This window comes from Callorhinus ursinus, unplaced genomic scaffold, assembly GCF_003265705.2.
Source record: "Callorhinus ursinus isolate GAN/ISIS: 27379988/994484 unplaced genomic scaffold, GSC_fseal_2.0 scaffold12, whole genome shotgun sequence".
Classification (NCBI taxonomy): Eukaryota; Metazoa; Chordata; class Mammalia; order Carnivora; family Otariidae; genus Callorhinus; species Callorhinus ursinus.
In genome coordinates this window covers 84416827-84488915 of record NW_027397074.1, presented here as the reverse complement: position 1 = coordinate 84488915, position 72089 = coordinate 84416827, and the positions used below count along the sequence as shown (strand labels likewise).

At 44.1% G+C, this 72089-nt stretch overlaps 1 long non-coding RNA gene across 1 annotated transcript; it reads right to left on the bottom strand.

Moving 5' to 3' along the window:
• Positions 1 to 48453: 48453 nt before the first annotated feature.
• Positions 48454 to 68569, bottom strand: LOC141373827 (uncharacterized). Its single transcript, XR_012380157.1, has 3 exons — positions 68460 to 68569; positions 49270 to 49301; positions 48454 to 48724 (listed from the first exon to the last, which is right to left on the bottom strand). It is a non-coding gene; the product is annotated as an uncharacterized lncRNA (long non-coding RNA).
• Positions 68570 to 72089: the final 3520 nt, after the last annotated feature.

The following is a 72089-nucleotide window of genomic DNA, read 5'->3' as shown; positions in this document are numbered from 1 at the left end:
CCAGGCGCCCCACATGGAAATTTTCTTGACTAATTGCTTTAACTAAGACTTCTAGTAGTGTTGAGAAACAGTAGTGAAAATGGGCATCCTTGTCTTGTTCTTGATCTGAAGAGTTAAGAGTAAAGAGTAAAGCTTTCATTTTTCACCATTGATTCACGATGTTAGTTGTGGATTTTTCATAAATGTCCTTTTATCATGTTAAAGAAGTACTAGTCCTAGTTTGCTGAGTGTTTTTATCATGAAAGGGTGTCACCTTTTGTCAAATGCTTTTATTTATTTTTTTGCATCTATTGAAATGATTGTGTGGATTGTTCCTCTTTGTTCTATGAATGTAGTTTATTACATTGACTCATTTTCTTGTGTTGAACCACCCTTGCATTCCTGAGACAAATGCCTCTTGGCCATGGATGTAATCTTTTTGATAGGCTGTTGGATTTAGTTTGCCATTATTTTGTTGAGGATTTTTGGGTCTATATTCATAATTGATATTAGTTGATAGTTTTATTTCCTTGTGGTATCTTTGTTTGGCTTTGGTATCAGAGTAATGCTGACCTCATAGAATGAGTTAGATAGTGTTCCTTCTCATTCTATTTTTTGGAAGAGTTTGAGTAGGATTGATATTAATTCTTCTTTAAATGTTTGGTAAACTTTTAATAATAAAATAATAATAAAGCCATCTGGTCCTGGGTTTTCTTTGTTGGGAGTCTTTTATTTATTATTTTATTTTATTTATTTATTTATTTTAAAGATTTTATTTATTTATTTATTTGAGAGAGAGAGTGAGCGAGCAGGGGGAGGGGCAGAGGGAGAGGAGAGAGAGAATCCCAGGCACACTCCACGCTGGGCAGAGAGCCCAACGAGGGGCCTGACCCTATGACCCTGAGATCACGACCTGAGCTGAAACTCAGAGACAGACACTTAACTGACTGAGCCACCAAGGCGCCCCTTTCTTGAGAGTCTTTTTAAAGGACTGATTCAATTTCTTAACTTGTTAGAGGTATGTTGCAATTTATTTATTTATTTATTATTTAGATATAATTGAGATAACATTATATTAGTCTCAGATGTACAGCATAATTATTCAATATTTGTATATATTACAAAATGGTCAACACAATAAGTCCAGGAAACATCTGTCATTATATATAGTTATAAAAAGTTTTTTCTTGTGATGAGAACTTTCAAGATCCAATCCTCTAATTAGTTTCAAATATGCAGTACAGTATTATTATTTTTTTTAAAGATTTTATTTATTTATTTGACAGAGAGAGACACAGCAAGAGAGGGAACACAAGCAAGGGGAGTGGCACGAAGAGGGAGAAGCAGGCTTCCCGCTGAGCAGGGAGCCTGATGTGGGGCTCAATCCCAGGACCTGGGATCATGACCTGAACTGAAGGCAGATGCTTAACAACTGAGCCACCCAAGCGCCCCTGCAGTACAGTATTAACTATAGTCATCATTCTGCAGATTACATCCTCATGACTTACTCATTTTATAACTGAAAATGGGTAATTTTTGACCATCTTCAGACATTTTTTGCCCCCCTCCCCTGCTGCTCCCTGCCTCCAGCAACTCAATATCCATGAGCTCAGGGTTTTTGTTTGTTTTGTTTTGTTGTTTCTTTTTAGATTTCACATACAAGTGAAATCATAGAGTATTTATCTTTTCTGTCTATTTCATTTAGTAAAATGCCCTCAAGCTTCATCCATGTTGTTGCAAATGGCAGGATTTTATTTTTTTTTAAGATTTTATTTATTTATTTGAGAGAGAGAGAGTGAGTGAGAGGCAGAAGGAGCAGGGAGAGGGGCAGAGGGAGAGGGAGAAGCAGGCTCTCCCCTGAGCAGGGAGCCTGATGTGGGACTCGATCCCAGGACCCTGAGACCCTGACCTGAGCCGAAGGTAGAAACTTAACCAACTGAGCCACATAGGCGCCCCAGGATTTTATTTTTTAATGGTTGAAATGGTTGAATTTTAATGGCTGAATAATGTTCCGTTGTATATATACAGTGTATATACTATATACATAAAGAACATGTTGATGTTCATTCATTCATCCACTGACGGACATTCGTCCACTGACGGACACTTAGGTTGCTTTCATATCTTAGCTATTGTAAATCATGCTGCAATGAACATGGGGGCACAGATGTTTCATTTTCTTCAGATAAGTACCTGGAAGTGGGATTGCTGGATCATGTACACTCTTTTCCACAGTGGCTGCACCAGTTTGCATTCTCACCGACATCCCTTTTCTCCACATGTCTCACCAACACTTGTTGTCTTTTGTCTTTTTGTTAAGAGCTAATCTGACAGGTGTGAGGTGATACCTCACTGTGGTTTCGATTAGTATTTCCCTGATGATGAGAGATGTTGAGCATTTTTTCATGTATCTGTTGGCCATCTGGATGTCTTCTTTAGTCTGTTGTGATTTTTAATTTCTTCTTGAGTCAGTTTAGGTAATTTGTATGTTTCTCGAAATCTGTCCATTTCACGTAGATTATCTAATTTGTTGGTATACAGTTGCTGATAGTATTCTCTGATAATCTTTTTTATTTCTGGCAGGTCAGTAATAATACCTCTGTGTCTACGTCTGACTTTTTCTTAGTCAGTCTAGCTAAAGGTGTGCCAATTTTATTGATTTCCAAAGCACCAGCTTTGTGCCTGTTGTTTCTATTTGCCTTGTTGATTTTCAATTTTATTTCTGCTATAATCTTTATTATTTCCCTCCTTTGTTGGCTTTGGGTTAGTTTGTTCTTCCTTTTCTAGTTCCTTAAGATGTAAAGCCAGGTTATTTCTTTGTTTTTGTTTTATTTGTTTTAATTTTTTTATATCTTGTTGATTTTATTTTATTATTTTAAAGATTTTATTTACTTGACAGAGAAAGACAGCGAGAGAGGGAACACAAGCAGGGGGAGGGGGAGAGGGAGAAGCAGGCTTCCCCCCCGCCCCCGAGGAGGGAGCCCGATGCGGGACTCGATCCCAGGACCCTGGGACCATGACCTGAGCCGAAGGCAGATGCTTAACAACTGAGCCATTCAGGTGCCCCTATATCTTGTTGATTTTAATCATTGCAATCTGTGTACCCCATTGGTATGACATTTGCTCTCTACATGGTTGGCCATTTCTCCACAGACTTCTCTGGAAACTACAGAGTTACAGGTCTCGAGGTCTCTGTATATACAGTGTGTTACTTGGATCAGCAGAGTTCTCCTGAGTCACTTCATTCTGCTTCAGCTGAAGCTGTGGTCTCTTATTTTGATTCACTCTCTTCATCAGTAACAGATATTGTTGGTCTTGATTCTCTCTTGTTCTTTCTTGAACAGGTGATCGAGGTTTCAAAGGATCTTCTGCCTGCACATGTTTGCAGGGACATCTCTACCTGCTTGGCTGTCTTTTGCACCTTTTGTTTGGTCATCACGGTCTCAGCCAATGGTCCCGGGGGTCGCTTAGACAGCACAAAGCACCACTCCTGACACTTGAACTGATGAATGCCATTAGACTGTTGTACTCTGCTCCCAGGATGAAGCGAAGGTGTAGCAATGAAAGACATGCAATCAGCTCTCACTTCCCGTCCAGCACTCACCAGCTTGATCACTGTCATCATGGCCATCATTTTCTTCTTACTGCACTCTCCTTCCTATGGAACCAGATCAGTGGTTGATTATAAAAGGATGTAACTCAGGAACAGCCAGGCGGGAGAGTGAGGTAGGGTGAGGTCTGGAGAAAGGGCACGCAGCTTCCCTGCCCTCTCCAGGCTGCCATTCTCCCCAAAGCTCTATTTGTTTTAATTTAATTTATTTTTTTAAGTATGCTCTAGGCCCACTGTGGGGCCCAAATCAAAACCTCAAGATCAAGAATTGCACGCTCCACCAACTGAGCCGGCAAGGCGCCCCTGTGTTTGTTTATTTCAAATGTAAGCATTTAGGGGTGCCTGGCTGGCTCAGTAGGTGGAGCGTGCAACTCTTGATCTCAGAGTTGAGTTCAAGCCCCACATTGGGGGTAGAGCTTACTTATAAAATAAATGTGAGCATTTATATCCATACATTACTCCTGATCCCTGCTTTCACTGCATTACATACATTTTGGTATGCTGTGTACTCATTTCCATTTGTTTCTAAGTATTTTCTAGCTTCCCTGGTGATTTCTTCTTTGACCTGCTGGTTGTTTAAGAGTTAATTTCAATTATTTGTGAATTTTTGTTTTTCTCCCATTAATGATTTCTAGTTTCATTTTATTGTGGTCAGAGAAGATACATTATATGATTCAACCATTTAAAGAGAATTGTTTTATGACCTGAAAACATAACATTAGAAGGTTTGTCCCAGCAAATGCTCCTGTACGCATGAGTAGAATGTGTATTCGACTGTAGTTGGGTGGAGTGCTTTGTGTGTCTGTTAGGCCCCATGGGTCCATGGTGTTGTTCAGAGCCTCTATTCCCATATTGATCTTCTGTCTAGATGCTTTGTCTACTATTGAAAGTAGGATATCGAAGTCTCCAACTACTATTGTATAACTATCAATTTTTCCCTTTGGTTATCAGTGTCGCCTCATATATTTTGGGCCTCTGTGGTTTGGTGTGTATATCTTTCTAACTGTTACACCTTCTTGGTAAATTGGTCCTTTTAATAATTACGTAAAGTCTTTGTCTCTTGTAACAATTTTTTAGTTAAAATCTATTTTGTCTGATATTAACCTCCCCAGCTCCTTTGGTTATTCTTTGCATGGAATAACTTCTCTATCCTTTTACTTTCTACCTATTTGTGTCTTTGCTTTTTTTAAGATTTTACTTTTTAAGTAATCTCTATACACAACAATGGGCTCGAACTCATGACCCTGAGATCAAGGGTCATGTGCTCTACTGGCTGAGCCAGCTAGGTGCCCCCGTGTCTTTGGATCTACAGTGAGTGTCTTGTAAGCAGCATACAGTTGGAATGGGGAGCAATTACTTCCTGGGTCCAGGGTGTTCCTGTGGGATGTTGACCCCCCCTCTAATGAATTTTTCATTTAGCTGTTGTACTTTCCAGCTCCAGAATTTCTATTTGGTTCTTTATAAAAATAATTCCTATTTCTCTATGAAGATTCCCTATTAATTCATACTTCAGTCTCATGATTTCCTTGAGCTCTTTGTCCATGGCTCCTTTTGGCTTTTGGAGCATATGTAACACAGTTCATTTAAAGTCTTTGTCTTATAAGTCTAACGTCTGGGCTTCATCAGGGATAGTTTCTGACCGTTTCTTTCTTTCTTTTTTTTTTTTTTAAAGATTTTATTTATTTATTTGAGAGAGAGAGAAAGAGAGAGAGAGCACGAGAGGGAAGAGGGTCAGAGGGAGAAGCAGACTCCATGCTGAGCAGGGAGCCCGATGCGGGACTCGATCCCGGGACTCCAGGATCATGACCTGAGCCGAAGGCAGTCGCTTAACCAACTGAGCCACCCAGGCGCCCCTGACCATTTCTTTCTTTCCTGTGAATAAGCCAACCTCTTTCTTTGTATGCTTCCTAATGTTTGGTTGAAAACCGGACAGTTTGAATACTGTAATGTGATAACTCTGGAAATCACATTTTTCTCCCTCCCTGGGGGATTGATGTTGGTGCTTTTTTTTTTTTAAGATTATATTTATTTATTTGACAGAGAGAGCACGATTGGGGGGGGTTGGCGGGGAAGAGGGAGAGAGAGAAGCAGACTCCCTGCTGAGCAGGGAGGACCTCAAGACCATGACCTGAGCTGAAGGCAGACGCTTAACCGACTGAGCCACCCAGGCGCCCCTGATGTTGGTGCTTTTTAAGGCTGATGGTCATTTGTTTGTGTAGTGGCTTTTCCAAACGGGTTTGGCTAAGACTCTATTCCTTGTTATGTGTGGTCACTGACTTCTCTGTTCCATCATCTCCACAGTCAGCCTGTGATCTGAACACCTGACTCCAATAAGAAAAGAAAGGAGTACCTTGGTGGCTCAGTTGGTTGAATGTCCGACTCTTGGTGTCCACTCAGGTCATGATCTCATGAGTCACGGGATCAAGCCCTGTGATTGGCTCTGCACTCAGCAGGGAGTCTACTTGATGATTCTCTCCCTCTGTCCCTCTGCCCCTCCCCCTACTCATGCGCGCATGCTCTCTCTCTCAAATAAACAAATAAATCTTAAAAAGAAAGAAAGAAAGAAGGAAAGAAAGAAAGAAAGAAAAAAGGGTGTTTTATCTCTTTAAATTCTTTTGACAGAAGCTGCTTCAGCCTGAGCAACTGAAACATGGCCAGATTTATGCAGGTCTCTAAGTGATTCACCAGGGAGATCAAAACACACAACTCTGATTTTGGGGGGACAAAGTCCTTATGCCCACCCTGGCACCATCATGCCACACCAGGAATATGTGCCACCTTCTCTGAAGCTGCCTGCTGTGGATGGGGCCGGGGGCTGGTGGCTGCTCCACAAAAACAATCAAATGTTCTTCAAGGTGCTGTCTCAGGACCTGTTTTACCAGGCACAGTGGTGACCATGATGATCAAGCAGCTGGGGGTATCCTCTGGTCTCCGGGGCTGATAAGTGTGCCATATGAGGCACAATGCTCGGAAACCCATCCAACTTTCTTCAGAAGTATCCACCACCAGCAGCAAGGAGATACTGCCACCAGGAAGGTCGGCTGCCACCAAAGAATCCAAATTTCTGTAGCCGATTTTAACCCTTTCCCCATGCAACCTCTGTTGTTAACTCCTTGGTGCATTAGGAAGCTCACACTTCCATTCCGCAGAGATGAAAGTGAAGAAGGAAAAAGAACTGATTCTGAAACAATGCTGTTGAGAGCTTCACCGAGAAGCTTACTGGAGGCTCCATGGACCGGCAGTGCTGAAACTAACACACACGTGCTTTCTACTTGTGAGCGGTTTTATTCTGGAGATAAAGCGCAGGGAGGGTTGTACAGAAACATGAGAGCTGGGGGACCCAGGGCTGCCAAATTAACCCTTCTACTCAAAGGTGCAGCTTTCAACAAAGAGAACAGGGACCTGCTGGATTTCTGCAAATGACTGCTGATGGAGGCTCTAGGCTGATAGGAAACAGCATCAGGGCCTGCCTTCCACTTTCAGAAGTTGGGAAAAAATAGGACGCCTGAGTGGCTCAGTCAATCATCTGCCTTTGGCTCAGGTCATGATCCAAGGGTCCTGGGATTAAGTCCTGCATCAGGATCCTCGCTTAATGGGGAGCCTGCTTCTCTCCCGGCTTGTGCTCTCTCTCTCTCTGACAAATAGATAAATAAAATCTTAAAAAAAAAAAAAAAGAAGAAGAAGTTGGTAAGAAATGAAGGTGCTTCTGAGCTGCTTCTGAGTAGAGTGAGGTCAGGAGGGCCTTGTCAGCATACATCCGACCACCATGGCCCCAAGCCAGCGGAGAGCCCAGGCCTGGCCAGCGTGTTCTAAGACAGCCACATTCAGCCATGTCCGTCTCCGTCTGTCCTTCTTGCCTCTTCATCCCTTAATCCCATCATTTGCCAGTTGCCTTCACCACCAGCAGCCGCTCCCACAGGGGCCCACTGACTTAGCCCATTCATTAGGAATAAACTATTAGACCAAGGCATTGAAAATTTTGCATTTTACACTCAGTGAACTTTATGAAATATTTATTCACTCAACCGTTCATTCATTCCAGAAATGCTTATTGAGTACTTGGGAAGTGGGAGTTTGGGTGCTAGGTGCAAGGAACGCCTGGGGAAAAGAACCTGGGAAACACTCACCCTCCAGCTGGGGAGCCAGAAAAGTGGGTGGAGAATGAGAAACTGAAGCCATAGGTGGCAGGAGAAAGACCCCCCCAGGGACTCTGCCTGGAGGGAGGGAAGGGTGTTTTTTGCCAAAGGCCCAGTGGCTAGGGCTTCAGAGACGGAGTCGGGGGATCAGAGAGGTGGGCCCCAGGGACCAAGGAGTGTCTCCAAGGGATCAATTTCCATTCTGGCCCCTGGAGAGCAAGACATATGACATCCGGACCAATCCAATTACTAGTCCCCAAGGGACCATGCAGAGGAGACACAGTGAGGCTGCTACAATCTCACCATTCAGGCACCTGAGGAAACGCTATTCGGATCTAAAAGGCAAAACACTACTAAGTTATAAAAGTGGGGAGCAATGGGAAGGCTGCCTCAATTATCCAGATATTGGCTTTAGTTCTTCATTTCCTGTGACCAGTGGAAATGATGATGAGGTTTGGACCAGAGATCATTTAACATGGTATATCCAGGGATTCGGATTGTTTGTATTTCAGTCACTCAGCCACCAACCATTGCTCTTCTTCCCCACTGCAGAAAAAAGAAAAAGAAAAAGATCTATGTATCATTTCCTCCATAATCAGGAAGTTTTGGGAATGACATTACTCTTGTTACCTTCTCCACTTTGCTCCAATGGCCAGCCTTATTCTCTAGGAAGGAAAGATTATGCTGGTTTTATTTATTTTTTTTTATCATCGTTACTATTTTAAACTAAAGCAAATGTAATAGAACAGGGTAGAGGGAAAACTCGTGGATGTCTCCCTCTTTGCCCTGCACCTTAGCTCTCATCCCTAAACTCCTCTAAACAAAGTGGGTCAGCCTGAGCTACTGAGAGATGCTCACAGAGACAGATAATGGACAAGTATTTGCCGCTTAAATAATAGGTCACCAGGACAGCAAGGAGAGCCTTGATCCTCAAAAGAGACAGCCAGGGGAGATTGTCGCTGGTCCCCTGAAAACCGCTCCTCCCTCCCAAGCAAACAGGCACCTGGGACAGCCCTCCCTACCCCTCCCACCCCCATCCCAATGGCAGCCACCTGAGGCCCCTCTGCTCCATCCCAGAAGGCTACTACAGGGCAGGTGCGCCTCCATCCCCGAAGCCATAGGAAACTGTCTGGCATTTAGGCCAAGCACAAATGGAAAAATCAAACCTACAAGACCATTTCTGGTAAGAAAAAGAGAGAGAGAGAGGGAGATTACATACTGTCATAATTAAATTTAGAAAAAGAATGGTATTGTTTCTGATTGTTACAACTGCATTCGTTTAAGAATGTTTTCCCCCAAAGTGAATAGTTTGTAGAGTTATCTTTGTAATCGGATACCAAATCAAATGGTAAAAAGCCAGTCAAATTTAGCAGTGGGGGGTTGTATACCAACTTTAGTGACACTAATGTTAATAAGTTCTGATAACCCACTACCATCGGACCAGCCGAGGGAATTGCTTTCACTTTCATTATATAAATCTCTTAAGAAGCTACTCCAAATCACTTAGGATGACATGTTTTAATAATTTTTAAAAAGGTTTAATGTCACACGAACCATACGATTTGTTGTGACAAGAAACAGTATATTTCCTGGTTATTTTCCTTGAATTTTGGACAGTTTAACACAAACTGATATTCAAATGAATATAGTTGCATGATGGGAAATAGAAACAAATGACCAGGTGGAGGTCTCTTGTCCTTCACAAATATCTTAGGACATTCAGAGCTCACAGAAAAAAAAAATGAACATACTTGTGCCAAATGTTTAGCACTAAAGAAAAAAAAATTTAACATCAGTAAAATAAGCTTTGATTTTTTTTTTTTAAATCGTCCTCCTGTCTATGATCAGCAAAATGCCTTTCTGATGCTCAGTAGCAGCAGATGGCAGTAAATACACAGAAGATTCACTTTCTGTCCACTTCATGTGCAGAGCTTTGGCTAGAGAACTTCGCAGCCAAGAGCACGTTTAGGGTTCACATTTGTTGTTTTCTAGACTTTTTCTTCTTTTCCTAATAATAATCCCTAATAGTCACAGTTGGTGGAATAGTTATGCCAAGTTTAATATGACTGTATCCTTCCGTTTCCAGAAAGACTGCTGTTGCAATGCAGAGGGAGCCATAAATGGGGAAAATAGCCTTTTACCAATGGTTGTGTTGGTAGAGTCCCCCTCAATGATTAGGTGTGAGCACCCCGGCCAAATTCCAGGTAAGAAATCTCACATTAGTTGGGGGAAAAAAGGATCAAGAAATCTTAGTCATTATCTGTGCCTGACAAATCTTATGTTCCTGTTTTATAAATATTTTAAAATACTAAATGTTAAATTGAATTGGAGGTTTCAAGGACAGAAGAAAATGTGTGTTCAAAAGTATGATTAACTTGACTGCTTAAGAAATGTCACTTTCGAGGGAATGATGTTTGCCAATCTCATATGCATTGAGCTTGGCCAGTAACAGGAAGTTTCTTAAAGTACCCGGCATGAGAATTCAGATAGTTCCCCGGCAATGGCGGCTTAGAGAAGGGAAAGGCTGAGACTTCTGGAGAGTATAGAGAGAAGAGAGTCATCATCCTTATAATCCACGCAGTGATTAGGATCGATTGCCAAAGCAGGCTAGCTGGGGTTTCCTGGAAGCCTGACCAGTCCAAAACTATTTTCTCCTTTCCTACATTTGAGAGGTTCCATTCATTTGCATGGAAGGCCATTCTGGCCTCAGACATCTCTTATCAAAATTTAAGTCATCAAATTCTGCTTAACATGGTAGCCTGAATACAAGCATTTTTCTGAATTCCTTCTCGAATCCTGCTATCACTGAGTGAAATACTAAACACAGGGCAAAGGGAAGAGAAAGAAGACACACTTACTTGCATACCTTTCTCCTGCCTGGAATGGGGATTGGTGTCTAGAGTTGGAAAAACCATCCTGAAACCATGAGGACAGAGGCCCTCACTCAAGATGGCATAAGGAGAAAAAAAATCTCGATGCATTGAGGACATCTGGGGGCATTGCTCCAGCCCTGGACACTGCCTAGCTCCATACTTCCTGGGACATGAGGACAGTCAGTGTGCGTGGCTTCAAGGCACTGTTATTTGGGTTTCCTGTTACATGCAGCTCAGCACATTCCTAACCTATGGAAAGAGTGCACCTAAAGCATGGGATACGTATCACTGAATCACAAGCAGGGAATGAGAAATCCTAGGTTGCACTGTGCATGGGCTTTAAATAACACTGACTCCTAGAATGAGAAAGTTATTCATTTCAATCCTTCCGATTACATCGATAATAGGTCTATAGCACCTCTCATTTGCTCAGCTTCTTTTTAAGCAAAGGGAGAGTACCGTTTCCAGCAACAGGATCTCACTAGAATTTAATAACATTATTTTTTTCATAGCATCCATATTTATGTTTTCTTTTATTGATAGTAATCGCTATTGATTTTCTTTTCTTTTTTTAAAGATTTTGTTTATTTGTTTGACAGGGAGAGAGAGTTGAGAGAGCACAAGCACGGGGAACGGCAGGGGGAGAGGGAGAGGGAGAAGCAGGCTCCCCACTGAGCAGGGCTCGATCCCAGGACCCTGGGACCATGACCTGAGCCAAAGGCAGACGCTTAATGACTGAGCCAGCCAGGCGCCCTGATATTGATTTTCTAATTTGAGTAGAGATATCAAGTTTTCTTGAGAAAATAAACATATTTCTAAAAATTATTGGGGAATAAAAGGGACAAATTAGCAATAGATGCAACAACATGGATGACTGTCAAGAACAATAATGAACAAAAGAAGCCAGATCCAACAATGTGCATAGTGTGCAATTTCATTCATATGAAATTCTAGAAAGGGGAAAAATAATCTATGGTAACAGAAGCAGACCTGTGGTTGTCTGGGATGGGGTTGAGGATGGGAACTTTGCAAAGGGCCCTAAAGGAACTGTTTTGTGGTGATGCAAACATTCTACATCTTGGTTGTGATTTCATGCCAGTACACATTTGTCAAAACTCACTGAACTGCACAATTAAAATGGGTGCATCTTATTATACAGATTATTCCTCAATAAGGATAAAAAAAATAAAAAGAAGTGTCTAAGTAAAACAAATTAATTTATTTAAAGAAAATATTGTGAGGGGCACCTGGGTGGCTCAGTTGGTTAAGCGTCTGACTCTTGGTTTCAGCTCAGGTGGTGATCTCAGGGTCATGAGATGGAGCCACGCCTCGAGCTCCATGCTTAGTGAGCGGTCTGCTTGGGACTCTCGCTCCCTCTGCCCCTCCCCCTGCTTACTCTCTCTCTCAAATGAATAAATAAATCTTTTTTAAAAGAGAGAATATTGTGTAGATAACCGTTATAGAGTGATAATTGGACTTCACAAAACCCATGGGCTGAGTTTCACGTGGCTGGGACCTCACTGGGAGTTGAACAGGTGCCGAGCTCAAGGTTCTACAACGGCACCCAGGAGTGCAGCTACAGGGGTGGGGGCAGGGGCGGGGGAGAGCTAGGGGGCAGCGGGAAGGACAGACAACATAATTAACCTATCTCACAGTTGGGCTTTGGCCTACTTGGAAAAATGGCAATTCTTTAGGAACATGGGCCATTTGGTCATAGGGGTGAATACTTTTCCTGTGCTAACCTATTCTTCTCTTTGGAATATGCTGGAAACCCTTCCATGGCATTTGCCGTCTTAAGATGACATTTAAATGCCCTAATGTCTCTGCGTCCTGTCTTCCAAGGGCTTATCTCTGCGGGCTGTGCCCACACCTGCCCATGACCTCTGCTCTCCAGCCAGACCCAAGAACTGCCTGCCGGTACCCCCCCTGATAACCAGCCGCCTATTAGCCGGGAAGGGCAACAAGCAAACAGTTATTTAAGGAGAACCTTTTTGTGGACAAAAGCATTGTCAGCCCGCTGTGTCTAAGCTGGTCTCCCCCATGATTTCTCCCTTTAAAAAAATCTCTGTGCTTGGGATGTAAACAGATGCCTCTTCTAAAATGGTAGAGGAGAGGTGTGCATGGGTGGCTCAGTTGGTTGAACTGCTGCCTTCAGCTCAGATCATGATTCCAGAGTCCTGGGATCAAGCCCCGCATCGGGCTCCCTGCTCATGCAGGAAGCCGCTGCTCCCCCTGCTTTTGCTTTTGCTTTTGCTTTTGCTCTTTCTCTCTCTCTCTCACTATCTCTCTCTCTCTCTGTCAAATAAATAAATAAAATCTTTAAAAATATATATATATATAAAAAATAAAATGCTGGAGGAGAATGTAACTATGGAAACAACAACAATAGCAAAATGCCCTTTGGACAAAGATCACAAAAGAATATGGGGGGAAAAAAGACAATGACAATGCTTTAGTGGTAGAATGCCAGGTCATTCTCTTTCTTGTAAAAATTTACTCATATGGGGCGCCTGGCTGGCTCAGTCAGAGGAGCATGGAACTCTTGATTTCGGGGTCATGAGTTCGAGCCCCACATTGAGTGCAGAGATTACAAAAACATAAACTTTAAAAAATAAATAAAAATAAAAATTTACTTGTATGACACATTTTTGGGAGGGTGATAAAAATGTCCTAGAACTGGATTGTGGTGATGGTTGCGTAAGTCTATACATTTACTAAAAAAATCGCTGAATTTTAGGCACATAAATTATGCCTCAAAAATCTGTAAGTTGTTTATAAACTTTTATTTGTGCTCTTATATGATTTTAGCAACGAGTGAGACATTAGAAAGTGAGACACAAAACGAATGGGAATCAGATGCTTTATCATTGTAGTCATCGTACAAAGGTCTGTGGAGGTCCTGCTGGGCACCGGGCCCTGTGTGGTCTGTGCTTGGAAGACGTCAGGAGGATCAAGGAAGCATCGGGAGGTCAGCGGAAGGCCTCGCCCATGGACTCTGGAGTGGGCAATAGTTCAGGGTCCAGTGGGTTCAAGTTTCATCACTCAGATCCCCTATTTTGCTTAAGAGGCTCAGCCAGGTGGGTAATCGCTTAATCACTGAGGGCTATGTCAGTAAGACAGGAAGATGCCCCCCTCTTCACGGTGGGTGGCCAGCCTTAGGGGGCCAGGAAGGGGGTGCCACACATCTGCTGCGGGGAAGGGAGTAAAGCTACATCCGGGAACATGGGCAGGCCTCATGACCCTCGCGGCATTGACTGAGTCTGGGAAACAGGAACTCGTCTTGTGTTCAGACACATGAGTCACCCAGATGACGAAGCTCCAGGTGAACCCATGGAGGTAGCAGTTTTGTTCACTGGGGTTTTGTTTTGTTTTGTTTTGTTTTTCCTTTTAAGGAGGCTCCACGATGTGGGGCCTGAACTCAGCACCATGACATCACGACCACAGCTGAAACCCAAGAGTCTGACACTTAACTGACTATGCCACCCCTAAATAAATCTTTATTTTTATTTTTTTAAAGATTTTATTTATTTATTTGACAGAGAGAGACACAGCGAGAGAGGGAAGGAACACAAGCAGGGGCAGCGGGAGAGGGAGAAGCAGGCCTTCCCCCCCTCCCCCAGCAGGGAGCCCGATGCGGGGCTCGATCCCAGGACTCTGGGATCAAGACCTGAGCCAAAGGCAGACGCTCAACGACTGAGCCACCCAGGCGCCCAGATAAATCTTTTTTAAAAAAAATCATTACACTTTTTGGGATTCTGATAAAAGTTATACATCTATGTTCACAAAAGTGCACACGTTCTGTATACAGTGTCAGGGTGTTCATGGACCCCACCCGCCCCCCAGCCTGACCATGAACTCCGACTAAGAAAATCTGATCCTGGAGCCTGGGTGGCTCAGTCAGTTAAGCGTCCGACTCTTGATTTCAGCTCAGGTCATGATCTCAGGGTCGTGGAATCAAGCCCGGTTTCGCGCTCAGCATGAAGTCTGCTTCTCTCCCTCTTTCTTTGCCCCTCCCCCTATTCATGCACACGCTCTCTCTCTCAAATAAATATATGAATCTTAGGGGTGGAAAAAAAAGAGAAAAATCTGATCTAAATCTGAGGAATGCAGATGGCCAACTGCAAAAATTGTTCAAGTATATCACGTCTTCTGTCCCTTTCTCTGCTTCTCTGTCTTTCTGTCCCATCCAGAGCTGCCCTGGGGCAGCCGTGCCCCACCTTCAAAACGACCACGTCCCCCCAGTCATTAAGACCCTTGTTCCCCCAGATCACATCCAACGTTAAGAAATGTAGTGATATGTTTCATACATCTAGTTGTGAGATGGAAGGCTACACAGATTTAAAATGGAAAATTGTGAAGACCGGGTAGTACAAAGGAAAAGTCTTACATATAAAGTTCAGTGGGAAAGAAACAAAAAGCAAAACCAAGTCAGACCGTGCTTACAACACAGAAGAAGAGCAAAGAAGAGCAAAGAAAACTGAAAATCTAATGTCTGATGATATTGGGATAGTGTCTCTTTTTCCTTTGCATTGCGTAGCTATAACCTCCCCGTACTAGACAGTGTTATAGCACTGTTTGCGCAATAATCTGAAATCCCGTCCCCTTGTTGCTTCCAGCTCGCCTGGTTAGAATAACCAAAGCAGAGGAAACAAATTCCCATATGGTGTAAAGAACACCATATAAACATCTATATCTGATGTAAATGGAATTCCCCAAACCCCAAATGAGCCCATAAAGGAACTTTAAGCCACCAGAACATCATGAACCTTCCGTAAAGCTGAGCCACGGGCTTCTTAACGTGGCTTTCCAACTTGAGAAAGGGAAAAAAGCAGAATGAAACATTTTCTGGTGCTTCTTCCAAGTCATTGGAGCACCAACTCTTGGGGAGGCTTGGTTTCTGAAGATGGCACTTGTTACTCCCAGGCTGGGATCCTGAAGGATGTGGGCACCAGGACCGCAGCATGGGAGTCCTCCAGACGCCCGCCTGTGGCTCAGTGGCCTGTGGGACCCGCGGGCCAAGGTCTGCAGCCCGGGGTGGGGAGAACCCGGCAGAGCGGCAGTTCTCGGCGTTTCCAGGTTTCTCTCTCAGCAGGCTCCACCTGGAACTTGCCCCCAGCCGCAGAGCAGGCACCAGGCTGAGCCGGGCCAGGGCAGGGAAGGTGGCCTGGGGACCACAGAGCCACAGGCCACAGGGAACAGCCAGCCTTTATGCCGACTCTCAGCTCGTCCCTGTCCCGGGGAGGTGAGGGATCCTGCAGAATCCTTTGGTTGTCAGGTGAGGCAGCAAGACCACCGCAGACTCCAACAGAAGCGCGTTATGTGTTCTGGTTTGGTCAGCCTGACCCCTCAGGAGCTCTTTTTCCCGTTTTAGTATTTCTTTCCCCTCTGTACTTACCTCTTCCTTTCTGCCCAGACCAGACCGCCTGCCCTGTTCCTAGGATGGGCTCTTCTGGTCGGTCTCCACCTCCAGCAGCCACGCTGAGGTGGGAAGGCCCCGGGGGGCTTGGGGATCTGGTGCTTGTCCCCGTTCTGCACTACGTGCCGTTTCGTCTCTCTGGGTCTCTTTCCCTTTGTAATAGTGGGAATGAGAGTACCTTATGGGCCCAAATGAGTGTAACTGTGAACGTGTAAGTGGCCCTCGAGGGACCTTGTGGCCACCATTTGCTACATTCGCAGTCTTGACTCGCCGTGGCCACAACACCCACTCCTCTTTCTCCTTTAGGATTCTAAACCAGCTCAAAAATTGCCTTGTTCAAAGTCTGTCAGTGAGTATGGCACTATTAAGAGTCACTGCTGGAAGTTGTTTTTTGTTGTTTGTTTTTTTTTTACTGCTGGAATTTTACTGTCTTTTTTTTGCATCTATGTTGAAACTGCGCTGAAGGACAATCCTTTTTGCTCTGTCTGGTGTTCTGGGGGGAGGTTTTTACTCACTTGGGGTATTATTCACCAGGCAGACGCCTCAGAACTGGAGGGTGGAGCCCCGAGATCGCGTAGGTCCCGATCCCAGCCCCAGAGCCGGCTGGAGCCAAATAGAGTTGGTGGTTGAGATCAAGATTGGCCTGGGGGTGGCGAAGCTGACGTGAGCATAAACTTGAGACATCAGGAGCGGGTCAGCTGGGGGTCACCAGAGGTATAATAATAAGTCTAGTTAATATCAGTCACCACACATAGTTACAGTTACAAATTTTTTTTCTTATGAGGACTTTTAAGATTTATTCTCTTTGTAACTTTCAAATATACAATAAGATATTATTAACTAGAGTCCCCCTACTGTACATTATATATCCCATGACTTACTTATTTGATAACTGGAAGTTTGTACCTCTTGACCACTTTCACTCATTTTGCCAATCCCCTATCCCTCCCCACCACCCTCCACCCCACCTCTGGCAGCCACCAATCTGTCTTCTGCATCTATGATTTTGTTTTTTGTCTTTTGTTTAAGATTCCACATATAAGTGAGACAATATAGATATTTGGCTTTCTCTGCCTGATATATTTCATTTAGCGTAATACCCTCAAGGTCCATCCACGTTGTTGCAAATGGCAAAATTTTCCTTCTTTTTTATGGCTGGATAATAGTCCATCATATATACCACAATTTCTTTATCCATTCATCGTTAAATGGACGCTTAGGTTGCTTCCATGTCTTGGCTATTGCAAATAATGCTGCAGTGAACATGGGGGTGCAGATGTCTTTTCAAGTGAGTGTTTTCATTTCCTTCTGATAAATACCCGGAAGGGGACCTGCTGAATCATACGGGAGCTCTATTTTTAATTTTTTTGAGGAATCCCTGTACTGTTCTCCGCAGTGGCTGCACCAGTTTGCAGTCCCACCAACAGTGCCGGAGTGTTCCCTTTCTCCACAGCCTCACTGACACGTGTCATTTCAAGTCTTTTTTATAATAGCCATTCTGACAGGTGTGAGGTGATATCTCACTCTGGTTTTTATTTGCATTTTCCTGATGCTGAACGATGTTGAGCATCTTCTCATGTACCTGGTGGCCGTCTGTATGTCTTTTCTGGAGAAATGTCTCTTCAGATCTTCTGCCCATTTTTAATTGGATTGTTTGGGGTGTTTTGTCTTGTTTTGTTTTGCTATTAAGCTTTATGAGTTCCTTATGTATTTTGGATATTACTCCGTTATCGATAAGGTGTATGACTTGCAAATATTTTCTCCTATCCCACGAATTGCCTTTTCATTTTATTGATGGTTCCCTTTGCTCTGCAGAAGCTTTTTAGTTCGATGTAGTACCACTGTTTATTTTTATTTATTTAATTCTTTTAAAGATTTTAATTTTTTTAAAGTAATCTCTACACTGAACATGGGGCTTGAACTTACAACCCTGAGATCAAGAGTCGCACGCTCTACCGACTGAGCCAGCTAGGCACCCCCCACTGTTTATTTTTGCTTTTGTTGCCTTTGTTTTTGGGGTCAAATCCAAAAAATCATCACCAAGACCGATGGTGAGGAGCTCACAGCTATGTTTTCTTATACCCATTTTCATAATGAGAAAACTGAGCCTGCACTGCCTCCCTTGTTCATGATCACATCACTAGTGGCAGAAATGGAATGTGATGAGTGGTGTCTCAGGCTGCAAAAACAAATGACCATAGGCTGGGTGGCTCGCACAGCAAACATTTGTTTCTGAGAGTTCTGGAGGCTGGGTGTCCAAGGGCAGGGTGCTTTCTGGTGATCTGATTTCTGGTGAGGGCTCTTTTTCTTGGTTTGCAGAATCTGTCTTCTCGCCGTGTCCTCACATGGTGGAGAGGGAGATCATCTCTCCGGTCTCTCCTTAGAAAGGCACTAATCCCATTCATGGGGGCTCCACCCAAAGGCACCGCCTCCAAATACCATCGTATTGGGGACTGGGGATTCAACTCATGGATTTGCAGGGGACAGAAACATTCAATCCATAGCAAGGGGACAACAGCCTCGGTTTTAACATAGCACCCCTTTCTAGGCCCTCAGGACCTTTCTCTGTATGTGACATTAGGTAAAGAACTGCAACGAAGTCACTGGGTCCTGACAGCTCCTATAGCTATGGAATGTGGTGTTCATGTAGTCGTAGATATCTGCTGTGTACTGCGTACAGGAAGCTATAGACAGGAGACCTCGCTTCCGCTGAGTTGTCCTGCTTATTACCTCTTGGAGGAGGCGAATGGAAATGACAGTTATTTCGAGGAAAGCAAGGCTACAGCAGAGATTGTTTCCAGTTGCTCCAGCTGTTTCTTTCCTATGAGGTGACCCTGTGTGGCCTTGGAGAGATCTCTGTCCCCTGTTGTAGGGGTCCCTTTACCCTCCCCGTGCCTAGCAGTTTCCTCCTAACCCAACTCCTTGCCATGAGCACGTCCCACTGTGCCTGCTGACATCATAGGACAGTGGTGTGGACTTCCCATCACCAGTTGTCAGTCCAAAAGCACGTATGTTCTTTCCTTGGAAATATATTCTCTTACCACTAACATTCTTTACTATATTATTCTAAGTTTCTGGAAGTCTTTTTTTCTTTCATCATTTTTATAAACTGAATAACCTAACCCGTAAATTGCATGGTGCTTATAATTTTCTTTAAAATGCAGTAAAAGCTCTTTATTTTTTTAGATTTCATTTTTAAGCAATCTTCACACCTAACGTGGGCTCAGGCTCACAACCCCAAGTCCAAGTGTCACATGCTTCTCCCACTGAGCCAGCCGGGTGCCCCTAAGATGCAGTAAAAGCTCTTTAAGTCATAAATAGTCTTGCTCTTTCCTTGAAAATTCTTCGGGCTGAACGTGTATTTCTACACATCCATCACAATTTGGGGACAGGGACATCAGTCTTGACATCAGAAAAGTGCAGTTGAGTTCGGGTCGGGTTGCTTCCCAGCCGTGCATCCTTGGCTGAGCCACCCAGCCTCTCCAGTCTGCAGTCCCTGGTCTGTCCACTGTGCTACAAGGACTTTACATCATACTTTGGTGTTATCTTATACTTTGGAGAAAAACATAGTAGCAGGTAAATCATGTTATTTACTTGGTGACTCAAGGACAGAGGTTATTTATTTCTCTTACACATTCCTCGCCACAGTGCTTGCCAAAAGCGGGCACCAGTAAATATTGACAATCTCCTTATTAAAATGATCGTGTTTATCACTTTGTGTAAAGGATGGGAAAGACAGAACTCAAGGGTTAGCTCGTGGCTATGTAGAATCCTTTTTGAATTCAGGTTCTTAGGGATTAAAAGAAATCCCTGAATGCAATTATTTAAATTGCTGAATAATGCCCAAATGAATACAGATCAAGTAACCACTTTAAAATAACACTGTCCAATGGCAGTAGTCTGGGAACTCCTCAAAATGGTCAAGTTCAATGTGAATCCTCTGTCCTGCTGAGTTTCATCAATATTCTTAGCAGTTTGGAATCTCAAAAAGGTTGGCTGCAGCTGATTGAACATCAGAAATTGAGCATTTTTTGGTGCTTGCATGCCTTCTGAAGCCACCTAGATCCTGTCTGGAGTTAATAACAGGGATCCTTGGAGATGAAAACTGTCCATCCACTTAAAAGTATTCTTTAGAATAGGCGACACCTGTGTACAAGGCATTGCCAGGCTAATGAAATGGATACAGCTGCATTCCCACCACTAAAGAGGTTCTAATTTACCTGGGGGCATAAGACACATTTAAAAATTATTATAAAACAGGGCGCCTGGGTGGCTTAGTCCATTAAGCGGCTGCCTTCAGCTCAGGTCATGATCCCAGGGTCCTGCGATCAAGTCCTGCATCAGGTTCCCTGCTCAGTGGAGAGCCTGCTTCTCCCTCTCCCTCTGCCTTCCTCTCTGCCTACTTGTGCACGCTCTCTCTCTCTGTCAAATAAATAAATAAAATCTAAAAAACAACAACAACAAAAAACCCACCCCAAATTATTATAAAACAACAAGCGATATGTTAAGTAGTAACATACAATAAGGGTCTTTTGTGGTTCCCAGGAGGAAGGAACAGACTAAGGGTAGAGAATTGTCCCAGGAAATGGAATCAGCAAGGACCTTTCTCTTGGTTGTAGCCAGAGGGAACACACCCAGACAGACACCCTCATAGACAAAAAACATGAAAGAGTAGGTTTCTCGTAAAGGAACCCTGTGAAGTAACTTAGTAGTTCCTCCGAGGTCTCTAACAGAGAAGCTGCTGTAAAGCCCTCTCCAAAAAGCCAGACTCCACATCTGGCACGAGTTTTGCTAGCATTGCAGTTGGATATTATAAGACCCGGGTTAGCCGAATGAGTGGAAAGTTCTAGTCAAAGTCTGGTATGTTACTAAAAAAAAAAAAAAAACCAAAAAAACCCCCCCAAAAACTGTAAGGTTTTACACACAAAGACCCAAATCTTTATTTGCTCTTTTGAGCTTGTACTTTCCTAAATTTGACCAAAGACTTAGATGCTCTGATTTCCTTTCTCTTACAGGAGAATGTATGAAGAAACATTAATTTGATATTTTGTATATTTCCTAAACCCATCACATTAAAATATTATCTGAGTAGAGGTGAAATTTTACCACAATGAGTAAGAATCTGTCTTGATATTATTGTATGAGATATACCTAGAAATCAAGCAAACAAGCCAGATAGCTTTGTAACAAAGAGCAAAGACTCAAACCGGACTGCCCGGATGCGGTTTCCACTCTGGTACTGACTCTGTGCGCCCCACCCTCCAGCAAGTCCTCTGCCTTAGTCTCGTCAACTGTAGGACAGATAATAGCACCTAACTCAGAGAGTAATCATCAGCAGGACATGTCGTACATTTGCTAGATACTAGATAAACACAGAACAACTCATTCCTTGAGTAAACTGTGTGTTAAATCTAAAGTAAGCATTATCCCTTTCAAGATGATCCCCTTGGAAGAATTATTCCAGTGAGATAGTCATTGCTCAAAACAGACCTGAAACCAAGCGAAATTGTCTTTGGAAGCTGTGGCATATTCTGTTTTAGTATTCCTCGTGGGGGTGAATCTTCCTCTTTGGAAGGTAGAGTTGTTTTTAAAACAGCCCAGAGTCTGTCAAACAAAGTCAAGAATGGTGAATACAATGAGAACAATCTGGGAAGTACTTCTTGGCAAAACTGAGGTGTGATTAAAGTAACACAGTCCACTTTCTTGTGTGGATCACACTTTTGAGACTTTGGAAACAGAAGGATTCCAGATCTGCTTAAGCAATGGGGGCCCTTTTTGGTAAAGTGCATTGCTTTGTTATCTGTTGCTGCACAAGATTAACCCCAATTTAGCAACTTAATGTTTCAGGGTTCTCATCTCACAGAGTCAAGAATGAATCTCTCGGACAAAAAGTGTGAAGTGAAGTGAAAGTTTATTAAGTGAAGGTGAGAACAGGAAAGAAAGAAAAGAGCTGTCTTGAGTGAGAGGGGTCCTGAATGGGTTGCCACTGAGGGCTTTTAGGGTTGGTCTTTTATAAGAAGTTGACCAGGGAACTTGGTCAATTTCTTGTTGCTATAGTGGTGTATTTATTAATATCATGTCTATATTTAGAACAAACATGGTGGACTTGCAACTATCATGAAAACAAACAGAGTGTTCTTATAAATATCATGTCTATTTCTCCACATCTGGATTTCTGTGAGCCTGGGTACATAGCCCCCTGGGTGACCCTAGTCACAACGCCCCCTACCTGTCTTTCCCTACCTGGCCTTGCCTGTCCCTTACTCATTAAGACAAAGGAGCATTGTTTTGTTTTGTTTCACCATGTCTGGGTCAGGAACCTGGCCAGAGTTAGCTGGGCGCTCAGGCTCAGGGGTCGCTCACTCTGAAATGGGCTGAAATGTAGACCTTAGTTAGGACTGAGGTCATCTCAAGGCTCCACTGGAGAGAGATAGCTTCCAAGCTCACTCACAAGGCCTCAGGCCTGACTAGCTGTTGGCTGTGGACACAGTTCTTTGCATTACCATAGGGCTTTTCTTTACCCCCAAGGAAAGAGGGGAGATAAAGCACGAGGGCAAGTATGAGAGCTCCAGCACCCTCATAAAAAACGACTTTTTACAACCTAAACTTGGAGGTAACACCCATTACTTTTGCCTTTTTTTTTTTCCTCTCAGAAATGAGTAAGTTCAGGCCTCACTCAGGGAGCTGTAATCACACAAGGACATGGATACTAAAAGGCAGGATCATTGAATAATTCCGCGGAGTGACAAGGTTGAATGATAACCCTCATTTCAAAAAGATCTCTCTCTCTCTGATTTTTATAAGGATGCTACGTTTTTTCCTATGATACAGATATTTTTTGTGGGAAAATTACCCAACACTAACAACATGATCTTAGGCATCGTCATTGTGGGTCTGAGTCATGGGTTGAATTACATAAGCAAAAGCTAATATCGAGTCCATCTCCTTCACGACAGACCTCACCCTGACCGGTTTTTAGTCCTCCGAAGCTGCCTATCATGTTCACAACATTGAACAAGATTCTGGTCTTCTAACATTTCTAGACTAGCAGTCACCTAGAATTTGGGGACTTGGTATCTTAATGCGTTTTAATTCAGGATTTAACTTAAGTATTAAGTTCAACAAGGCTGACTGACAGAAAGCACCCGTTTTTAATAAGCCCCCAGCAGTCTGTGAATGTGAGCTGCAGGTGCCTGCCAGCTTAGTATCATCCTCCCTAACAAATGATGCCCTTTTTGTCTATCAAGATTGGGTAAACGTAGAGCCTTCCCTCCCAGTTTTTTTCAAGTTGGTTTTTTTTTTTTTAAAGCACATTTACAATAGAGGGTGTAGATTTTCAACAAAGCTGTCAAGTTTATTTGCTAATGAAGTAAGTCAGTGTGTTGGAAACTGTTGCTTGACTATTAGTGTCAACTCTCACAGATCACAGCAAAGAACGAAGGAGGTGACAGCCCGCTGACAACTGCAGACAGAAAGGATGGATGAATGTGGAGCAGGAAGCCTTGATACAGAGTGGAAACTGACTTACACCTCCTCTCAGACCTGGTTTGAAATTGGATATTGATCAGTGTCTGTGAACCCCTATGCACCTTGTATATATGTGAAATAAGCAAGCTATTGCAAAAAGTGTACCTTATCTACTTATTCACAGACACCTACAAAGTTGTTAAATTTATAGCAAGGAACTTTCTATACCTTTTTTAATTCTGAAAGTTTCTTTAAATGCCCTCCTTGAATTACGTTAAACAGTGTTAATAATTTGGTGTATATCTCCCAGATTTTTTCTATCCATCTACAAACATGCATATATTTATATATTTATTATACACAGATATATGAGATGGTACTATACATATTCTTGAGAGGAAGATTCTTCAATTGATTTTTTCCTCTTTCCTCCTGATTTATAATGAGAAATACATTGCTGTTTAGCTACAAATTAACAATCTTCCTTATAGGATTTCTAAAAACCAACTATACTCTTGAATAGGTTTATTTATTTATTTATTTTAAAGCTAATTTAAAACGAAGTCATTCTTGTAGTATTTTTTTTTTTTTTGGAAGGCACTTGGTTAATGCATAAATGCTGCTGGCAAGTTATTTTTACTAAAAAAAATTATGAACAAGTAGGTGGTTTTGAAAGTCTTTTCTAATTCAGATTATAAACTAAGAGTTCTTTTCATATGCACTTTGGTTAATTCGTAGTCACGTAAACGTTGCAGTTGGCCGTTCTTCACTGAGGTAAAAGACAAAGCCAGTCAAGGATGGTTGTGGGGGGAGACAATGTTAAACAGCTTAACAATAACCCACAACCCTCGGACCAACTATAATACACACTGAATCTCTGACTATTTATAGTTCCTTTCCAGACTATTTTCTAAGTAAGGAGACTTTTCATGGCGTATGCCACAAGCATAAAAAATAAGACGTGTACAACTTTCCAATTACATAGGAGGTAAACAAAACAAAATCGCTATTTTAAAAGTAGTGTTTATGAGAATTACGTTAACTGCTAACCTTTTTTTTTTGCATTTCATTTTTACAAATGCATTATGGGTAGTGCCTAGCTGAATATGAAAGTAAACCGGGCGGGTGGCTGGCAGCCGCGAGGGTGAGGGAGGCGAGGACGGCTGGCGGGGGCGCCGGGCGCTGTCCTGTCCGGCTCGTGTCCGTGTCGGCAGCGCGTGGCCGCGTGGGCAGCTGGGCCCGGGAGGGCGGCGGCGCCGACCTGCTGGACCCTCTTCCGGGCCTGGCAGGTACCACCCTTCAGCTTCCTTCTATCCTTAGGAGCCCCTTCCCGCCCACCCCTCAACCCCCCAGTCCTGAGCGTCTACACCCACGTCTCTAGTAGTTAAAGATTAAAGGTGAGTTGGGGAGTGAAACAGGTGGCTCCAGCAAGAGTCCCTCTCCTCCCCCCCCCCAAACCTCGTGTGTGCTAAAAACCCCCTTCTGGGAGTTCTTCAGCAGCTTAAATCACCCATAAATTACTAATGTTTTTTCGACCCACCAAAGGGGCCTGGGGTATTCCTCCTCAGGAATACAAAGCCATTGGTGACCTTTCAAAGCTTTTACTTTTTTTCAAAGCTTTAAATATGTATAGTGAAAGTTTAAGGACAAACTGAGAGGAGATTGCCCCCTAAGTATTTTGCACATAAAAAAAAATTGCCAATGAAAACGTGCAATTATTTTTCTTAAGGGAGAGGGTTTCGGTGAGGATATGGGGCTGAACCTTGGTTTTCTATGTCAGATATGAATTACTCCCAGAAACCAGAGTATGAAATAGATTTAATAAATGAGCCCTTTGGAATATCGGCATCATCTGATTTTTTTTTTTTTTTTTACTAAAGACAGTTTTGCCTTTTTTTTTTTTTAATTAAAAAATTCCTTTTGGGGAAACTTTGACAGATTTCCTGTACTTAGTCAAACTAAAGTTCTTATTCAACATATTTCTTAGGGTTTTCCTACTAACTTACTGTTCTTTCTTCCTGTAAAGACAAAACCAGGAAATTATCCAGAAAAAGGCTCGAGCTGACTTCCTAATTACCTATTGTGATTAGTGAGAAAAACTTGGGAAATTGGGAATATTGGGGCTGGGTTGAGAATTTTGGAAAAATGGAGAAAACCTCAAATTTAAGATACTAAGGTTTTTAAATTGTACTACTAAAATGTACATACAAAAAAAACCTAGTGAATTCTGAAGTCTGAACTAGCTGATTCAGTGATATTTAAAAAACACATGTAAGAAAGGCAGTAGATAAAGAAAGGTATTTGTAACATTGTCAGATCCTGCATTTTAAAAGTGAATAATTACTCTAGTGACATCCTTAGGAATTTTAAGATTCTTTCTTTTGAATAAGGTGGGAATTTATATGGTTAGTAATCATTGTAATTCGTACAATTTCCACTTTTCTTTATATTATCTCGTTTATATTATGTTACTGGTATCTTTATCTTTAGAAATCCGTAGAACACTCAGCTTTTACTCCCCTTTGTAATAGTAATTGGACCAGAAGGGAATCAGGATGTCTCACCCCCAAATATGCCACTTTGACATAAAATTATTTTGAGCTGAAGGCAATTGAGAATCAACAGAGGAAGAAAGTAGACTTCGTAGAGTTTCCCTTATCTGACCAGAAGCAGCAGCTTCTGGGAAATAAGGCTGCCATCAGTTCCCTCTTTGGAGAGTGTCTACTCATAAATGCCCTCTCTGGGAGAGTTTTATGGCCCTGCAGAAGACAGAAAGACCCCTCAAACGTGTATAGACAAACATCACAGACTTTCTTATCTCCAGTTCTGTCTCCTGAAAACCTATTTGTCTTTCCTAAAGAAACCCCTTTGTTCATCCCCCAGCAGCCTTTTCTCCCCCTCCCTTTCCCCTAAGTATATAAATTCCAAATTCTAACAACCCCTTTGAGCTACTCATCGAGTGCTCTGTTTTCTTCTCTTACTACTGTCTTTTGTCAGAGCAATTCACAGACCCCTAGACACTAACCATGAGAGGGTGGAGGAAAAGTTTCTTCCTCCCCTACTGACCTGAAGGAATTAATATGAAATATCAGGACAAGTACTGATCAAAGAGGTTAATGGGGTATTGGTGGTGGTGGGGGGGGTGCGGAGGAGAGAGGAGTTTAGCCCTTGATCTTTATAGAAATGGTCTTAGTGCTAGATCTGCAATGCCCAAATCAAGTCAGCTTTCTTCTTAATGTTTTACTGAGATCTACCTTCCTGCCAAGCCCTCTGCTAAGATCTTTGCTAGCATTATCTCCTTTCACCTTCAAAACAATTCCATCAGGTTGGTAAATCAGAGAAAGTAAGTGACATCCCCAGGGCCACATAGTATAAAAAACAGAGCAGATGGGGTGCCTAGGTGGCTCAGTCCGTTGGGTGTCTGCCTTCAGCTCGGGTCACGGTCCCAGGGTCCTGGGATTGAGCCACATGGCAGGTGGGCTCCTGCTCAGTGGGGAACCTGCTTCTCCCTCTCCCGCTCCCCCTGCTTGTGCTCTCTCTCTCTCTCTCTCTTAAATAAATAAATAAAATCTATTAAAAAAAAAAACCCCACAAAACGGAGCAGGTACCTTCTCTGAGCTTAAAAGGCTAAATGCTAATGTATCAAAATGCTACTTCGAACCCCATACATCTTTCTCTCCCTCAAAGATGTTACTGCTGGGCTCAAAGGCACATCATCTGATGCCAGGCACATGTCATGCACACTCAAGAAAGATTCATTTGAATTTGTTCATTAATGACAAGTTTGATTCTCCAGAGTTTTAATTTTAATAACTGACCGACTTTACATCTGTGTCTTTTCCTTTCCTGCTGTGCTTTTCTATTTTCCTGGACTTACGCTAATGATACTTCCTTTTCTCTTTAAAGTTATCCAGCTGAATACAGTTGACCCTTGAATAACACAGGTTTGAACCGCACAGGTCCACTTACAGATAGATCTTTTTTTATAATACAGTACGGTAAATGTATTTTCCTTCCTTGATGGTTTTCTTAATATTTTTCTCCTCTAGCTTATTTGATTGTAAGAGTACAATATATAATACATGTAATGTACAAAATAAATGTTAATCAACTGTTATTATCAGTAAGGATTCTGGTCAACAGTAGGCTATTAGTTAAGTTTTTGGGGAGTCAAAAGTTATATGTGGGGGCGCATGGGTGACTCAGTCGGTTGGGCATCCTACTGTTGCTTTCGGCTCTGGTCATGATCGTGGGGTCGTGAGACTGACCCCCCCCTCCCCACCGTCAGGCTCCATGCTCATCGTAGAGTCTGCTTTGGATTCTCTCTCCCTCTCCCTCTGCCCATTCCACTCATGTGCTCTCTCTCTCTCAAATAAATAAATCAATCTAAAAAAAAGTTATATGCAGACTTTGGACAGGCTGCATAATGGCGTAGGGGGGATTGATGCCTCTAACCCCTGAGTTGTTTACATGTTAACTATATAGCTGGTCATGTTCATACGGCTAGAGAAAGAAGTATCGTATCTGCCAGGTGGGCCACACGTAGGAATGAGACAGTTCAGATTAATTTTTAATTAATGGACCCTGGGATCATGACCTGAGCCGAAGGCAGATGCTTAACGACTGAACCACCCAGGCGCCCCTCCAGTAGCTCTTGATTCCTTAGGTTAATGATAACCCCAGCACCGGGGTCAATAATATTTATAGGGCTAACAGCTAGCTTCTGTCGTGGGAACTCAGGTGGGGCTCAACTCAGTTGGCTGGATTTGGCTCCTGGTGGCTCCTGCCTCTGATAAACTAGTGACAAGGTTGGACTGGAAAGGATGGGGCTGGCCTCCGAGTATTTGCACTTGATTCCTGCAGATGTGCATGGTAAGGGAAGCATCATGGGTCCTAGTACAGCACAAGTCTTCCCGCATTCCCTTTTTAAATTTAAATGCTTGTGGATTTGGTCTCATTCTACATGAAAGTATTTTTACAGCTTAGGGAGGTGGAAACAGGAAGAAATTTTGGAACATGCACATTTGGTCCTTTATTTCCTGGCCTAGTGAAGATTTGGTTTTGAAGACATTGGGGATCTGTCAGTTCTCTAGATCACTTCCAGCCCTGTAATTCTATGATCTAATAGAATTTATAACAATATGTATTCCAGTAGTGACTTGCAAAGATTGCTTTGAAGGGATTACAGATGGTTCTGTAAGTATATACTTTTAGAAGAACATAATGCAATTTGCTTTCTAGCCCAAAGCCCTAAAAATAATTAGGTAGGAGTTCAGATGAGTGTTAAAAGGCAGTTGTTTCTGGTGAATCCAAATGGATTTAAAAAATCAATTTCATTTATCCTCAGAGGAAGGCTTGCATTTTAGATTTCTTATGGTTTATTGAATAGTAAAGCACAATGACCATGCTAGCATTAAAAAAGTAAGCAATGAGAAAAAATCAGTGCAACACTCCAAGTTCAAATTAAGTATAATGGAGTGAGAGGAAGGAATTTCAGAACTCAGGAGTGAGTAATGCAACTGAGACCTCAAGTGTTTGCCTTGGGGGATTCTCGCTTGGTCAGATGTGTGACTTCAACATATGGCTTCCATCTGACTATGTCTATAGCCCCTCATGCCTTGGAATCGTCCTGACCCATCTGGTTTCCTTTCATGAGATCTGAGGGAGACTCTGTCCCTGAAATGCAGGTCAGAGTTTAGTTCGTCGGTGCGTAGAAGTGTGGAAACTGTTCGGAGGAGCAGGTAGGGCAGCTGAGGGTATCTGGACAGTGGCGGCCACACTGTGGAGAGCCTTCGCGTAGGCACGAGAGAACCATTTTGGGGGTTTATCTTCAATAACCTTTTAGAATGAAAAGAGAATACCTTTAATGTGGAATGAAAAGAGAATACCTTTAATGTGGAAAAATTAGAAAAAAAACCAGAGAGGTACAAAGAGGAAGTTATAATCTTGTTTTTTAGCGCCATTGTGGTTGCTTCCCTCCCGCTTTTTTTTTTTTTTTGGCCTGGGGAGACTCATTATCTAAGTGATATTTTTAGGAATTAACACGAGGTGGCAATGTAGGATGTACCAAGGGAAGAGCTAAGGCAGGGAGATGATTTAGGAGGCTAATTCATGGGTCACTGGGCAAAATGGTGGTGGTAGCAGTGACCAAGAGGAGGAAGGGGCAGATTTGAGGCAATTGGAAATGAGGGCTCAGTGAGTCTGGATGAAGTGAGATGTGGGCAGAGACTGAGATAAAGTTACAGGTGACGTGGAGAGTGCCACTGGGTGGTGGGAGAATGCATCACTCATTCATTCAACAGAAATGGATTGAGTTCCTACTACCCTCGTGGAATTTATAGCCCAATGGAGGGAGACAGACAAAAAAGAAAAGTAACTACAAGACACAGCATGTTACATGGTAGTAAGTGTTTTGAGGAAAAATCAGGCAAATTGAAAACAACCTGATAATAAAAAGCCAAGGTCATAACCAGGAACCATAGGTCAACCCCAGCATTTCCCCAAGAAGCCTTGGCTGTCCAGGTGCATTCTCATCTTGTGATCTACCTTGACGAAGGATTGATCCTGCTGAAGGACAGTTTATGGCCCTGTTGCCTTTATTTTTTAAATTTTTTAATTTTTTTAAGATTATTTTTAAGTAACCTGTACACCCAATGTGGGGCTCAAACTTACACCCTTGACATCAAGAGTCTCATGCTCTACTGACTGAGTCAGCCAGGCACCCCCCCTTGTCATCTTTATTTTAATGGATGAATGAATGAGCAGCCAATTTAAATCTGACCTCTGACCAATGTTGAAATTCAGAAGAGATTCTAATATTTAAAGGTTCTTACGCCTTTTTTGTGGGGTAAAGAATGCCCTTGAAAATGCAGTGGAAAATTATGGATCTCCTTCCCCATAAAACTGGGCTTACTCTCATTACATACAGTTCCCAGGGATGCACTGATGGAGAGTCAGCCAGCCCATGAGGAGGTGGCCCACTGAGCACCTGAAGGCATGGCCACATTTTTCCTATGAGAACTAGTTGAAACCTCAAATCTTTACCCCTGAAAAGAGTCCAGCCCACGTCACCTCCTATAGCATGACAAAGAAGATTTGGGCCTGGGAATTTTCAAGGGCACCAGGGTGCCAGACAGCTTAGAGCAGGGAAGTCCGAGCCAGGGAGTCTGGTCAGGAGATGGCAAGTGCGACCCAGGGGAGGGGCCGCGAAGGCCCCACTGCAGCTCTGGGGAAGGTCAAAGCCAACACACATTCAGAAAGGGCAGAGGTGATGGGCTGCCTGCAGAGAGTGAATGGAAAAGGGTATAAAAAGAACCCTGGGGGTGATGCCTGGTTGGCTCAGTTGGTGGAACATTCGACCCCGAAGTTCAGGGTCATGAGTTCAAGCCCCATGGTGGGCATGGAGCCTACTTATAAGTAAGTAAGTAAGTAAGTAAGTACCCTGGGCTTGCAAGCCCAGAACAGGCAAAGGAGGCCCTGCGACCTAAGGTAAAGAAGGGGACAATTTTGATGCAGGTTCCATTGTTGCTTATAGAATCTTCCTAAAGGGGTGCCCGGGGGCTCAGTCGTTAAGCGTCTGCCTTCGGCTCAGGTCATGATCCCAGGGTCCTGGGATCGAGCCCCACATCAGGCTCCCTGCTCAGTGGGAAGCTTGCTTCTCCCTTTCCCACTCCTCCTGCGTGTGTTCCCTCTCTTGCTGTGTCTCTCTCTGTCAAATAAATGAATAAAATCTTGAAAAAAAAAAAAAAAGAATCTTCCTAAAGTCCATACTCAGTTTGGAAACTTTTACCCCTAGTGGCTGAACTTGTAGACACGATGGAAATGATAAACCACGTTCATGAGCATCTTGAACTTTCCTCTCATGGCAAACATGGACTTCATTGCTCTCAGCTCCAGAGGTCCAGCTCATCTTTCTCCACAACATCCGTTTCCATTTGTCCTACGACCTGCATTATATTGTACATAGTTGTGTGATGACAGTGTCCCAAAGTCAAATGAAAATTGCTTTTACAGGGTATTTACAAGGAGTTTCTATTGCATCCTCAACCTAAATCATAACAGCTCAACATTCTAAGAGCACAATGTGAAGATGTCACGCTGTGATACAGTTCAGATTGAGTATGTAGGCTGTGTCTGGGGAAAGGGCAACCTATAGGCTTTTGGAGGCGTGGGTTTAGAAAGAGCGTGACATCTTACATGCTCTCTGCGTGCTTACGCACAGGTGCGTGTGTGCAAATGCGCAGGAAAAGCGCTCAGCTAGGCCAGGTCTGCTGCTAACAGTGACCACCTCTGAGGAGGAAGGTAGGGATGGGGTGAGGGGAGGGGATTTTCCCCCTTTCCCCTACATACTCTAGTATCATTTGAATCTTTTTTTTTTTCCCCCAAAGATTTTATTTTTTTTTATTTGGCGGAGAGAGATGGACAGCGAGAGAGGGAACACAAGCAGGAGGAGTGGGAGAGGGGAAGCAGGCTTCCCGCGGAGCAGGGAGCCCGATGCGGGGCTCGATCCCAGGACCCTGGGATCATGACCTGAGCCGGAAGCAGACGCCTAACAACTGAGCCACCCAGGCGCCCCATCATTTGAAACTTTTAAATGGAGAATATAGGGGCACCTGGGTGGCTCAGTTGGTTGGGCGACTGCCTTCGGCTCAGGTCATGATCCTGGAGTTCCAGGATCGAGTCCCGCATCGGGCTCCCTGCTCAGCAGGGAGTCTGCTTCTGCCTCTGACCCTCTTCCCTCTCGTGCTATCTCTCATTCTCTCTCTCTCAAATAAATAAACAAAATCTTTAAAAAAAAATAAAATAAATGGAGAATATATTTACAAATCCCTTGTGAAATTTAAAACAATTAAAGGAAAACGGAGGGGCCCTTGGGTGGCTCAATCAGCTAAGCGTCTCCCTGCCTTCAGCTCAGGTCATGATCCCAGGGTCCTGGGATCGAGCCCCGCATCGGGCTCCCTGCTCCGCGGGAAGCCTGCTTCTCCCTCTCCCACTCCCCCTGCTTGTGTTCCCTCTCTCGCTGTGTCTCTCTCTGTCAAATAAATAAATAAAATCTTAAAAAAAAAAAAAAGAAAGAAAGATGGAGGCAAAAATCTCAAGGCCAACACAGCTGGTGTAAACAGACACCTAGAGTGTCTGAAGGCAGACACTTGACGACTGAGCCACCCAGGCACCCTTGAAAGGTTTGTTTATGTATTATAGAGTTAGTATTAATTTGTTTAAAAGGTGTGTCATCTTAAATCCAGGACTTTCGGTATTTGTAAATGTATCTGTACATGTAAGGGGGGATTTACTATCAGACCGTGCAATTATGGCATCTCTAATCACCTGATGGTGATAACCATGAGTGAAAACTCAGGACGCCTAGGAGTTTCCTCTCCAGTGAGAGCAGTGGTAATGTTTGTTGGGGGCAGATTCACCAGGTCAGTAAGGAGAAAGCTGTGTTTTTAGAAATCAGACCCCTCACACTGAGGCTGGGATATTAGAATTCCGAAGTCTTAGGCAACGAATCAATTATCCACTTACCTCTTTACCGAATACATTGGTAAGACAAAAGTAAATTCTAGAAGCAAATTAAAGCGAAACCTATAAAAAACTGCTTTAGAGATGCAGCTAGATATGGAGGTTTGAGGGTAAAGTAGAACTTCACCAAATCCTAAAGCTCCGGGAACTGCAATATTCACAGCGGGACTGGATGTGAACCAGACCCACGGTTATTGTCAGGGTCGCTGGGTATGTTTCCTTTTGCAGTGTTGCAGTGATGGTTGTGTTGGCATTTTCCGAGTCAGACTTAGGAAGTGGATAAGCCCTTTAGGGACAAAGGGGAATTTGAAAAACATGGCCAATATTAGTATCATTAATATGTTAATTCAACAATGAAAATGTATCGAGTGCTTGCTCAGTGCTATACACTCTTAAGCAGGCATTTTCGGTATTGCAATTTTTAGATGGCTGCTTTTTAAGTGATACTTCCCTTGCCTTTCAAGACAGTGCTTTTGGTTTGGTTTTGTTTTTGGAAAGCCCGTCTGACTTTATAATGGAAGGATTCATTTAGTGGAAATTCAGTTTAAGGAAACTTTAAAAATTTTTATTATGCATGAGATGAGAGATGCCTGCACTGAGAAGTTTTTGTGTTTTGTGTTTTTTTGAGAGAGAGCGTAAGCAGGGTGGGGGAGGGGCAGAGGGAGAGAGAAGAGAGAATCCCGAGCATACTCCACACCCAGTGCAGAGTCACATGTGGGGCTCGATCCCATGACCCTGATATCATGATCTGAGCCGAAATCAAGAGTCAGACACTTAACTGATTGAGCCACCCAGGTGCCCCAAGAAGGGGGTTTTAATATGCACCTATGCAGCAAAAATGTTTACTTGATATCTACTACATGAGCTTAAATCACCAAGAAGTAGAATGTTTTACAGTATACTCTTTCTTAAAGGGAGAACCATGTCCTAAGAAATCTCTGCAAAGACAGGGACTACATCCTTACCACCTTTGTGTCACCCACAGCTCCCAGCTCAGAACTTGGGAGTATAAAACACGCTCAAAGCATGTTCTTGGAAGGAATGTTTGATCTGGGTATCCAAACCTGAAAGTGCCATTTCTTGACCTACGATTGTCAATGTTTTTTTTTTTTTTAAATGACATTTTCCCTGCTCTCGGTGATAATTAATGCTCAGTTCAGACTGCAGGGTTTGGATGAAGAAATCTGAACAATAGCTAGACAAGACAAAGCCTGTTAAATCTTCTTGCAGGCTTCTCCCTCTACTAATGTGGTTTAGAATTATATGTTAGGAGCACTGTATACCAGAAGAATATTGATTGCTTTTCAGATAATGCAATTTACAGTTAATAAGATGGTTAGGCTGGTCCAGGGAAATATTTGTTTTGTTCGATAATGTTAGACAGAAAACATACATTTTAATAAATACTGCATGAGAACAATCCTTTTGGGTGAACTTTAAGGAAATAAACATACAACCATATGGCTACACATCAGCGAATTTTCACATCTCTGAAATCTGGTGAGATGTTATTCTCAGTTCTCTGTTTTACAAATAGATTATTTTAAATTGTTCTTGTTGTAGTATCAGAACCTTTGTCTGGCATTTTTCTATGTAACCTTACTATCCAAGGACAATTGTTACAGAACAGAATACACAGTATGATTCCATTTGTTTAAATACACACACACGTACATACATACACACATTTATGGTTAGACACACACACACACACACACACACACACACACACACACACCCCCCCCTCTGGAAGATTATCTAACCACAGTGATCATCATGAGGAGCAGGACAGAGTGAGATTATAGGTATTTTCACATTTAGAGTTATAGATTTCTATGATACTCGAATTTTATAATACGCATATATTTCTTTGGTAATCAGAAAAAGATATATTAACATACAGAGCTGAAGTTGATGACACCGACAATAAAAACAGTCTTGCCAAGAGCCTGAAAGTAATCTAGTTGCAGAGTCGTCCATCAAGATGATTTCCTGCGCGCGCAGGGGCAGGGCGTGCGCTGTGGCACCGCCGGAAGTGGCCCGAGACCTGCCACCACTTGAAAGTCTATGTCGGAGGGAGAGAAACAGGACGTAGGAATGTCTGTCCGTCTGCCCAGACTAGGAAGATCTTGTAGGGGGTGCAAGATGAGACGCTGGTAACCTAAGGGGAGGTGTATCGCGGTGGAGGGGGGTTGTGCCTTTGCAGTTTTGTACCATGTGTCTTTGCCACATGTTAAAAAAAAGTTAAATATTAAAAGGCTCTGTTCATGGGCGCCTGGGTGGCTCAGTCACTTAAGCATCTGCCTTTAGCTCAGGTCAGGATCCTAGAGTCCCGGGATTGGGCCCTGAGTGGGGCTCCCGGCTCAGCGCGGAGTCTGCTTCTCCCTCTCCCTCTGCCCCTACCCCTGCTTGTGCTTGCGCTCTCTCTTGTTCACTCTCTCTCTCAAATAAATAAATAAAATCTTTTTTTTTTTTAAATTTTTAGAGAGAGACACAGCGAGAGAGGGAACACAAGCAGGGGGAGTGGGAGGGGGAGAGGGAGAGGGAGAGGCAGGCTTCCCGCCGAGCAGGGAGCCCGATGCGGGGCTTGATGCGGAGCTCGATCCCAGGACCTCGGGATCATGACCTGAGCTGAAAGCAGATGCTTAACGACTGAGCCACCCAGGCGCCCCAATAAAATCTTAAAAAAAAAAACAAAACGATCTGTTCAGGGCCACAAACCACAGCCACTGGTGAGCATCAGACAGGATTCCGGTGGGATAGTTCCTATCTCCTCCCAGTGGCCTCTCACAAGGCTGTCTTTATATTCTTCCCCCCAGACAGGGCTTCCTTCTCCAGCCATCCATGGGGAAAGACCAGTTTTGTTTTGCTTTTTATTTCCCCAATGTCTTACAGACTGATATTTTAATAAAATCAATAAAAATGAATTACTGGAAAAATGAAATTAAAAAACAAGGAAGACATACAAAATTCAGGGTCCAATATTTTTATTATTAGATTGAAAAGACATAAGATCCCTCGGGCAATTTTAAAAAGGCGTTCTCTACTGAGGGAGGGGATGATTTTGCCCTCCCCCCCAGGGGACATTTAGCAATGTCTGGAGACAATTTTGGCTGTGGCAGCTGGGGAGGGGGTGTTCCTGGCGTCTGGTGGGCAGAGGCCAGGGAGGCTGTTCCATGTCCTGCGGCCACCAGGACAGCCCCCACCCACACCCATGCTAAGGATAATTAGGCTCAAAATATCAACAGTGCCAAGGTTGAAAAACCCTGCCTTAAAACTTTTTAGGTGGTTGGTTTTTATATTTTTCCCTGGGCAGATGGGTGACATTTTGGACCCCGCTCCACAGATGACACTTTGAGAACTGCCCTAATGTACTTTGGCCCAGTAAGGCTGTCAGACAAATCCCAACCAGAATTCTCTACTCCTTGAAATCGGTGACACTTTGTCATAAGCAAGAGACCAGAATGAGCACAGGAAAATGAAGAGTAGTGATGAAACATGAAAAAGATGATTCGTGTCGACAGCCAGGCGGGGCCAGCTGCGTGAGCCTGGGAAAGCCATTAATGTCTCTGGGCTGCCATTTTCCCGTCTGTGAAATGGGAATCCCGTCCACTTCAGAAGGCTATTGTGGGAGTGGCGTGTAAATACTAGGATCTGAAAGGGCCTAATCCACGGTGGCACCCACCACACAGCCCCCGTTAGCTCTCTCTGCAACTCCTCTGTCAAAGGACCCGGCCGGGCCCAGGTCACTGCCAACCTCAGAGCATTGCCCCTTCTGGTCAGCCTTTTCATTTTTGTGGTGCCGCCGCAGGCGACACTCCTGACATTTTCTCCTCCTTAGAGAAGTCTGGGGCTCACCAGAACCTTTCAGCCCCCAGGCCAGAGAAGGAGTGAAGAGGCGGGAAGATGGAAGGAACTGCTAATGTGGAAAGTGCCAGGCAAACGGGAGGAGCCACGGCTATTTCTTGGGCCCTCACTAGCTGCCTTTAATATAAAGCAGTGGGAAAGGAAACTCGGAGGAGAGAAGAAAGTCTCCACAAAACTGTGCATTTGGTCCCACCCGAGGCTGTGTGGACGGCAGATGCAGGCTCCCGTTTGCTCACTAGCGAAGAGCATCAGCAAAAGGCAGTTCGTGGAGAAGCTTCTGGTGCAACCCACGAGGCAGCCACAGGGCAGCCAGCTGAGGCGTTGGCAGGGCCTACCCGCGAGGTCTCACGCAGCGAATTCCAGCTCCACCTTCACAAGCGCCGTGCAGCGGGCTCCGGGCCTCGCGTGCGAGGCGGGAGCCCCGGGCCCAGCGCCTGGCACCCCGCGCCGCTGACCGCGCTCCGGGGAACCAGAACCCAGACCCTCCCCGTCCCTGATCTCTGACCCGGGGCCGACGCGCTCCCCAGGGAGCGGCAGCTGGGCTAGGAGATCGGGCGGAGACCCCGCGAAGCCCGGGCAAAGCCGGGGTGGGAGGGGGGGTGTCGGGAGGTGGGGGGGAACCTCCCGGGGGGGACCCTCCCTTCAGGGCGGAAAGGCCCTTGGCAGGGATGCGCCCCAACCGAGGCGCGCTACGTACGATCTCCGCTTCCACAACTGTCTGTCCGAGAAAACTTCCCTCTCCTTCATTGCTGCCACGTCTGAGTCACGCTCCGGACTCAGTGGAAGCGGGGAAGAAGGAGGACCTTTGGGAGGGCGGCTCTGTTTGCGTCGGAGTCCGCGGCAGGTGGGCAGGTGCTTCGGAGAGACAGCTGCCCTTGGGGCTGCCATCGCGCGGCGGGGCAGGAGGCCCTCCCCCAAAAGTCCAGAGGCTAGAAGTCACCGCGCCAGCCGAAACAGGGATGGATGGGGACAGAATGAATAGCAGGTTTGTTAACAGTTACCCGGAGCTCCCTGGAAGGAAAAATCTGTTCTGTTCCAAATGCACATTATTTCAGCTTCCTCTTCATGGCTGCGTCACCCCCAGCCTCTTTGCTGCTGTCAGTGGAGGGACTGGAGAAAGATGGCTCCTTGATCACCTTCTGTACCCAAGGCACGGGGAGACCCTGGGTACACAAGACAGTTAAGACATAATTTATCTCCCACAGATGCGCACAGCCTCTGTGCGCAAACTCATAATGACCATGCGTGGGTCAAGTGCTATAAAAATGCACTTAACAAGGATTTGGGAACAGAGGGGAAGGAGCCCAGGAGCGCCCAGGAACAAAGAAATGGTCCCTGCGCGCTCCTGACAGGCTTTCAACATTTGGAGCCCTCCGTGATTGATACCGTGCTCTGACTAGGTAGCAAACACTTCCTCATTTTATGACTCTTTAATTCTGATTCATATTCTCAGGTTTTGCGATGCTGGCAGAGCATATAGTCTAAAACTGTATCTTAATCCCACTTACCCAGATTTTTCTCCTGATACATCATTAAAACATCTTTTTACCCAGCACATGCTTGGTGTCACCATTAACTTACATTAACTTAACTTACATTCTGTATGAAAGCAATCCTTTCATATAAATGTTCCCGCAGATGATTAAGTCTGGTATTCTGGCACTGGGCATAATTGGAGGATGAATCCAATAACACATCTCAAACAAATAGTTCCAACACCTATCCATACAACATTTGAGATCACTTCTTATTTTCAAAGACAATGATATATGAGTATGTGATATATACACATGTATATATAATGCATAGATATGTGTATATATCATATATCATGTATATATGATGTATACTCACTTTTTTTCTTGCATGTTAGTCTCAAATTAATTTTTTTTCTATTAAATCAGGCAATGAGTGCCTTTGCAAGGCTGAGCTTTTGGTAGATGAGCCCTGTGATTCAGCTTTGCCACGATGAGGTATTCTAGGGGCTTTTAAAAGTATGGAGACATTATTAGGATTAGTAAAAACAGCATCTTCAAAATCATGCAAACTGAAAGTACAACCCCCCCCCCCCCCATTTTAGCTTTTGATGGTTTGATGAAACTTTCTACTCACTGGCTTCGTAATTCATAAGCATCAAAGTCAAGGAAATTGTGGTGACATAATTTGGCAGCCACAACTTCGGAGTCTCAGAAATGCATCAGCTGAATTGAATGTAGTATTTCTTTTTAATTTAAAATGGGTAAAATAGAGATTCATGGTTTTAGAATCAGAATCAGTTTAATGACTGGAAAAAGCCTTTGAGAAAATTTGTCCCGAACCCATCATTTAACCATGAGTACTATCAGAATACAGCTGGTTTATGACTAGAAGCTCCTTTAACCCACACTGGCTCACCTGCCTGATCTGTGAAATGAGGAACTGGGCTGTATGAACTCTTGATCCCCTACTACTGCCAACATATTGTAGGAGTCTAGTAAATGGTTGTTGAATGAATGCACCTAATGCCCAGAGAGGCTGGTTGATTTGCCTGAGATCACACAGCTAGTCAGGGACAGATACAACTCTTCTGACTCTCAGCCTTTGATAGTTATATAGAATAGGCTTAGAATAGAAAACTTGACTTTTGTAAAAGTACATAGAGATTAATGAGGAATACACTATAAGAGACACAAAACAAAACCCGATTTAAATCTATACTAAAACCAAGTCAAACTGCCAATCACATTTCAATTACCTGCATATCCACTTTTTTTTAAAGAGTTTATTTATTTGATAGAGAGAGACACAGCGAGAGAGGGAACACAAGCAGAGAGAGTGGGAGAGGGAGAAGCAGGGAGCCCGATGCGGGGCTCTATCCCAGGACCGTAGGATCATGACCTGATCTGAAGGCAGACGCTTAACGACTGAGCCACCCAGGCCCCCCTGCATATCCACTTTTTAATCATAGACTGGCGTCCCTTAAATGGTCAGTTTATGTCCCTTGTGTACAAGGGTTGTGGGTTAAATTGTGTTCCCCCAAAATACATGCTGAAGTTCTAACCCTCAGTACGTGTGAATGTGACCTTATTTGAAATAAGATGTTTGCAGATGTCATCAAGTTAAGATGAGCTTACTAGGGTGGGTCCAAATCCAGTATAACTGGTGTCCTCACAAGAGGAGGGAAATTGGCCAGAGACGTCAGTGAAGAAGACCATGTGACATTGGAGGCAGAGATTGGAGTTATGTTGCCATTAAGTCAAAGAATGCCTGGAACTACCAGAAGCTGGAAGAGGCAAGGAAGGACCCTCCCTTAGAGGTTTTGGAGGGAGTACCTCCCTGTTTACATCTTGATTTCAGACTTCTGGCATCTAGAACTGTGAGACAATGACTTTCAGTCGTTTTAAGCGGCACAGTCTGTAGTACTGTGGTAAGGCAGCCCTAGGAAATGAACATACCCCTCATATTTCTGTGGGTTTTATGGGGCCCACTTGAGTCCTTCTCTGTCAGGAATCTCAGACGGTGGCTGGGATTGGAGTCATCTGCAGGCTCGACTGGTTTGGGTGTCCAAGATGATGCACCCACATGGCCACAGGTGATGTTGGGTTTGGCTGGGGGCTCAGATGGGGCTGTGAGCTGGAGCACCTGCACGTGGCCTCTTCATGTAGTGTGGGTTTCTCGCAGCATGGCGGTGGCTCGAGGACGACCATTCCAAAGAAGCAGGAAGTAAAAACTGCTGGGCCAATAAGTCCCTGGCCAGAAATCAGAATGGCATCTGTTCTGCTGCATCCTATTAGTCACACACGTCAAGGGGATATAACTCAACTCAAAGTTAGTGAATGAGGGACGGTTTTTTGAGATGTTCTGAGCCATTGCCTCCTGCTGGTCATATTGATGAACAAGATTAGGTTGGAGGAGACATTATTTCTCAGGATAGCAAATGCTACCTTGGGACCCAGAAGGGCTAATGAAGGGTTCTGAAGGGTTCTTAGGGTTCTAAATTTAAGGAGAGCTTCTTCAATCCATTTTCCCCCATCAGAAACTTTCTTGGGGCGCCTGTGTGGCTCGGTCATTGAGCGTCTGCCTTCGGCTCAGGTCATGATCCCAGGGTCCTGGGATCGAGCCCTCCATCGGGCTCTCTGCTCTGCGGGAAGCCTGCTTCTCCCTCTCCCACTCCCCCTGCTTGTGTTCCCTCTCTTGCTGTGTCTCTCTCTGTCAAATAAATAAATAAAATATTTAAAAAAAAAACCTTTCTCACCTTTGGGTCACAGCTTAGGAGGCTGGAGGAGACATTTCCTCTCTCCTTGCTTTTGAATCATTTATTGCTGGGATGCCTGGGTGGCTCAGTCAGTTAAGTGAATCATTTATTGCAACTGTTATACCATGTTCAGTGAGTCTCTAGCTGATGAGGAGGGAGTCTCCCTAAAGGCCTCACAATTCTTTACTCAGTTTGCCTTTGTTAAATGCCTCCTGGGGGTCCACGCTGTGTTGACTGCTGAGACCAGGAAATAAGTAGGAATTTTAAAAGTTAAAAAAAAAAAAAAAAAAAAAAAAGGCCTGCGACCTAGGGAGATGGAGCCAGGAAGCCTCTCGTAACTTTCTCTTTCATTCTCCTTTCTGAGCTGTAGAAGGTGTCTGGGTCTCAGAGCTGTCCCGGCCATGTCTGTCTCTAGACACTCTTTCTTTTCCCACAGGGTGGCTGGCGTGAGATGCTGTCTGGGCCTGAGGAGACCCCCCAGAGTTCACAGCACTGGGGCAAGCACATTCTAGTTATGCGAGCTCCTTATGACCTGAGAGGTTAACACCTGGAAGGATCACCCTCTGGGAGACAGATTCCTGCTGTTCATCTGGGGGAGGAGACCCAGGAACAGAATTCAGAATGGTTAGAAGAAAGAGCTGTACCATACTTCTGGTGTGGACTGCAGAGGGCTGCTTTTGGGTTCTTCACAGAAGAGGTTGCCTCTTGTGGTGGGGACGATGGCCTTATATGGCCCATGCCCTTGAAGGACCCTTGGTGGCGTCAGGGACTTCCAAAGGAAGGAGCGAGACAGAGGCTGGGGAGAGACTTGAGGCCCCTCATCCTTTTCAAAATAAAATTTCCTGGGGGGGTTGGTGGGCGCCTGGGTGGCTCAGTCAGTTAAGCACCTGACTCTTGATTTCGGCTCGGGTCACGATGATAGGGTTGTGAGATCGAGCCCCTCATTGGGCTCCATGCTGGGCATGGAGCCTGCTTAAGATTCTCTCTCTCTCTCTCTCCCTCTCTTAAAAAAGATAAAATAAAACTTACATAGATTTTATTTTTAGAGCAGTTTTATGTTCACAGCAAAATTGAAAGGAAGGTACAGAGAGTCCCCATCTCCTTCTGCCGCCCATGCAAGCACAGCCTCCCCACCATTAACATCCTCCTCCAGAGTGGGACGTTTGTTACAGGTGATGAGCTTCCACTCGCACACCCTCAGCCCTCAGAGCCCATAGTCAACATTAGGGTTCACTCTTGGTGGTGTACATTCTGTGGGTTTGGACAAAGGTATAATGACATGTATTCACCATTATAATATCATAAAGAGCTGTTTCTCTAGTTTAAAAATTCTCCTTGCTCCACCTTGTCATCCCTCCCTCCCTCTACATCCCACAACCACTGATTTTCTTACTGTCTCCACAGTTTTGCCTTTCCCCTTATACCTTTCTAACCGGAGCAGATCTGGGTTTGTTTTTTTTTTTTTAAGTGTATTTATTATTTATTTAAGTAATCTCTATGCCCAACATAGGGCTCAAACTCATGACCCCGAGATCACACGTCCCATGCTCTTCAAACTGAATCAGCCAGGTGCCCCATGAGAGCAGATGGGTTTTATGTACTGGGCTTTTGTTTAAGGTTTCATTTCAAGACTAGGTTATGCTGCTTAAACAGAAAAAAAAAAAAAGGTTTTATGTTAATGGATAGTGTCTTGACCCTGTCCTTATTAGCTGTGTGACCCTTGGCAAGTCATTTCACCTCCCTGAAACTCGATTCCTCATCCATAAAATGAGGCTAATGAGGGCTGCCTCACATAAATACTATAGTATGTGCAGTGCCTAGCACACAGTAGGGCCTCAACCAGGATGAATGGCCTCTTCCTGCATCTCATGCTCACTTCCCACATTTAGTTCTCAAGGTCTGCCTGTTTCGTCTCTAGAATTCTAGAGTCTCTCTCTTCTCTCATCTCTATTACAACTCCTTTCTAGTTCAGGCTTGACCTGATTCAGTGTGTCTGAAAGCAATGATTAGGCCACACATCTCGCCGAATGCTCACCTCTAATGCAACAAAGCAGGGAGACATGATTTAGCAATCTGGAGATGAGCATAGGCAGAAGCAGGCAGGCGGGCTCTGCAAGCTGTTTCCTAGTGCAGTTCTCCAGGGTCCTTCCCCCGAAGCCCCCACAGCCCCCTGGACCAGGTGGTCCCTCTGAGTCTGAGGAGTTATCCCTGTGATGGCATTTAGAGCCCCGCTTGCTTGCTTGCTTCCTTCTTTCTTTCTTTCTTCTTTTTTTCTTTTTTGTTCTTTCAGATTTTATTTATTTATTTGACAGAGAGCACAAGCAGGGGGAGCAGGAGAGAGAGAAGCAGACTCCCCACTGAGCAGGGAACCTAATGCGGGGCTCCATCCCAGGACCCTGGGATCATGACCTGAGCCAAAGGCAGACCTTTTTAACGACTAAACCACCCAGGCACCCTTCCAAGTTGCTTTCTTAGCAACCAGTCTCTAACCCTTGCTAGCACTAAGCTCGTAAGATACAACGGGACAGGGCGCCTGGGTGGCTCAGTTGGTTAAGCGACTGCCTTTGGCTCAGGTCATGATCCTGGAGTCCCGGGACCGAGTCCTGCATCGGGCTCCCTGCTGCTCAGCAGGGAGTCTGCTTCTCCCTCCGACCCTCCCCCCTCTCATGTGTGCTCTCTCTCTCTCTCTCATTCTCGCTCTCTCAAATAAATAAATAAATAAAATCTAAAAAAAAAAAAAAAAGATACAACGGGACAGAAACAGCCACATCTGCAGAACTACCCTGGCTTCCCCAGTCAGCTTTCTAGACTGTGTCCCCTTAAATACTTATCTCTGGGCATTTTCTGATTAAGACCCTCTAAATACCAAGCCCCCATGTCTCTCTCCCCCGAGCTCTCCTGAGCAAGCAGGGCCCACAGTCGCCTGGCTGGGCAGAACTTGGTGACTGATCAGAAGCTGGGAATGGAAGAACATTTTTGAGGAGGATCTCAACTCCCAGAATTGGTGACTGTGTCACCGTGTTGAACAGAGGACACAGGGAAACAAGCTGACTTAAGGACTCTGGTGGGAGCCAGTTCAGTCTGCGGCACTGGTGGGACCCATGAGTGTGGGCATCAATGTTGCCTCTAAGCTTCAGTGAGTCCTGGATGGGCAGGTGACTTTGATCCATCCCCAGGTCTACCTCTTCTGGGTGTATGTCAGTTTCCTCTTATTTTCCATTTCTTGGGCAGGGGTAATTAGCTCTCACTCATGTCCTATTTACAAGACAATTCTTGTATGAGTTGGCATCTAGTGTGATGTTTTTTCTGTGGAAAAGCCAAGCATTTGCATCTGAACTATTAGCTTATCATTTGGCTAAGTTGATTAGTTATTGGTGTTTTGATGCTATATATGAATACGTATTAGAAATATTATGAAAGAATTTACCTTATATACAAGCGATAAGATCATAGATTCCTTAGAGAAGGAAAATTAGAGATCATATAATCCAATGCCCTCAAGACATCAAGTAACTCAACATGCATTAATTGAGCACCCTCTATGTGAATATGTACACATATAGAGAGAGAAAATGAATATAAAATATTAACATTTGGGGAATCTCAGTGAAGAATGTATAAAAATTCTTTGCACTATCTTTTCAACTTCTTTCTGTCTAAAAATTTTTCACATTAAAAATAAAAGAAGTGGGCACCTGGGTGGCTCAGTCGGTTAAGCATCTGCCTTCAGTTCAGGTCATGATTTCAGGGTCCTGGGATTGAGCCCCGCGTCGGGCTCCTTGCTCAGTGGGGAGCCTGCTTCTCCCTCTCCCTCTGCCCCTCTGCCCTGCTCATGTGCACGCTCTCTCTCTCAAATAAATAAAATCTTTAAAAATAAATAAGTAAAAAGAAGTTTAATACATGCTACCTTACACCTTAAGGACTGAGAAGGGGTGTGGTGACGGGGTGTGTTAATGGTAGGAAGCAACAAACCTAAACGGTGTTTCCAAGAAATTGGTGATCATGCAGCCAGATTCTATATACTCAGCTCAACTTCTCAAACGTTTCGAGAAACAATCTTTTTGTTTTTTTCCTAGATGCAAAGAGATATAGTTGAATAAATCAGGTCAGAAAATGAAAAGATTCTCTACTTGCTGTTATAGTCGTTGTGAAAATACGTACGTATAAATCTCAGCCCAGAAGGAATTAATTTGACTAACGTAGATGTAAAATCAAAATTAATAGGACTGTAATCCCTTGGGGGATTTGTATTTGTTCTGAATGCTCTTATCAAATGTTTTGGGGACATAGGATACAATATTATTGTTAAGATACGTGGTGGGCTTGGCAGTGGGTCAGATAGAGGAAAGATAATTGTGGTCATGTGCTTGTCTTGCTTGAAAAAGCCCGATGAAAGGCTGTGATACCAACTAGAGAGCTTGAACAGCAGAACCAGGAACCTGACCCCGGGAGCCTCTTGCAGATATGTTTACCCGGACTGAGACACAGATGTGGCCAGAGCATGTGGTCCTGATTTGTGTCAGGGAACTGGAGGCTTATGGATGATCCCCTGCCTCAAAGGAAACAGAGAGCACCCCTAATTAGTTAAGGTCTTATTAAAGTCTAGCAAGATCTGCTCTAAGGGGCAGGCCACCCTAGGAAGACAGGGGAGGGCTGCTTCTTCAAGTATTCAATGAGTGCCTTCTATATATGAGGCAGAATAAGGGAAATAGGATCTACCCTCTCAGCTGGCTTAGGCACCTGAGGACTGCTGACCAGGGAGCTTTCAAAGAACTCATTTTCCCCATCTGTAAAAGGGGAAAGCCTACCTCCTTCATGTACGAAACCCGAAGATTAAATGAACTGATGTATGCAAAGTGAGTAGAAAACACTTGGCAGGTACTGGGCACTCTAGCTGCTCGATCTCCCTCTCTCTTTTCTTTGATGCGAGAGCCTGAGTTGTCCTGGGTTACTCTGGTCTATCACCAGGACAGTTCCATGGCCCCAACTCTAGACCTTCTCGTCTTAACCCAAATGTCCTAAGGACAGCTGAACTTGCCCTTCCAGTGCCCCCTAGTCCCACACCAAGACGGCTCACTAGAAGGCAAACGTTTATTTGGTTTAGAAGGCCACGGGGTGAGGGGACGCTAGACCCTACGCCCCGCGGCCTGTCCCGAGGGCCGTGCGGGTCTGAAGAAGTGAGCTCACAGCCCCGTCCAACAAATGCGTGTTGGCTTTTTCTTGCCGTGGCCATGGGGATGTCCCAGTAATGCCTTTGCCCCCATAGGCAATTCCAGCATTTCGCAGCCCTGACCTGGAACCTCCCGGAGGGCTGCAGTGTAAGCGCTCCCACTGAGGCACGAGGCCAGTCAAGCAAGTCCCTCTGTCCCGACGGGCGGGACACTGAGCACCCCATGCCTGTTGGGGAGGGCGGGGTGGCCTCCCCCCAGGACAGCCACCTCTGTTGGGTGCTCTGCGCTTTCACCTTAAAGCTCTGTGAGCACCTCAAATTTGCCATGCTGGCCGGTGGAAGAGTTTGTGGTGGCAGAAGAATGTGCTCCATGTTCTAATTTCCAAGCTAAAACCACCCCTGAGTGTGGTTGCACAGGGTATGCAGAGAAAATCACATGCAGCTCATCTAAGAGGACATGAATTCAAAAGCTGCCACTCAGCTCTGAGGGAACAACACTTATGCTGGAAATTTGAAGGGGCCATCATGGGTGTGGCCTTGGTCTTCGCTTGTCTTGTCATCGTTGTCAGCGACAGCTGGACAGAAAAGCTCTGGAAAAGGTCTGGAAGCAAATCGAGTCCATAGACCTACCTTCCACTCTTTGATAGGGGTCTTAGGGATTGTACCTCAGACACAGACAGTAGAATGAACGGATGTGCCCTTCATTCTTGGGAACTTGTGGTGGCACCTCCTTCTCTGTCTCTTGTCTAGATCATTAACGAGCAAAATACAAAATAGTTTTTTTCTCTATTATAATTTGGTTTGGGACAGGAAGTCCTGGTGGCAGAAATGGAATAGCAACTTTAGGCCCCAGTTTACCAACTACCAATCTTTCCCCTTTTTCTGGTACTTATTTAAAATTTTCAGGATATAATTTCAGCAAAATAGTTTATTTCTCAGCCAAAACCTCTGTTTCCCCCAACCCTAACCCCAAAGGAAAAATAAAATTGCATATGTATAACAAAAGTAAAAAAAAAAAAAAAATAGAAGGCTCCAGAGTTTTACAATGTGGGTATATTGGGGCTGCAACAGTGATTTCAATTTGTAGATTTCACCACGGTTGTGCTATCAAGCAGTGTTCAGGTTTATTAATTTTATATGCATTGGAGTCTTTGAAATTGTTGGTTCATGTGTATGGAAATAAATTTTCATGAAATGAACTATGAGCTCTGTTATACAGGACATCTTTAATACTAGAGTAAAATAGCTTTCAAATTACTAGAATGGCAGGTTTCTGCTATAAATTTGTATCGAGGAAGGGGGGAGGGGAAAGAAAGCACAGACAGAGCAAAAAGAGAAGAAGAAAAGAAAGGGATGTGAAATCACTGTGCTTCTGGTTAAGTTCGGGGAGAAATGTCCCCCCGGAACCCAGACCTTTCCCCACCCGACGAAGCCCTGTCAAGGTTGGGGTTATGTATGCTTAGGAGAAAGCCGGTGGGCAAATCGAATTCCTCCTGAGCATAAATAAGCCTTCGGAGCTGAAGCTGAGCTAGAAGGAAATAAGGGGCCGAAGTAAGGTTGCGATCGTAGGCAGCCTCCAACAAGCATCTGCTTCAGATAACTGGGCTCAGACAGGGAGGAAATAGGATCTCACCATCACTGGGCTGAAACCAGAGCCCAGAGCCTCCCTCGATGGAACCGAGGCTCTGCTGGCTGAGCTGTGGGACCAGGCGGGAGGAGTCAATGCTCTGGTTCTCGCTGAGACCACATCAACAGCCGTCTGCCTGGGAAGAAGGCCGCTCAGACTGCTCTTTCCTCCGTTGAGTTAATTTCTCCATCTGCCCTGGGCCACAGCTCGATGGGAGATATTTCATAACGGTCACAGAATGATTCAGGTCTTCACAAAACCAAAACTCGTGTGAAATATAGGCTCCCATGGAGACTAAGGGAAGGAGCCATGGAGAATGTCTGTTGGTAGAGAGGAAATGTGATAAGTTGAACCAGAAGCTTAGATTTTTTTTTTTTTAAACAAGCATGTTGTACATGGTTTAACAACCAAGTACAACAAAAAGTTGTACATGGTAATGCTTTACTGGACTGACAAAGAAGGAAATGAAGTTGAAAAGCAAACTCTTTGAATCTAGGCAGAAAAAAGAATTTTATTTACATTTGCCCCACAATTTTCTGTTCTTTTCCTTTCCTCTACTTTTTCCCCTGCCTAAGAATGAATTTTGAATCACGTTCAGTTATTACTAGAAATCTGACAGTATTTCTAGGTGTGAGGGCAGAGTCCGTGCTTACAAATCGCTGTGCTTATTTCACAATCAAAGCGTGCCCAGTAATCTGTTTCCGTAGAGTAGCAGGTGTGATTGAGGACACTGTTGGCAGTCTCTGATTTTACTTGTTGCAACATGGACTGAAGACTTAACAACTGATTCCAGAACTCGGCATTTTCAAAAGAGTCTGCGCATCTAAAAGCAATCACATATTAATTAATAACTTAACATCGTGCCCTCCCCTTTGATGACCCAAATGAGATTATTACCAGATTGTCTCGGATTACAGATTCTCAGCAGCGGGAGCTGGGCTCATGCAGTTTCCTGTGTCTAATATTCTGGAATCAGATGCTCGATAATGACTATGCTCTGAAGAAGGGAACTCAGTTTTTAACTTTGGGTCTCTTTATTTTCAACATAACGAACCATGAAAATCTAATTTATCTCGTTATACTATTTTAGATGTTAATTTTCCTTCAATGCAAGCTCAGTTATGGAGAGATACCACGAAGTTCAGAGTCAGCAAGCAGCAGACCCTACACACAACTATACTTGAAAGGGCAGAGTGGAACCTAGAAGCTGTATACTGTGGGGGACCAGGCTATGCTTACAAGACTGAGTTGACCTTGATTGGATTTCTTAACTTAGTCACCCATGGAGGGGTTTCAGGGACTCGAGGCCTTCCCCGGAATGCCCTGTTTGGACATTTTTTGGGGGGTAGGGCAGTTTATGCTACTTACTCAGATGCCCAAAGGAGTTCAGGTTGCCCAGGCTGGAAAAAAAAAAAAAGGTAAAAGGATAAAAACACATTTCAGGTCTTATTTATTTTTCTGCCTCCAGCAGGTTGAGAAGACAAGGTACATGAGGGCAGCTAAGGCAACGTGCAAATGCTGTTTGCCCAGATCCATTTCCTCCTTTCTTTCTGCTAACAGAACCCAGATTTTGCTCACAGTGACAGTGTGCCCAGTCTGAGAGGATGAGTCATCAAATTTCAAAACCAGTCATGACGATCTAATCCTCTTTCACTAGACAATTTCCCCAGTTGCCCTCTCAGCTGGTAGTGTTGTGGGTGTGTGTTCCATTTCTTGCCAATGAGATGCAAGAGGGAGTCTTCAGGGAAACTTCTAGAGAGTTTTTGCTTTCTTGAGAAAGTAGTGGCGGACTCAGTAGTGGCTGCCCCCTCTTTCTGCCTTGAATCTGCATGTGATACTTGGAACTGCAGCAACCGTCTTGCAACCATGAGGTGACATCCATGGGGGTGATAGGCCAATATACAAAGTGGAAAGGCAGAAAGACTGAGTTCTTAATGACATTGGTAAACTGGCAGACCCGTCCTGATAGGAACTGTCTCTGAGTTTTCTGTTATGGCTTAGTGGAGGGTTTCTGCTACTTGCAGCTAAATGTACCTTAGTGGATACAGTGAGTAATCTCTTCAGCTTCAAATATAGTCAAATGATTCTGTCTTTTCAAAATGTACCAGAAGCATCTAGATGATGTTTTCATTGGATAACGCTAACATTATTATGCTAAACAGACATGTAGAAAATGTTTGGGAAGAATGAGGAGTGAACCAAATAGTATTGTTTCTGATAAAAAGGATAGTGGATTTTACCTTATTTTTGGTTAATAATACTTAAATCAATAAACAGAAATAACTATATGCAAAGAGATATAATGTAATTAATTAATTTTAAGTTTACATGCTTTTCTGCTCCAAACATTACTATTCTGATAAATTTTTGTGCTATTTCATCCCATTGCCTACATACTGACATAAAACACTAACCCACTAATTAAAGATTAGATTTTTGTTTGTTTCTTGTGTTATTTATGCTCTAATAAAGTCATTTTGACATATAACTCATTTGGAAAATTTGAGGAAGGAAAAAGCATATTCTCCTCTAGTAAATTTGGTCACATGTATTTCTATGCTATTTATATAAACTTATATATTATTTCATACCTATCTGTATCTGTATATATTTGTAGATTTTTTTTTAAAAAAGCTTTGTCTATAGTACACCAAATGCAAAAGGACTGGAAGTTTATCAGTTAGCTCTGGCTGTGTAACAAACTCCTCCAAAACTCAGTGGTTTAAACAGCAATGATGTTACCACCCCTGTGTCTGTGGCTTGGTGGGTCCAGCCTGTGTTTGACTGCGTTTGGCTCCAAGCTGAAGGTTGGATCTGTGTCTGCTCCACATTTCTTGGACCAGTAGGCTGGCCGGGACATGTTTTCCCATGGCAGATGCTAGAAGGCAAGCCCAAATACACATTCAAGCCTTTGCTTGTATCACATCCACACACATGCCATTGTCCAAACTGAGTCACAGGGCCAAACCCAGCATCCACGGTGTAGGAAGAGGACGTGAGCGCTGGTGGGAGGGGCAGCATAATCACGGGGCAAAGTGCACGGCAGGAGCCAGGAGCGAGCAGAGAAGTACAGGAAAACAATGCCGCCCTGTAGGGGAAGAGAGTTCGTAACAAAGGAACAGCCTCTGATGTTGTTCTGACACAGTTCTTAGAACCCGACCGAACTGAGAATTAAAGGAATTACCTGAGGGGACAGAGATGCCCAGCACTCCTGGTGTGGGAGATCCAGAGTTGCTCATACTGAACACGATTAGGCTATGCTTACAAGAATGATCTCAACAACACTTTTAAAAAGCTCGCCATCACCATTGTCGTATTCATAGACCTTTCTAGAGCTAGCCTCATGTTTTGTGATAAGAGACAAGTTATTTTATCATCATTATTGTCATTGTCACCCTACTGTGGGATTATTGAGAGATTGTATTTGCAAGATCCATAATGTGCTAATGACCTGTATTTCTGACAACAGTAGCTAAAACAGCCGTATTCTTCACGTGCCTTCTTTTGTTTTTGTGCCTTCTTTTGTTTGTCTTCACCACAACCTTATGAAGTAGCAGTTGTGTATTATTTCCATTTCACGGAGAAGGAAATTGAGTCCTCGGGTAAATAACCTGTTAAAGAGCTCAGCTCACGGAGCCAGCCCTTGAACCTTGCTTAGGCTCAGTTAGCGCTTGTGTGCTTAACAGGATGCACGCTGCTCCTTCCACTTCTTGTGCCCTTGTTCTAGCCTGGTCTGGCGCGTGAAGCCGCTGCGGCCACATTGGTATCATGAAATATAATCCTGTGAAATAAAACAAATTATGCATCGGTACTGCATTTTTGTGTGTTGTCACATAGAAAATCGCCTGTCTAAATTGCTTCTGAGCACTATATCCTGAGGATTTGGGTTGATTGCAAATTTGCAAATTTGATGCATTGTACAAAACAAATGTGAATTTTTGAACGCTCTGAGTTCTCTCATTTACTGGGGCCATGATTTTCACCGGCCTCATTGGCTTCTCAAACCAGCGTGGCCTGGGCCAGCCATGCCCACGGTGGACTAGCTGCCTCAAGTCTTGCTCCCAGTCACCTTCCGCCATTCCTGCACCGCAGGCCCCAGCCCCTGAGTCCCTTGCTCCCCTGTGGACCGCTGAGGAGCGGGCAGGTGGCTCTTCATGTCCCACTGGTGCTTAAGAGCCTTTCATTTTTGGTCTCCTTGATTTTCCATCATGTTCTGCATACTTTTCTGAAGCCTGGTGTTAGCTCAGCACATGGGGCGACATTTGAAGAGAGTCTCCAGAATTCAGAAACACAAAAAGCCTCTCTCTGGATCTGATTTTGCTGTTCCATTTTCAAACTCATCCTTTGTTCATTGATCCGAACAAAATGAATCTCTGGACTTTGAAATGATTTCAACAGTCATTTGAGTGGTCGTCCTTTTCATTTGTTTTAAGCTATTCAAATTCCTTTAAAAGGGGTGTTCTTAAAAAAATACTTCTGGGGCACCTGGGTGGCTCAGTCATTAAGCTTCTGCCTTTGGCTCAGGTCATGATCCCAGGGTCCTGGGATCGAGCCCCGCATCAGGCTCTCCCTGCTCAGCGGGAAACCTGCTTCTCCCTCTCCCACTCCCCCTGCTGTGTTCCCTCTCTCCCTGTGTCTCTCTCTGTCAAATAAATAAAGAAAATCTTTAAAAAAAAATACTTCTGGTATGAACTGAAAATAGTAAAGCACACCCCTTAAGCCCAAAAATGTTTTCACATGACCCACAAGTCAAGTTACTCCTTCAACGAGTATGTATTTTTGCTTCTTTAACAAGGATGGCATAATTTGGGGCACCCGGGTGGCTCAGATGGTAGGGCGTCTGCTTTTGGCTCAGATTGTGATCTCCAGGTCCTGGGTTGGAGCCCTGCGTCTGCTTCTGGCTCCCAGCTCAGCGGGAAGCCTGCTTCTCCCTCTGCCCCTCCCCCTGCTTGTGCTCTCTCTGTTTCTCTCTCTCTCTCTCAAATGAATAAATAAAAAATCTAAAAAAAAAAGAATGGCATAATTTGGGGGTGCTTTGGGGATGGCTAATGGAAATGGGAGGGTGACCAAGTCCCCTAGGAGGTGTGAGATTCAAATTATTTTTATTTATTTAATTTTTTTAAAGATTTAATTATATTTTATTTATTTATTTTTAAAGATTTTCTTTATTTATTTGACAGAGAGAGAGAGAGAGAGTGAGAGCAGGAACACAAGCAGGGGTTGTGGGAGAGGGAGAAGCAGGCTTCCCGACGAGGAGGGAGCCTGATGGGGGACTCGATCCCAGAATCCTGGGATCATGACCTGAGTCGAAGGCAGACGCTTTAACGACTGAGCCACCCAGGTGCCCTTAAAGATTTTATTTTTAAGTAATCTCTATACTCAAAGTGGGGCTTTGACCTCACAACCCTGAGATCAAGAGTCACATGCTCTACTGACTGAGCCAGCCAGGCGCCCCTCAGATGATTTTTATAACTGAGATGGCACAGCACTGACCAATCAGAATGGACACTGGTCACAAACAGCCCCCGTGGCTGTCCCAGTGTCACCTCATTAGCAGACAAGGCGGCTTCCTTCGGCACCAGCTCTGCCATCCCAGCTGGCTCCAAACTCCTCTGTAAATGGAACCTACTATCCAGAGGAAAAGGTTTGTCACCATTTAGGAGATTTGGTTTCTGAAGGCCATTTCAAAAGAAGGTTTTCAAAGAGAATTTGAGCAATGGCTGGAATAAATGATTCCTTCTTGAAGTGGACTGCTCGCTGGTTGAGAGCATAGAAATTCTGGCATATTTATTCAAGGACTCGTGCTGTTATTTTGTTGGACTTCCTGGTGACTGATACACTTCGTAGTGACTTCCAAGAAGTGACTATCATTTTGATGACATGTCACGTCAGGTGAGAGATATCTGACTTATTTGGAGAAACCTAAGCCTAGAGAGCAAAAGAGATTACGGTTAGATTAGAGCAGGAGGTGTAGAATAATCACCTTATGAAGGAGAGTCCAACTTGGAAAGAGAAACCAGCTATCCCAGTCTGACGAACGGTGGTAATGGGACATCCCGTGCTGTTTGTGTTCAGCGTGTAGCTTGCGAGATTGTGGTGTGCAAAGGAGAAGCAAGAGTCCCCGAACAGGACTATGAAAGGCCCAGCTCTGGCCCAGTGCGGCTTCTGCCCTCCAGCCTTGCAATATTCTTTTCGTAGGGGATTTGCAAGTAAGTTCTTTGAAAACAGAGCTAAGTCAAGAAGACAGGGGAAAGGTGGGGTTGGCTCTGGAGTTTGTGAATATAATAGAGTAATTCCACCAAGGAGACTACATTTCTTTGTAGCAAGTTTAAAATCTTTACCTAAAAAGGTAGTGTAAAAATGCTATTTGTTCTAAAATGCCCACTAACAGGGGACAAGTTGAATAATAATTATAGCATATAATATAGCACATTAATCAGGCATTAAAAGTCCTGTTTTCGGCAAAGCAATGCTATGTATCGTTCCGTACGTACGTATATCACATGTAAAATGTCTAAAACCCACATGGGAACGACAAACACCACATTCAAACCAACGTGTTACTTCTGGAGAGAGAGAAGGGAACGTGGGGTTGAGGAGCGAGCGAATGGAGTTTATTAGTCTGTAATGTTTATTTCTTCAGCTGGGTGGTGGGTCCGTGGGTGTTCACCATGTGAGTTTCTATGTTTTTGTATGCTTGAATTATTTCATAATTTAAAAAATCATGCTTTCAAACTCTAATCACACGATACTGTCATGATAAAATATTAAATGAAAAATCAATCAGGATATAATATATATACACAATATGATCTCAATTTTGTCTTAAAATAATATATATACATATATATGTATATCTGTATACATATGCACATATATGAATAGGAGAAAGTACAAGAAGCTATCTTTGGTGATTTTTTATTCATTTATTTTTTTAAAGACTTTATTTATTTATTTGACAGAGAGAGCGAGAGAGCACAAGCAGGGAGAACAGCAGAGGGAGAAGGAGAAGCAGGCTCCCCACCGAGCAGGGAGCCTGATGCGGGGCTCGATCCCAGGACCCTGAGATCATGACCCGAGCCAAAGGCAGACGCTTAACCATCTGAGCCACCCAGGCACCCCTCTCTGGTGATTTTTATCTTCTTAATTATATTTTTACATTATCTGAATGGTTTATAATCACGTATCTTTTATCATCTAAGAGGTGGTATTTTTTTTAAAGATTTTATTTATTTATTTATTTATTTGACAGAGACAGACACAGCGAGGGAGGGAACACAAGCAGGGGGAGTGGGAGAGGGAGAGGCAGGCTTCCCGCAGAGCAGGGAGCCCAATGCGGGACTCAATCCCAGGACCCCGGGATCATGACCCGAGCCAAAGGTAGACGCCTAACGACTGAGCCACCCGGGTGCCCCAGAAAGGGTATTTTAAAATACTAAATTAATAAGGTCTCTGACAATGAAGAAGTGAATTGTAGTTTCACTTTTTAAAGTTATATAAGTCAGGGCACCTGGCTGGTGTAGTTGGAAGAGCACGCAACTCTTTTTTTATTTTTATTTTTTAGGATTTATTTATTTATTTGACAGAGAGACACAGCGAGAGAGGGAATACAAGCAGGGGGAGAGGCAGAGGGAGAAGCAGACTCCCTGCTGGGCAAGGAGCCCGATGCGGGGCTCGATCCCAGGATCCTGGGATCATGACCTGAGCTGAAGGCAGACGCTTAACGACTGAGCCACCCAGGCGCCCCAGAGCATGCAACTCTTGATCTTGGGGTTGTAAGTCTGAGCTCCACGTTGGGTGTAGAGACGACTTAAAAATAAAATCTTAGGGGCACCTGGGTGGCTCAGTCGGTTAAGCATCTGCCTTTGGCTCAGGTCATGATCCCAGGGTCCTGGAATCGAGCCCTGTGTCGGGCTCTCTGCTCAGCAGGGAGTCTGCTTCTCCCTCTGACCCTCTCCCCTCTCATGCTGTTTCTCACTCTCTCGCTCTCTGTCAAAAGAATGAAATATTTAAAAAAAATAAAAATAAAAAATATTTTACTTGTTTATTTGAGAGAGAGAGCACAAGTAGGGGGAAGGGGGGGCAGACGGAGAAACAGACTCTCCATTGAGCAGGGAGCCCGACACAGGGCTCCATCCCAGGAACCTGGGATTATGACCCGTACCGAAGGCAGATGCTTAACTGACTGAGCCGCCCAGGTGCCCCACATGAATGCATTCTCGTTGCAGAGTGAAGCCAGCCACAATGCCCCAAAGCTGAGTGTGAGGCTCTCTCCCCTTGGTTCTGCTGGGTGCTCCTGCCCCAGAGGGGACAGTTTTGTGCACATCCTTCCAGTCCCTTTCTGTGCATTTTCTTCTAATCGGTGTGCATACGTGCATAGATGTGACCATACCATACATACTGTTTCAGAATTTACCTCTTTCATTTTATACTGTATCTTGGGAGATTTTTTAAAAAAAGATTTTACTTATGTGCTGAGGGAGAGAGAGCGAGCACACGCGTGTGCATGTGGGACCGGGGAGGGGGGAGGGAGAGAATCTCAGGCTGACTCCATGTTGAGCACAGAGCCCTAGGCTAAGGCTCCATCTCAAGACCCTGAGATCATGACCTGAGCTGAACCCAAGAGCCAGCTGGCGCCCTTTGGGAGATTCTCAAATATCAGTGTATGCTGGTTTCCTTCATGTTTTTAATTCAAAAACTTTTACAATAAATTTGATCTAATTCACTTAATATCATATTTCAATAGTGGCACAGTATTTATAATATATATGTATATATAAAAGCTGTATCACCATTCAACTGTATCCTTAATGATGGATATTAAGCTGTTTGCTAATTTTTTCTATTATACACAGTGTTTCAGTGACTATTCTTATCTTTATGTGCATGTGCAAGAATTTTTGTGGGAAAGATTCCTACATGGAGTCTCTAGGTCAGAGGGCCTACACATATTCATTAATGATAAAAACTGCCAAACTGCCTTCCTAAAAGATTTGTCACTTAACACTCCCAACAGATATGAGTCCAATTTCCTCAGATTCTTGTATTTCACTAGCATTACATTTTGAAAAACACAAGTTTATCAAGAACGTTTGACTGATTTCTTGAATGAGTGTGTATTCCTTTTATAATAAGAAAAACAATTTTTAAATTAAATCAGGGCACTTGGCTGGCTCAGTCAGAAGAGCATGTGACTCTTCATCTTGGGGTTGTGAGTTCAAGCCCCACGTTGGGTGTAGCGATTACTTAAAAAAAAAAAAGAATCGTAAAAAATTAAATCAAAAAGTTGCTCTTCAAGACTAGAAGCAAATGCACCAAAATGGTGAAAGTGGCTCTCTTTGGAAGATAGGCTATGGGCAATTTTCATTTCTTTAATAATCTGAAACAAAGGACAGTGAATTAAAACAAGAATGTTGAGGCGCCTGGGTGGCTCAGTCGTTAGGCGTCTGCCTTCGGCAGGAAGCCTGCTTCTCCCGCTCCCACTCCCCCTGTTTGTGTTCCCTCTCTCGCTGTGTCTCTCTCTGTCAAATGAATAAATAAAATCTTTAAAAAAATAAAAGAATAAAACAAGAATGTTAACATTCAAACATAAATGTTACAGAAAACAATACAAAAAGAGAGGGAGAGAGGGCTACTGGATAGAATAGTTAGCTATTCTATTCTATAGAATTGGTTTGTTTATACTGCAAAGCAGTGCTAGTTGGGGCATTTGGTACACAAAAACAGTTAACTGGAACAGACATTAGAGTGTATTCTTTAAAAAAAGGTTATTAAAGAACATATAATTATTATGCTCTGAAAGTAGTAATGACTTAACACCTTCAGAAAAAATTTAGTAATCTCATTTTCTGCTAGAATCCAGCCTACTTTAAAAGGACCTTGGTTTACAAAACAATATAATGTCTGAGAAATACTCAAATTATGGGTGAAATGAGTGTCTTTTTACTGAGAAGTTTCTGCCAGTGTGCATCGACTGTTATATACTATTTTCTTTTGCATTTATAACATATAAAGTATTGCGTAAATAACTGGTCATTCTTTTAAGATTATCCTAGGATAATCATAGTATGAAAGTATTCAAAAAGTGACTTACAAGGTCCATTTCCAGTGCGATGTTCTTTTTTTTTTTTTTTTTGGATTTTATTTATTTGACAGAGAGAGCATGAGCAGGGGGAGGGGCAGAGGCAGAGGGAGAAGCAAGCTCCCTGCTGAGCAGGAATTTCCCCATGCGGGGCTCCCAGGACCCTGAGATCATGACCTGAGCCACCCAGGCACCCCTCCAGTACAAGGTTCTAAGCTTAGGGATTGTTTTGCAAAATCTTTTTGCAAAATTCGCAGGTGAGATGGGTGTGACAATGGTGCAAAATGACGTGAATCAGCTCTATCATTGACATATTGTCCTTAGTTTATTCATTTATTTTTTTAAAGATTTTATTTATTTATTTATTTGAATGAGAGAGAGAGAGAGAGAGAGAGAGAGAAACAGCATGAGAGGGGAGAGGATCAGAGGGAGAAGCAGGCTCCCCGCTGAGCCGGGAGCCCGATGTGGGACTCGATCCCGGGACTCCAGGACCATGACCTGAGCCAAAGGCAGTTGCTTAACCAACTGAGCCTCCCAGGCGCCCTGTCCTTAGTTTAAAATGGCTGCTTTTTAAACATATGGTTCCTGGCTGACGTTTTTATCACTGCTACGGTTTTTCTTCCCAAAAGATTATACACCACGTTGATAAATTTCATCAGTGGGAAAATATTTTCTCTTCAAGTTAGGAATGAATTTCTGTGGTTGGAAACATTCCTTATATTAAAAATATTGAATTGGAACATACTCTTCTTTTAATGGTAGGAATGAGTCTTTAGTCAACAGTCCTAACGCTGCAATTGTTTGCAGTTGCAAAGCTGCATGACGACAGATTGTCCTGCAACTTGTCTAAAACCAGAGTTGCAAAAGAAGAGAGGAATTGCCTTACTTGTCCGTCCAGCCTGGTGTCCTGTCCCGGCGCAGGGCGGTGGCCCTCTGCCCACTGGTCTGCAGGTGCGGGAGGACATGGGATGGTAGAGAGAATCTGTCAGCTCCGACTCACTATGGACATTCAAGAGTACAAGGAGGGCACCACCCTGGACTTGGAACAGCAAGAAACCAGGTTTAGGATCTCGTCATGGGAAAGATTTGTTATCCGGAGAATGAGAGCTCACCCACCCCAGACTCAGGAATTCTAGTCAGAAATCTTGTCGAGCCTGGTCCCGAGTTCAGGGACCTGGTCACACACACTGCTTCTGAGGTCCCAGACAACGATGACTCTAGAAGACAGAGAATTTACCTTCCAGCCGCCCCCTCCCACCCGCTATCCCCACCTGTCATAGGAAGGGGCTGAATTGATCCAGTTCACTCTGCGCTCGGGAGTAGGTCTGGCTCACCTCATTGCTGACCCGTCCAACTTCTCACCTTGGCATTGCTGACTCTTCTCTGCTGGGAGCACCACGCCCCTTCTAGAAGTCCTTCCTTTCCTCTCTTCCTTGCTTTGTTCTTGTTTTTTTTTTTTTTTTTTTAAGATTTTTAAAAAATTTATTTATTTATTTGAGAGAGAGAGGGGGAGAGGAGGAGGAGCAGAGGAAGAGGGAAAAGGAGACTGTACTGAACGCGGAGCCCAACCTCACGACCCTGAGATCATGACCCAAGCCGAAACCAGGAGTCCAAGGCTTAACCTACGGAGCCCCGCAGGCACCCCTCTTCTTGCTTTCGTGAGAGGTACTTTTCTGTGCTGTCCCCTCCCCCATCAGGATTCCTGATCTGGTACAAGAAGGGCAAGGACCAAAGCAAGTGTTAAGTAAATGTCTTTTGAATGAATAAATGATCATGCACGGCTCAGATTTTTAAACATTTATGCCAACACTTTAAATAAACTCTTTTATGTTTGTCTAATTCTACTGTATTTTGGGGGTAATGAGCTCCTGAAGCTTGTTACTTACCAAACGAAGTAATTCTTAATTGTTTTCAACATACATCGTAGAGGATGCAAACAGTACTTTTTAATGGAAACATCTTGGGATTCATAGGAAAAAAAAAATCAAGCCTGGATTCACTTTGTCCAGATCGCATGTGTTTTTTGAGAATTTGAACGCCTGATTTGCTTCTCAACCTTTGTGTCTCCAGCCTGAAGAGTACAGATCCACTGTCTGTCTGTGTTTGGCAGAGTCTCCTCTCTTTTCCTCCCCAGGCTCTGCCTCCCTTTCACCCTCTTTTTTTGTTTGTCTGTTTGTTTGTTTTTTTTAAAGATTTTATTTATTTATTTGACAGAGAGAGACAGTGGGAGCAGGAACACAAGCAGGAGGAGTGGGAGAGGGAGAAGCAGGCTTCCGGCTGAGCAGGGAGCCCGATGTGGGACTCGATCCCAGGACTCTGGGACCACGACCTGAGCTGAAGGCAGACGCTTAACGACTGAGCCACCCAGGCGCCCTTTTTTTTTTGTTTTAAAGATTTTATTTATTTATTTGACAGAGAGAGAGAAAGAGAGCACAAGCAGGGGGAGTGGCAGGCAGAGGCAGAGGGAGAAGCAGGGTCCCTGCAGAGCAAGGGGAGCCTGATGTTGGACTCGATCCTAGGACCCTGGGATCATGACCTGAGCTGAAGGTAGTTGCTTAACCAGCTGAGCCACCCAGGTGCCCTCCCTTTCACCCTCTTAATCCTTCCAGGTACAGTGATGAAAATGCTTGCAGCATTTCCTTTTGTGGATACCTTGGAGTTTTTTGGTTTTGCTTTTAAGGATGTGTGTGTGTGTGTGTGTGTGTGTGTGTTTTGTCTTTGTGAGCAGCCCTAAACAAAATTCCATACTGCCTAACTGAATATTTCATATAGCCAAGAGATGATAAAATATACCACCAAATTAGGGAAAACCGTATAGAAAGATTCTATAACTACTGGGTCAGATCTGTGAAAAGGAGGCATAGATACAGGGGATTTTAGAAACAAAATTTCATATCATTCACTCATTCTTTTATTCACTGATTCACTAATTCATTAAGTCCTTTATTCAATTGATTGTTATCAGGCACATTCTGTACACAAGACACAGCATTAAGTACGGCAAAGTATACAGAGATGAATGTAACAGGTCTCCTGGTCGTTAATAAGTAGGACATTATCTGGAATTGAATTTAAACTAGTATGTAACTGGTAGTGAGATATTTGAACCACCTAAAACAAGGATAAAGAGTTTTGTGATAAAAGAGTTTACATTCTTGGGCACCTGGGTGGCTCAGTTGGTTAAGCGACTGCCTTCGGCTCAGGTCATGATCCTGGAGTCCCGGGATCGAGTCCCACATCGGACTCCCTGCTCAGCGGGGAGTCTGCTTCTCCCTCTGACCCTGCTCTCTCTCTCTCTCTCTCTCTCTCAAGTAAATAAATAAAATCTTTAAAAAAAAAAAAGAGTTTACATTCTTGAATTATGCAAAGATGTCTCTGAACCGATTTTCATCTCAGAAATTGTATTAGGTTTTGCTTTTAAGTTTGGTGGTAAGACAAATGCTGTTTTGTTGCCTTTTAGGTCCTAAGACCTCATTTTCAAACAACTGCCTTTCTAAGTGCTTTTCCTGAGGCTTTCATCGATGGCTCAGAAGTCTTTTAATGCATGGAGGGTTTATTTTATCCCTAAATAAGCTGTCTTAAACTTTCCTTATGAACAAATATTATTTTTCTGGAAGTAGGATCTTTTGGCAGAAAAGATGTCTAAACAAGTTTGCCTAGCTTCATTCTCTGGTGATCACCCCTTCCTTTTTTAAAAAATAAAGGAATTTATATAGAATTTGTATATTCTAAAATTCTTGCTTTTAAATGATGCTATCCAGGGGCGCCTGGGTGGCTCAGTCGTTAAGCGTCTGCCTTCGGCTCAGGTCATGATCCCGGGGTCCTGGGATCGAGCCCCGCATCGGGCTCTCTGCTCCGCGGGAAGCCTGCTTCTCCCTCTCCCACTCCCCCTGCTTGTGTTCCCTCTCTCGCTGTGTCTCTCTCTGTCAAATAAATAAATAAAATCTTTAAAAAAATAAAATAAAATGGTGCTATCCAGTGGTTTTTAGTGTACAACCATCCCCATAATCTAACTTCAGAACATCTTTATCATCCCCCAAAAGACCTTGTATAGTGGTCACTCCTCCTTCCTCCCAGGCGATGGCTGATTTACTCTCTGTGTCTACAGATTCATACCTTCTAGACATTTCACGTAACTGGCACCATACAATATGTGGCCTTTTCTGTCTAGCTCCTTTCCCTTACCATGATGTTTTTGAGGTTCATCCATGTTGTAGCATGTATTAAAACCATGCTCTTATTCGTTGCTGAGTACTATTCGACTCTATGCATCTATCACATTCTGTTTTTCATTCATCAGTTGATGGACATTTGGGTTGTCTTCACCTTTTGGCTTATTTTCACTATTCAGTATTGTGAATGTTGCTGCTATGAATGTTCACGTACAAGTTTTTGTGTCGATATGTTTTCATTTCTCTTGGATATATTCCTAGGAGTATAACTGCTGGTTCATATGGTAACTCTGCCTAACATTTTCCATAACCGCCAGACTGTTTTCCATGGTGGCTACACCCTTTGACTCTTCACCTATAATGTATGAGTATTCCAGTTTCTCTCCATCCTTGCTAACATTTGTTGTTGGCTGTCTTTTTGATTATAGCCATCCTAGAGGGCATGAAGTGGTACCTCCTTTTGATTTTGATTTGCATTTCCTTAATGACTAATGATGGTAAGCATCTTTTCATGTGCTTATTAGCCATTCACATATCTTCTTTGGGGAAATATCTATTCAAATTCTTCACCCATTTCTAATGGAATATTTGTCTTTTTAGTGTTGAGTTGTTAGAGTTGTTTATATATTCTGAATATATCTCTTCTTTCCTGATGAACTATTTTTTTAAAAAGATTTTAAAATTTGAGAGGGAGGGGGAGAGAGAGAGAGAGAGAGTGTGTGTGCGTGAGTGAGCATGGGCAGGGGGAAGAGGCAGAGGAAAAAGCAGACTCCCTGCTGAGCAGGGAGCTTGGGCTCAATCCCAGGACCTTGAGATCAAGACCCAAGCAGAAGGCAGGCACTCAACCTACTGAGCCACCCAGGCGCCCTGTTAAGGGACTTTAAATAAATGAAATCATGATACATATTATTTCTTATCTGATTTCTTTCACTCAATATTATGTCGATCAGATTTATTCATATTGTTGCAGGTAGCTGTAGACTGTTCATTTGCATTGTTGTAGGACATCCCATTATGTAAATTTACCACAATTTATTCATTCTACTGTTGATGGGCATTTGGATAGCTTCCAGTTTGTGGCCATTACGAATAGTGCTCTTAAGAACATTTGGGTATGTGGGGCGCCTGGGTGGCTCAGTCGTTAAGCCTCTGCCTTTGGCTCAGGTCATGATCCCAGGGTCCTGGGATCGAGCCCCGCATCGGGCTCCCGGAGCCTGCTTCTCCCTCTCCCACTCCCCCTGCTTGTGTTCCCCCTCTCGCTGTGTCTCTCTCTGTCAAATAAATAAATAAAATCTTTAAAAAAAAAAGAACATTTGGGTATGTGTCTTTTGGTAAATATGCACATATACCTACCCACATCCATATATATGTAACTGCTAGGTCTATACCTAGAAGAATTGTTAGGCTATAGAGTATTTAATATTTGTTCAAGTTTATCTCTTCTCAATCTTCCAAAGTGGTTGTACCAATTTTTACTCCTTCTTTGAGGAGGTAATCAAGAGGACGTGACTGTGGCTGACTTGAGAGCTGAACCGGGGCAGCTGGGAGGCTCCTCCATCCCTCCCCTGTCCTTGGAATTGATGCTCCGCCCATTGTTCCCACAGTGGGGGCTGTTCTGAGGACGCAGCCTTGAGAGAGTAGGGTGTTATGAAGACCATCTGGACAGCACCGGTGCTGAATCCCATGAAGGCCTCTACATGAACTTTTAAGATTCTGGCAAGTGGATGCAGAGATCTATGGCCATTCAAGACGAGCCTCATAGGTAAATTCCCTTGTTTATTAGAACTGCCACCCACCAATCACGACTCGTCTGCTTATTTCTTTGGTCTCTCCCTACCCTCTGAGTACAGGATCCAGTTTGTGAACCAACTCTCCTGTTAGCAGTGTGGTAAGCATTTTGGTCGTTCCATATCTTTGTCAACACTTGATATCTTCTGTATGTTTTGTTTTAGCTGTTCTAGTAGGTATGTAGTGGTATTTATTAAAGTTTTATTTGCATTTCTTGGATAACTAGTGAAATTTAGTAACTTTTTATATGTTTACTGGACTTCTGTGTATCTACTCTTCTAGGGTGCCCATTTCAGGTTTTGTGTTGGTGTTTTTTTGGTCATTTCCTAGTATCTTGGCTTTTTAAGACATTGTTTTGTGGGACCTCTTTATATGATACCGTTCTTTTGTCAGATGGGAGTATAGTGGATTTCTTCTAATCTTTGGCCTGCCTTTTCAGTGTTTCATGGTGTCTTTTGAAGAACAGAAGCTCCTAATTTTAATTTAGTTCAATGTATCATTTTTTCCCCTTCTGGTGAATACTTTTTGTGTCTTGTTTAAGCACTTTTTGCCTACTCCAAGATCATAAAGATGTTTCTCTATGTTTTCTTACACATTTAGATCAGTAATCCATCTGGTGTGAGGTAGAGGCCAAGATTTTTTCCCCAAAACGATACCTAGTACTGATTATTGCGAAGACTGTCCTTTCCCCACTGCACTGCCAGGTCACCTCTGTCATCAGTCAGGTAACCATAGAGGTGTGGGTCTGTTGCTGGATTCTGTCTCCCATTGCCCTATATGTCCATGTTTGTGCCAGTATCACGGTCTTAATTACTATCACTTTAAAAAGCTTGGTTTGATATGTGGTAGCGCTGCCTTCCATCTTCACTCTTCAAGATTGTCTTGGCTCTTCTTGGCCTTTTGTGTTTCACGTGTATTTTAGAATCAACTTGTCAGTTTACACACGCACACACACATACGCACACACAGCACACATGCACCCATAAACCCTGCTGGGATTTTGATTGGCATTGTGTTGAATCTATGCATCTTTTAAATCATAAAAATGACATTCTCTCCACTTGTCTCCTTTTAGTTTTCCTCAGTATTGTTTTATAATATTCAGTATATAGGTCTTGCCTAGTCATTTTTCATCAGATTCATTACTAGGTACTTGATGGCTTTTAAAAGGTAAACGATTTCACTTAAAAAAAATGATTTTATTTATTTGAGAGAGAGCAGAAGCTGGGCGGGGGGCAGAGGGAAAGGGAGAGAGAATCCCAAGCAGACTCCCTGCTGAGCAAGGAGCCCGAAGCGGGGCTCAGCCGAAGGCAGACGCTTAACTGACTGAGCCACCCAGGTGCCCCCCTAAGTGATTTCACTTTAAACGTTTATTTCCTTTGTGTTTATTGCTGGCATATAGAAATTGATTTTTGTAAACTAGCTTTGTATCCAGTGACCTTGCTAACTTTATAATTAATCTTTATATAATTCATCTTGTTATAATCATTAAATCTGTTATAATCTATTCATTTGACTTTATCAAATTTCTCTTTAAAAGTCTTAAAATTACATGGTGAGTTTGTGTTCAGGAAAGCGAGTAGCACAATATGGCTGGAATTTAGGGTGGTGGAAGTATGAGGTAAAACTGAAATGACAGCTTATTTCATCCAGAGGAAGAGATGAGAGAGACATGGAGAGACAGAGATGGAGAGAAAGAGGGAAAAAGAGGTGTGAGTCTGTCCTAATGACATTCCATCACTCCTCTGGCCGCATTCTATTGGTTAAAGGCAGACCACGGTCCCGCCCACACCCAAGGGGAGTGGACTGCAGGGGGGGGCGGTGAGTCTCACCCTCCTGTTGCACAGCAGGCAGTGATAATTGGGAGTGTTTTTGAGACTGCTTATCATACCTCCCTTTGGCTTTTTGGAGGTGACTCTTTCCACCTTACTCTTAAAAGGGTCAGGCTAATTTAAATCATGATCAAATTATCTTACAAAATTTTTATTTTTAAATTAAGATTTCTCTGTATGCCACATCTTCCCCTGCCCAGCCTGGGCTGTTGTCCAGCCTGCAGTGTAATGCCATTCTTGTTCTTTAGGAGAGGTCATCTCTCCTCAGACCTTCAACTGATACTCCTCTGTCGACGAGCTCACATCTCTTACCCAAATTTATATCCCATGGCTCTCCATTTGTCCTTTTTACATTTTTTACTTTTGCTCTGTACTCTATATGCCTAAAACCAAAGTCATCAGTTTTTTTTTACACCTCTGTTAGGACTAATTATTTTCAAATGATCAAGAAGAATGAACTGATACACATGCAATGTCACAATGTAATTTTTCACCTTAACAAACTGCTTCCCCATTCTCAGTTACTAATTCTCAATCACCAGTGGGTGTCTGTTGCAATCACATGTAAACTTCAACCCAATCTCCCCATGTACCTGCCTTGTGTCCACATACTCTCCTGTTCATGCTCCTGGCAAAGGCCAAGTCCTCCACTCAGGCTCTAGGACCCACCCCTCTTCACCTGTTCAAGGTCCGGAGTCCACCCCTACTAACACACTTAAGGATGCTGCCCAGCAATATTCTTTCTTTTCTGAATCATCAATTTTCCCATCTCCACTGGATCTTTCATCAGAATACCAACACGGTACGTTTCTTCTCTTAAAGATCTTAAGAACTTTGTCTTTATTCCACTTATTCTTCCAGCTGTATCTTCTCTTTTCTTTTAGCACAATCCTTGACAGTTATACGTAACTGCTGTCTCCAGCCTTCTCTCATTCACTCTGGAATCCCCTCCAACCATCCACTAAAACTCTCATCAAGGTCACTATGACCTCCAGATCGCGTCATCCAAGAGCCACATCTCAGACAATGACCTCAACCTGTTAGCAGCATGTTACCCGTGCTCCTCCTCAAAACACTATTTCCTTTGACTTCAGGATACCCTCTTTCCTGCTTTCACTGGTTACTCCCTCTGTCTTCACGGTCTCCTTTTCATGTTGGTGTACCGTGAACTTTTCTCTCTACATGCATTTTCTTGGTTTTAAATGCTATTTATAGGCTGATGATCCCTAAACTGATATTCCTAGTCATGACCTCTCCCCTAAATCCACAGTTGTATAACGGAGGGATTTCTTTATACCAGAAATGGTCTAAAGATGGCTTCAAAGTGAAAATATCTGAACTACAGCAGAGGCTGAAGAGAACTTATCAGAATTTCCCTAATCTGACAAAACAGAGCCCTAGGAGTTGGGCTAATCCGTCCCAAGAACCCAGTCTGGGAGCTGACTGGCCTGGGGTACCTTGGGCTTTGGGACATTCCAAAAACAATTGTTTAAACAAGTCTATCAGAACCTTCCAGCATTTGGAGGCTTAAGCCCCTTTTTCTCCTCTCCCCCTTTATTAAGGCAGGTTATATAAACCTTTACCTCTAGCTGTTCAGGGAGTTACTCTCTCTACAGAAACTCCTGCATGCATAATAAACTTTTCTCCTGTTAATCTGTTGTCAATTAATTTGCAGGCCCTGATAACTAGGGCCTAAATTGTACAGTTTTCCTCCCAACAAAAACTTACCACCAGGCACCTGGGTGGCTCAGTTGTTAAGCATCTGCCTTTAGCTCAGGTCATGATCCCAGGGTCCTGGGACTGAGCCCCGCATCGGGCTCTCTGCTCAGCAGGAGGCCTGCTTCTCCCTCTCCCACTCCCCCTGCTTGTGTTCCCTCTCTCGCTGTCTCTCTCTCTCTCTCTCTGTCAAATAAATAAATAAAATCTTAAAAAAAAACAAACTTACCATCTACTTTGAAAGAGGACTTTACTACCTCCATTTTGATCTCACACTTCCTAATTAAGTTCTTCTTTCCAGTTTATCTCTTATCTCAGGCAAGACCCTGCAGGCAAAGCATCTCCTGATGGGAACTGAAACTATCCCCTCTAGCCCCTGGGCCAGCAAGACCCCACCCTGTGATTGACCCCAACACAATAATGACCTGACCTTTCCTGCCCACCTGCCTGTACTCACTGACCTTTGTCCCATATTCTCCTTATACACACCCAGAAATATTTTCAGCACTTTGGAGACTGTCTTTGAGGTGTCAGTCCATTCACTGTCTTCCCAGTGCTGGCTGAGTAGGAAAGACGTTGGGGTTCGAAGCCGACAGCCAAGAAAGAATTCTTGAGACGTCTTTGGTGCAAAAAGGGTTTTACTGAAGCCCGGGGGACAGGACCCGTGGGCAGAAAGAGCTGCACCGGGGTCATGAGGAGCGGCCCAATATATACTCTCAAGTTGGGAGGGGGTCAGGGACAGCGTTGTCTCTAAGGAATTTTGGAAGCAAGGTTTCCAGGACCTTGAAGGGGCTAGCTATTGTTGGGAAAAGGTCATTAATTATCGTCCAATAAAACCTTAGTCATGAGACCCTTCAGATGTATATCGGTGGGCCATATGCTTGGGGGTTGATGGCCAACACGTATCTTGGGGGGTTTAGAGATAAAGGAAATTTCTAAAGGAATTTTTATATGTTAAAGGAGACTCACGGGGCGCCTGGGTGGCTTAGTTGTTAGGCGTCTGCCTTCGGCTCAGGTCATGCTCCCTGGGTCCTGGGATCGAGCCCCGTATTGGCCTCCCTGCTCAGCGGGGAGTCTTCTTCTCCCTCTCCCACTCCCCCCGCTTGTGTTCCTGCGCTTGCTCGCTGTGAAATAAAAAAAAAAAAAATCTTTAAAGTAGTCTTAACAGAATCCTGGGGGTTGGGCTAAGGTTGGCTTTTGCCCTTAGCAAAGTATTAGTATCAAGGCAGTTGAGTCCCTAGAGGTTGTAGGTAGTAAGGAAATTCAGTAATTTTCCTTCTGCCTTTGTTTCCCCCATCACTGGCCTCACTGAAATAAATTTCTTTCTTGTTTCAGCACTCTCCTCTCTCTGCCTTTGGATTTTGTCAGTGGTGAGTGGCTGAATCTGGTCTGTTGGGGACCCCCGGAGCAGGTGCTTACGTACCCCTGTGCCCAGGGGCTATGACTTGACATCTCTACTTGGTTGAAAATAGGCATCTCAAACTCACTATGTCCCAAACCAAACTCCGATCTCCAAACCTCCATCCCCATAACCCCTCCTGCCTCTACTGCTCCCGCAGCATCCAACTCAATTATGACTCACTCGCTCATCCACAGGCTTGTTTTCAACCTCTTTTTTGCATCCTATATCCAATCTGTCAGCAAATCCTACTGCTTATTCCTTCAAAATATATCCAGAATCTAACGTTTTCCTACCGGTTCCACTGTTACCGCTCGGGCTTCCCGCCACGGTCACTTCTTGCCTGGATTGTGACACGAGATTCGTAACTCCTCCTCTGGTCTGGTCCCTGCCAGGGGACTACTCCGGCTACTCTCCACACAGCAGCTAAAATGATCTTGTTTTAAAGGCTCAGAGTCACCTTTCTGCTCAAGATCCTCTCCCTTAAGTAAAAAGTAAAGTCCTAACAATGGCCCACCAGGCCCTTAAAGGTCTGTCTGTGCCCCCTCATCTCTTCGGCCTCCTTTCCTGTTCCCCCTCCTTTCCAGTTCCCAAACACTCCATCAGGCTGGCCTGTAGGGCCAGCCACTCACCACTTACTCTGTCAAGTTTTTCTTCAAACGTCCCCTTCTCAGAGAGGAGAGGTTTTCCCGACCAAACTATTTTAAAATTGTTCCATTTGCACTCAATTCCTTCCCTTCATCCCAATTCCTTCTCCATGTTATTTACCACCACCTCATATGCCCTGTCATTTCCTTTTTCTCTTCACTAGAATATCAGCTTCACCAAGGCAGAAATTTCTATTTTGCTCACATTGTATTCCTAGCCCCAGAAGGGTGTCTTTCAACTAGTAAGCCCTCCATAAATACTTGTTGAATGCTGAGTGAATAAATGAGATGTGTGAGAAGTAAATCCCATTCATGGGGTTGAAAGGAATGCTCTGTGATGCTAATAGCCTTAACTTTGCACTTGACCTTCTCCTGTTCCCCCAGGAAAAAAAACCCGAGAATAAATTGTGTGCCAGCAGTCTAGGCCCTGGGAGCATAACTTCGACTAAGGTAGAGGTACATTCTGACTTCTGAGCTTAACTCCCCATTTCTGGTTTCTTCCTGCAACTGAAATAGTGCATGTCTGCCTTTAACAGAGGACGGACGGACCTGCCAATAGCACAGCTGCGATCAGAGCATCTTCAGCAACAGACATGAAAAAGCTTGGTGACTCTCACCCTTCACATTCACCTCGTGCTCAGCCTGGCTTTCTGCTTCTTTAGGCCCCCATGGTGACTAGCATTCACCCCTCCCCCCATTTTCTTGCTTTCCCTGCTTGGAATCTTCAGAAAATTATTCTTAGTATTGAAAGCAAAATACTCCCAACTTTCTTGTATTTGTCAATATACAAAACAGAGTTACAGCACACTGTGTGCTCCATATAGAATGACATCCTTCGGCAGTAGTTTTAAATTATCCCTTTCTCCTGCCATCACTGTGACCTAACGTCTTGCTTAACTGAATAATGTCAGCACTGAACTAAGATAATATTGTGACCCACTGGCGTCCACACTTCCTGGTTCAAGTCAGCCTGCATATTCTATTTAACTTAAATATGTATCATATTATAAACATATTTAATACAGCCCCACTTAACTCTACTCCGCTTTCTTACTCTCCCAGTTGGAGCTCTCAGCTTTTATTCTGCGAGACGTTCATTCCATTCTCCAGTGCCCTCACTGCCTCCTCAATCTAGATCTTTTGCTTTCTTCAGGGTCCAACTAAAATTTCCTTTTCTGAGATTTCTTTTTTTGAAGGGGGGGTGGTGGGAGCATCTTTTCTCTGTGGCTTCCCTCCACATGTAATTCTAACACTGAATTGGTTCAGGATGTACGTGAGGAACAGGATGGTGATTTAGCCAAGGTGGGAAAATGATGGGTTAAATCATTAAACGAAGAATTATGGTCGTTAAAAAGTCTTTGTCAGTTAGAAAACATAACACGATTTCTTTAGCTTTTAACTCAGCAGTTCATAGCTGATCCTGTCTGAACTCTCAACATGGAATCCCAGGTCACACGAGTGATTATTTTGCCCTAAAACTGCACCTACTAAAGAATAAAGTCGGACTAATCTTAACTTCATTGACAGATAAACCCAAAAGGGAGATTGTGTCCTAAACAGACTATTCCTAATTCCTCTGGATTGAGACAGGTTTAGTTCAAGATCACCTTTTAATTGAGAACTGTTGCAATTATCCTAACATTTTCCAGAGGCATTAGCATGAGGCAAGTGAACCCACACTCATCCTTGATAAATGATTTTTCACGTTGACACGTGCACTGGAAAGGTCTGAACAAGGCGTCTCGAGCGAGGAATCTGAAGTGATCGGAACGTCGCTCTCGCCCAGGTCTCTAAGGCGACGGGCACTGCGGACTCCACCAGCTACAGTCCCGCGGGCCGTGGGGGACCGAGCAGATAGGAGTCGCGGCGAAGACGCTCCGCTCGGCTGGGGCGGCGCGCCGGCCGCACCGGAGCGCGGGAGGGTCGCGGCTCCCCACCCGCGTGCAGAGCCTCTAGCGCGCCCGCCGGCCGGCCGGCCCCCGCTCCGCGCGCGGGGAAAAGAGCGCGGCAGTTGAAACCGTTACCACCCCCGAGTTTTTGAACTGGTTCAAACTTGGCTTTCGGCCCCGCCCCGCCCCTCCGGCCCGGGAACTCCGAAGCGGCCGTTCCCGCCAAGCGCCGCGAGCGCGCCGTCCCGCCCTCCGGCCGGTTCCCGCCACCCCACCCAGCCCGCCCCCCGCCCGCCGCCCCGGCTCCAGAGGCCCCGCGTCCCCGCCCGCCTGCCTGCACGCCTGCCCGCCGCCTTCCTGAGAGGCGCCGTGCGCTCAGCGAAAGAACAAAGAAACAGCGCGGCGCTTCCACTCCGCGGCCGCGTCCCTTAGCGCCTGCCCGCGCCCGCGCGCACGCGCCGCCCGCCCGGCACGGCCGAGTCCCGCGGGCGCCTCTGCGTGGGGCTGGCTCGGCGCCTCCGAGCCCGGCGGGCCCTGTGATTGGACGGGAGCCCGCCTCGCGTCCCGCCAATCGGGGCGGCGCTTGGTTGGACTGGGGGGGCCAAATAAAAGCGATGGCGATTGGGTTGCCGGGTTTGGCGCTCGGTCCGGGAGCGTCCGACAC